This window comes from Carassius auratus, unplaced genomic scaffold (assembly GCF_003368295.1).
Source record: "Carassius auratus strain Wakin unplaced genomic scaffold, ASM336829v1 scaf_tig00019388, whole genome shotgun sequence".
Taxonomy (NCBI): Eukaryota; Metazoa; Chordata; class Actinopteri; order Cypriniformes; family Cyprinidae; genus Carassius; species Carassius auratus.
The window spans coordinates 1-61,960 of NW_020524954.1; the positions used below are offsets into that span (position 1 = coordinate 1).

The window sequence follows — 61,960 nt, forward strand, 5'->3', positions numbered from 1 at the left end:
TTGACATTGTTGCTCTTCCCGTACAGTACAACTGCAGAAACCAAGCCCCTGGTGGACACCTGGTGTCAGTGCATAACTCAGAGGCTAATGATGATCTGCTCTGCATTGTGATCAGGTTTAACCCACAAAACCTGCGCATCTGGATCGGAGGCTTTGAGTTTTTTCAGGTAAATGACACAGACTGTTTTTTTTTTTTTTTTTTTTTACATTTTCTTTAAAATGTGTCTCACTCTCTCAGTCTGGTAGATTCATCTGGACTGATGGTTCCTCCTGGAACTATCAAACTTGGACACCTGGTGAGCCTAACAACTGGAACTCCAGAGAAGACTGTGTGGAAATGAACTTTAATCGTAAGGGTTTCACCTTACCATTTTACCAATAAATCTATTTACTGGTAAATCATTACATGATTAGTATGAAATATAATTTATAATCTATATTGATTATTCATTCATTGTTGCTTTTTTTCCTATTTTCTTACTTTTTCAGATGTTGGCAAATGGAATGACTTAGCTTGTCATGATAAACAAAACTACATCTGTGGCTTCAAAGTGAAGACAACTTTGACTCAGACTTTGGGCCTAGACTGAACTTTTTTTTTATCATTGCATGAAACCTTCAGCATGAAACATTGTCTAAAAATGTGAAAATGCAATGTGTTTTCAAATGAATAAAAAATTGTATTCTAATAAAACTAATGAGTTGTGGAATAAGATCTGCTGTGCTGCTATGCTGTTGCTGCTGCTGCAGGGCAAGTACCTAGACTTGCTTCTGCCAATACATCCACAACATATGGATATGAGCATATAAGAAATACTGCTGTGGCACATACAGTATAACATATGAATAACCCCCATAGCATACAATGAATCACCTAATAGCAAAGCTATACAGGTGGAGCTGGGGAAGGTGGAGGATTACTGAAGCACACTGCAAACTGAAACAGTAAACACTAGCCTAGTATTTGAGTGTTAAGCAAGAGCTCATTGGCTACTGATACAAGAGAGAACCAATCAGCTGTGCCATGGGATAATAGAGCCTTTCGCCAAATTATCTCCTACTCCGGAGCAGGGTCTAACTAACCAGCACAACTGATACTATCGGTGATGTAAATATACATTGATTGGCCAGATGCGTTCCAAAACTATGCAATGTAAACATACTGTAAACATACTGTAAACATTGTGTCAACTTATTTTGCAAGTATGATGAACAGCAATAGATATACAGACGCTGAAGTGCAGGCACTTGTAGCAGATGTAGCACTGCCAGTTTTCTCTGGAGATTCTTAGTCCTCATTTCTGTTCTTTCAATCACTTTATGCATATGTCGACATTCCATGTCCATTATTGTGAAACCTGTGAGACACAACAAAAACACAGCTCTGATCACAGCATCCTCCATCATCCAGTTTTAACCGTTGTTCTTCTGTTTTCATTGTTGAACGTCGTGCACAAACGACATCGCTGTCAGCCGACTTACATCACTTACCAGTACACACTGTCAAGTAATGAAGGCAACCTTTTAACCCTTTCAGTGGTAAGTTTAAAATATTCCATCGGTCATTTTGTTATATAATATATTTACAAACTTGTTTATCTGATATTACAAATATGTTCAAATGAGTGTGTTTTGTCATTTAAACACCTTTATAAATGATCTCTATAGTGATCTGTAACTTGAGATGGGCGCCACCATGTTTGTTTGTGCCGAAGTTCAGAGAGCCCAGTCAATCTGATTTAGGGGTTCAGGGGTTCATAATCGGAGATTGTTAAAGGGGTCATGAACTGACCCCCGGGTTTTTTTTTTTTTTTTTTGTACTGTCCACTTGTAATGTTATATAATATTTTTACAGTAAAAAAAATAATGATCATAATTTAGAAGTTAGGCTATTTTCTGTCCTGTTTTGCCTTCTTTTATATATTATATAATATATTAGGTCACCGTGGCCACCAGATCCAGTCTGTATCCAGACCGGCGGGTCGCTGCAGTCATCAGGATCCAGTACGTATCCAGACATGATGGTGGATCAGCACCTAGAAAGGACCTCTACTGCCCTGAAAGACAGCGGAGACCAGGACAACTAGAGCCCCAGATACAGATCCCCTGTAAAGACCTTGTCTCAGAGGACCACCAGGACAAGAACACAGGAAACAGATGATTCTTCTGCACAATCTGACTTTGCTGCAGTCTGGAATTGAACTACTGGTTTTGTCTGGTCAGAGGAGAACTGGCCCCCCAACTAAGGTTTTTTTTCTCCATTCTGTCACCGATGGAGTTTCGGTTCCTTGCCGCTGTCGCCTCTGGCTTGCTTAGTTGGGGTCACTTCATCTACAGCGATATCATTGACTTGATTGCAAATAAATGCACAGACACTATTTAAACTGAACAGAGATGACATCACTGAATTCAATGATGAACTGCCTTTAACTATCATTTTGCATTATTGACACACTGATTTCCAAATGAATGTTGTTCAGTGCTTTGACGCAATGTATTTTGTTTAAAGCACTATATAAATAAAGGAGATTGATTGATTCATATTTATGTAAATACACAATATAAACATACAATATACTCAACTTTTGTTCATATTTGATGACTTTGCAAGGTATCTTTTTTTTTACATCCTATACCTAAATACATTATTAAACATATAAGCCTCTAAAAGGGATGTAAACAAGACAAAGTTTATATCATACATAGATACTACTTTTGGCAGTTTTGTCATGTAACTGCAATAGTGAAAAAATAACGCTTTTTGCAGCATAATGCAGGTTAATAACACATGGCTTATAATATCATGAGGCGACATTTTAAAGGAAGCTGTCATGTGTTAGAAGTAACTCTGAATGTAAGATGTGACAGTAAAATGTGAGAAAAAATGTGAGAAAAAAGAGGAGGGTTGTGAAAATGAAAGAGATATTTAATAGCTCGATTAAAAATTATCAAGTAAAACAATCTTGTTTTTTTATGTTGTGGCCCTGTGCTTAAATGTACACAATCAATCTGCACTAGATTTCTGTAGTTAGTAAAAATGTGTAAATAAACTAAGTCTACTAAACAATCGACTTGAGAGGTGCTTCAATTTATGCAGCACTTATACTAATTTAAGTGATCACAACGATGTCCGTAATCACAAGAATTAGGGGTTTCATTGACTGGTGTGGTGATGGCTCTTTCTGAGCCATCTGCAAACTACTGTTTACAAAAATAGTCCTCAGAGTGACACTGAAACACTCTGCTCCCATATATGTCAGCCACAAAAAAAAAATGTTTTTGGTAAATCCTGACAGTCATTTTTAATTCCATAAGAGGGTTTGAGCTGGTACAGACTGGTAGTAAATCTGGCCCTTAATGGTTGACAGCAAGCCCAAATATTATACAAGAGTCCCACTTAGATCACATTTTCACAAAAATAAATACTGAAGTATAAATCAATGACTAATAACTAGTGAATTCATTAATTAGTTTGAAAAATGCATTGCAATGTTGAAACTCATATGTATAAAAATTATAGGTGGTATTTTTAATCATAAATGTTAATGAGTCTGAAAGGTTCATGTGAGTTTGAAAATAATGTTGTTGTTTTTAGAATTTTTAATTGTGGGGTTTTTTTTTTTGTTAGTTTCTTTTTAGTTTTTGGTCAAATTAAATATTCACAGCTTAAATATGCAATTATGCTGAATTTCAGCCATCCAAGCCTTTAAAATACAGTGTATTAAAAATGCAAGCACTGTTAATGCAAATCATGTTTTTTTTTTTTTTATCAATTACTGTAATTCAACACACATTTTGTTGTGCTCGGGTAAACAAAAATCTTGTTCTAAGTAAAATTGACTATTTGTTCTTGAAATAAGAAAAAAACACTCAAAACAAAAGGGGGAAGAGACCATAAGAAACTCTGGGTTTACCGAAAATCTGCTCTCAACCAGGTTAGGTTCACAGAATAAGTTACCAAGGTAACTGAGACTGAGTATAAACTGCTGGCTTGACTAACCCTGCTTTCTTGGGTTTGACAAACCTCCTTTTTGAAACGGGCCCCTAGTTGACAAAATGTAAAACAACTTTTTGTAATAGCCTAAATAATCATATAAATAATCTAAAAATGTATGGGATTTAAAAAATATATAAATATTATTATGGGAAAAGTGCAAAACAATCCATATTCTAAAATGTATTTATGTTTCCCAAATATACTGTGATAAACCTATAATAATGATTTATTTTTCATAAGTGTCAGGATGGATTTCATGGGAAATTCCGTCCACTACGTCATTTGCCCATAGATGTCATGCAATATAAACCACTGTGGCTGACCTATTACAGGTGCATCTCAATAAATTTGAATGTCGTGGAAAAGATTTCAGTAATTCAACTCAAATTGTGAAAGTATTATATTAAATAGATTCAATGCACACAGACTGAAGTAGTTTTAAGCATTTGGTTCTTTTAATTGTGATGATTTTGGCTGACATTTAACAAAAACCCACCAATGTCAACAAATTAGAATACTTCATAAGACCAATAATTTGTTTTGTTTTTTTTTAGTAAATTGTTGGCCTTCTGGAAAGTATGTTTATTTACTGTACACATACTCAATACTTGGTAGGGGCTCCTTTTGCTTTAATTCAATTAGGCGTGGCATGGAGGTGATCAGTTTGTGGCACTGCTGAGGTGGTATGGAAGTCCAGGTTTCTTTGACAGTGGCCTTCAACTCATCTGCATTTTTCTTTTTTTGGTCTCTTGTTTCTCATTTTCCTCTTCACCATAGCCCATAGAGTCTCTCTGAGGTTCAGGTCTGAGTTTGCTGGCCAGTCAAGCGCACCAACACCATGATCATTTAACCAACGTTTGGTGCTTTTGGCAGTGTGGGAATGTGCCAAATTCTGCTGGAAAATGAAATCAGCATCTTTAAAAAGCTAGTCAGCAAAAGGAAGCATGAAGTGCTCCAAGATTTCTTGTTAAACGGGTGCAGTGACGTTGGTTTTCAAAAAACGCAATGTACCAAAACCAGCAGATGACATTGCACCTCAAATCATCACAGACTGTGGAAACTTCTTTTCAAGCAACTTGGGCTATGAGCTTCTCCACCCTTCCTCCAGACTCTAGGACCTTGGTTTCCAAATGAAATAAAAAAACTTGCTCTCATCTGAAAAGAGGACTTTGGACCACTGGGCAACAGTCCAGTTCCTCTTTTTTCCTTAGCCCAGGTAAGATGCCTATGACGTTGTCTGTGGTTCAGAAGTGAATTAAGAGGAATACGGCAAGTGTACCCAAATTCCTTGACATGTCTGTGTGTGTTGGCCCTTGATGCCTTGACCCCAGCCTCAGTCTATTCCTTTTGAAGTTCACTCGGTTCTCACGGTTGGTTGTGCATCTTTTTCTTCCATACTTTTCATTCCACTCAACTTTCTGTTAACATGCTTGGATACAGCACTCTGTGAACAGTCAGCTAATTTGGCAATTAATGTTTGTGGCTTACCTTCCTTGTGAAGGGGGTGTCAATGATTGTCTTCAGATTAGCAGTCTTCCCCAGGATTGTGTAGCCGAGTGAACCACAATTTAACTACAATTTTACTATAATAACACCATAGTTAATTTTCATAAAGGGTATGTAACAAATTTATTAGCAATAAAGCAAAAAGAGACATGCAACGAACCATAATCAATGTTTACGTTTGTAAGAGAAAGCGAAAAACCACCAAAAACAGCAACAACAAACAACCAGGCATGGGAGATGAGCAGGGCCGTGCAGAGACCTTTGGAGGGGCAGGTGCTCAAAGTATAAAAGGGGCACATGGAACAAGGCTTTAAAAAGCGCGGTTCAAAATATCAATACAGCAATATATTGTGATGCATTCCTTGCATTTATTTTTCCTTTTTATTCAAAACAATTCCAAACATGCTTAATATATCAGGAAATATCTCGATTCTCAAACGTGTAAGTAAACGCGTTTTGCACCTTAATAGATTGTTATTTGATCAATAAATGCAAAGGTAGTGTAATCTATTAACTACACATAAAACCCCGACTTTTTACTTAAGTGCCATATCATGCCATAAAATATTTTTAATACGACTGAATTTGCATTTAATGTAAATTTTAATAACAATATTTTAAGTTACTTATTTTAACTCTTTCATTTTGCAGAGAGTAAAGAACATTTACATTATCAAATAACATTTACATTCAGTCTAGCCAGAGTTCAGGCACTCTCAAAAACTCCCATTAAAATCACTGAAGCACTTTATATTACATTATGCACATCAGGATTGTTTTTAGTTTTTACTCTCTCTCTCTCTCTCTCTCTGAAGAAAGAATTCGCTAAATAATTCAGTCAGCGAGCAAGTGAACAAAAACACCGCGATTAATGATGACTCTTCTGCACGTCTCCTATTGGCCATTGCATTCGCGCAACAGAACCCTTGATTGGTTATCATCATGAAGCGTTGTTAGAACGTCTCTGGCTCAGTGTCAGCCAGCGAACACAGATTTGAATCTAGCAGCTGATGCTGTGCACTGAACGATCTAATCACAACAGTGTGATTATATGAAATATATAAAAAATATTATTCTGCTGTTTTTTTTTTTTTTTTTTTTGTCGTTTGGAAGCTGTATTTAAAATCAACTTGGCTCAGAAATCTTTGAATGGGCATGACGCCTCTTCCCTCGATGCCTGTGAAACGTTTCTCCCTCAAACAGCACGCTAATGTTACTGTACACTACAGGCTACACACCGCAATATAAACAACATATCTGCATGTTCTCACATCACGTCGTTCTTGTAAAATAATAATATGTAAATACATATCAAAATCACTTCACTGAGAATGAAACACCACTTACCAGCTTCCGCAGTAATGAAAATATCCTCTGACAATTAAAAAATGAGCGTGTGGCGTGAAGAATCGTCCCGGTTGGATGAGGAGGCCTCGTCATTAGGTCAAAGGTCACCATGTTGGTCATCTTATTGCGGCTAAATTATTATTCAAAATGTTACTAATATTTAGATTGGGCATGAACAGGCATTCACAAAAGGAAACGTTATGACAAAAAAAAAAAAAAAAAAAAAAAAAATTAGAGGAAATTTTGCTTTGACAAAAGGGCACTTTGGGCACCAAAGGGCAAAGGGGCAGGTGCTCAAGCACCCAACTACCCCCCCCCCCCCCCTGCACGTGCCTGGAGATGAGAGTAGATCTCTGAGGAAGATTCCCCAAGTCTAAGTCGAGGTTGGATTTAGAGGATTAACGGCCCAGTCGGTATGGACAATGTTCACTAAAAGGGAAGGAGAGGAAGGTAGCAGTCCACAGGATGGTGGAGGCAGTAGAAAGCGTCTCTTGCTAGTTATGTAATAGGAGAGAGGGGTGTTCAAAAGGCTTCTTGGACTTTCTTCCTGTGACCAATGAACATTTCCAATGTCACCTTAATGTGCATGACGTGCCATGAGGAAGTGGAGCAGGTGCACTGAGCAGACATGCATAACACGTACTCCTTCCATGAGGAATCCATTTCATCTCACATTTGTCTGCAATATCTCAAACTTACTGATGTGCTGTAATATAGTTGTGTGTGCAAAACTAAACAGTAAACAGGAAAGTAAACTCTTTAATGAGATTCAAAAGTCTAGGGTGAATTCTTCAAGTTCTTCAGAGCTTGAGTTCCGTGTATCTACACCCATAAGTCAGCGTTCACCCACCACTGAGAATGAAGAGCTTTGCAGCTGCATTTGACAACTGCCAGAGATTTTATGTGTTGCAAAGCCTTAAAGCAGAGAATGCTTTCATGAAATGAGAAATCCAGCAGTTAGCCACAACTGTAACCACTCAGAGAGTGAATACTCCTCCTCATGCTCAGGCTGATCCACATGCTGAACCTATCCACTCTGATAAGAAGGTCTAGAGACCACTATTATTACACTATTACAAAAGGAGGGTGTTATGGTTCAGGGTCAAAACGCCCAAGGTGGGTTGGATACTGTCTGATTACATCAACTCCTCCTAGCCAAGGCTACACTCTTGCAAAGTAAATGTTTGACAAGAATCTCTTAGATCTCACATAAAACAAACAAAACAGTTACGTTCTAGCTATAATAGTGAATGGGAAATTATAAGAACTAATGCTTTACACAGCCTAATGCAGTGTTCTAATACAAGTATCTTTGTTTTACCATGAGACATCATGAGGCCAGCTTTAAGGGTTTTTATGTGTGATGAACTGAGAATGAGATGTGAGAGAAATAGGAGGGGTTGTGAAAAAAAGCGATTCAGGTCATAACTGTATCTTCAACCACAAGACCTACAGTATTGGTTTCACTGTCTTTTAATAGACTTTTCAGATGCTTGTTATTTACCAGATTGCCTCTTTCTGACCAATGTACTCTCTATAAAACCCATTTTAAATATATCAATATAAATAATATTAATATAATTATTACTTCATGTGTTAATATTGTAGTAGGGTGTGTTGTTTTGTTGTTGTTGTTCTTTATTTTGTGTTATGTTTTTGGATTCTTGTGTAAGGACCCCCTTGAAAATGGGATTCGGCATTTAAACAAAAAGATAAAATTTTAGCCTGCTTTCCAGTAACAATACTGATATTGCTGAAAAAATAAGAGAAGGTTCATGTAAATGTAGGAAATAAGATGAGTGAGTGAGTGAGTGAGTGAGTGAGTGAAGTGACATTCAGCCAAGTATGGTGACCCATACTCAGAATTTGTGCTCTGCATTTAACCCATCCGAAATGCACACACACAGAGCAGTGAACACACACACACACTGTAAGCACACACCTGGAGCAGTGGGCAGCCATTTATGCTGCGGCGCCCGGGGAGCAGTTGGGGGTTCGATGCCTTGCTCAAGGGCACCTAAGTCATGGTATTGAAGGTGGAGAGAGAACTGTTCGTGCACTACCCCCACCCACAATTCCGTCCGGCCCGAGACTAGAACTCACAACCCTTCGATTGGGAGTCCAACCCTCTAACCATTAGGCCACGACTTCCCTAATGGTTAGAGAAATAGATGCAGATCTATTTCTTGTTAGGTTTGGACCATAACTTAAAGTAAAAAGTGCATAATGACTCAGATTGTCATGAGAAGAGTGCAGCAGGAATGAAATCCTTTAATGTCATGATCGTATAATAAAACAAGCAATCGTGTTTCTATCCACCAGTACACGCTCTCTCTTCTGATTCTTTCTATTTTTTTTTATTCCTTAAAATTTGAATGCATAGACTGATCTGTGTAAAGTTTAATGGTTCACACAAAAATATTATTTTTCTTAATTTTATTAAATATATTTATGTTAAAATGCTTCAGTCACAAGATGTGTTTAACGGTTTCCTGTGTGATGAATAAAAAGCTGTTCTTCACCCTTAAGATGGTAAGACTGAGAGAGGAGGAGGAGTTGTGAAATCGAATGGAAAGGTATAAAATAAGGTGAGACAGATGTAAAATTATTATGAGGAAAGAGACGACAGAAGCTGGTGAACTACAATGGCAAGTCTCTGTATCCTCTTTATATACATATATATATATAATTTGTGCTTAATAATCATATTCCACTTCTTTGACAGGTCAAATCAGGATCTATTGGCGTTCTGTTGATGGCTCTCCTTTTTGGGAGTGGAGACTTCTTAAAAATGGAGACAGGTAATTTATACAAAATATACTAAAATATATTTATGTTGACTTTTCATAATTTTATCTATTACTTCACACACATTTGTTAATGAGCCCCTGATATGAATTAAATGTAAACCAGGTGTTTTTAAACAAAAAGCATCTGACCAGTTTGTGCATATGATTTATAAAGTATTTGATGAGATGACTTGCTTTGAGTATGCATTGACAGTATTATTAGATAAACAGAGTGATAAATTAAAAGTTCATCTTTTATACAGGCAAGAAAATACTACCCAAGTATCATATTTATATGCATATTCAAATATGTGATTCTGTCATTTACGGTTTGTTGCAGGCCGTACAAATGTCACTGAGCAATGTTCTATGCCTAAACTGTGTAATGTGTACGGCTTCACTAACTGGTACAAAGTGGGCAGTGTCTGTGTCAAATACTTCAACAGTCCTCTCAACTTTACTCAGGCTGAGGTATGTTTTTTTTTGCCCATGCAATGTGAAATGAAAAATAATTATAATAATATTAATGTAATGTGTAGTCATTAAATGTTCTTCCTTGTTCATATCCAGTTCAGCTGTAGGACCAAAGCCCCTGGGGCACACCTGGTGTCAGTGCATAAAAAAGAGCATAATGATAAACTGCTCTGCATTGTGAAAAAATTCAACCCAAATAACCTGCGCATCTGGCTTGGAGCTTTTGAACTTTTTAAGGTAAAAAAATATTGAGATGTGCTGGTTTTTACAAACAGGGAGAGAAAGAGAAATTACTGATTTTATGTTATTATATGGTTTTCTATTACATGCATGCACTATAGTTTCTCACTAATGACATTTTTCTTTCTTTATTTCTTCTTTAAAAACTCCTTCTCATTCTCTCAGTCTGGTCAATTTCTTTGGCTTGATGGATCCTACTGGGATTATGAAATCTGGACACGTGGTGAACCCAACCATATGTACACCAGCACAGAGGAATGTGTGGAGATGAACTGGAAAGGTAAGAACAGAGAGATATTAATTGGTTATAGGATAATCACATTAATTTTTAAGTAAATGTTTTGCTAAGTGATTTATTCCAGTGATGCTGTGAGGAATATTTGGTAAGACACACTGCAGAAGGTACAATAATCTCTTTATTTCACTGTCCCTCATTTTCAGAGATTGGCAAATGGAATGACGACAGTTGTGATGTCAAGAAAAACTACATATGTGCCTTTAAACTAAATGGCATCTTGAAACCAGGTTTTGAGGAGATGGAGTAGTTTTATCTGGGTACTGACCCATAAAACCTTCTGCATAAAATGATATTCTCTGCATCAAAAAAAAAAACTTACAATAAAAATAAATAAAAAATAATTAATCAAATAGCTTTAAAACGCTAATAAAGAATGTTGACAATCAAAATTATCAGTTGATTTTTTTGTTTTTTTTGTTTACTGTTTGACTGACTGTAATGGCTACACTTATAAAAATAATGGTTCCAAAAGGGTGTTATTGGTTCCCAAAAGAACCTTTCAGTGAAAAGTTACTAAATCATTTTTTGAAGAACATAAAAATATAAAGAACCTTTTTTGAATATAAAGAAGCTTTTCTGCATTTGAAATGTTCTATGGATGTTCAAGGTTCTTCATAGAACCTTTGATGCCAATAAAGAACCTTTATTTCTAAGAGTTTACAAATATTAAGGAGACCAGATCTCTGTGTGGAGCACTGGATGTTGTCAGACAAAAATCTCACTGATTATTACAATAATGGCAAAATGAATGTTTGGACTATGGCCTGGTTTCATAGACTGGGCTTAGCCAGAACCAGGGTTAGGTCACAGTTCATTTCAGTTAAAACATTTTTTTTTATAAATGTTACTGGAGTGCAACTTGAGACAAAACAAAGGCACTGATATATTTTAAGATCAGTCAGTGCAAGTTTCAAGTTTCTTTAATTTGAAACAGCTCAGACTTACATTTTAGTCTAGGACCAGGCTTAAGTCTTGTCTGTGAAAACGGGGTTGGGGGGTGGGGGGTATAAAGGGGGTGTGAGTATTAGGGCTGTGTATTACCAGCAAAGTCATGATACATATTACTATACAGGACTGCACTAAATTTCAGGATACAAAGACTTGGCATTGTAGTTCACCAGCTTCTGTCATCTCTTTCCTCACAATGATTTTGCATCTGTCTCACCTTATTTTATACCTTTCCATTCAATTTCACAACTCCTCCTCTTCTCTCAGTCTTACTGTCTTAAGGGTGAAGAACAGTTTTTTATTCATCACACAGGAAACCGTTAAACACATCTAGTGACTGGAGCATGAATGAATTCAATAAAACAGCTCTATAGCGCCATTTCTAACTATAGGCAGAGCAGGCAGTTGACCTCTGCATTATGAAGCGCCTCCATAACCTGTCTTCACTGTACCTCACACACACACACAAGTCCGTCAGATCACGTTCAGATCACAAACACTGACATTCAGCAACACAAACTTTTTAGCGCTGCCCCGCATTTTTATCAATAAAATATCTAAATCGCTCAAGAGCTTCATGATCTTTCTCAACAAGGAACTGATAACATCATTTCCAAAGCAATTAAACCCACAGCTTCACCCAACTCAAAACACCTGCAAAGGTTTCTTGAACCTTGATTTAAATTTTAATCATGAAACTCTAACGGCAACATTTGGAAAAGCAAGTGCAGAACATGGAAACGAGTGAAGGAAAAAACAACACAAAAATTAGAGCAGAAAAAACAGAACTATAACCAAAGAAAATGGGATTTTATGCTTAAATCAGACAATTTAGTCAACTAAGTTAATTAATATTAAAATTCTGTGCAATATGATTTTGTGTTTAAAATGTTTATTAGGGAATTCAACAATTTGACAATCAATGTTACATCACGTTTTATGATTCCTCATTATAAACATAAGAAACAAAGAAAATAATAAAATAAAAACAAAAAGCAAAACACAAAAAACAAGAAAGAAAGAACAGTTCCCATTATTACCCACCCCCACCCTAGGGACATAAATCATATTACACTAATGGGACAATCAGTACTACATACTTGGCCTACTTAAACACGCCAACTTAAACTATGCTATCAAGGTAGCGGAAAAGGGGAGACCAAATCTTATCAAACTATTCCAGTTTGTTTGATAAAGAAAAACTAACGATGTAATAAACTAACCATTTCATCCAACCACATTTTAACAGTAGGGACATTGATGTTCTTCCAAAACTTAAGTATTAGCTTGTTTGCAATAAGATGTCCATAAGACAATGAGATTTTTGAAGTCATGTTATCTGAGAATCCAAATATCACCAAGTGCATCAGTGTCACACAAACAGGTGATTAAATCGCAGTGTTTATTGGTATAATCCAAAATCATAAATCCAGCCAGGCAAAGGTCAAAATCCAGATAAGCAGTCCTAAACAAGAACCACGACATAAGCCAGGGAACACGAAAAGTGATGACATTAAACAAGGACTCCATAACAATGACACAAACAAACAGGGTATATATAGACAGGTGCAAAAGTGGGATGAAGTTGGGTGACAATATGGGGACATGAGACCTCTGGTGGACACCCAGGGATACAAAAACCAGACTCTGTGACACTACCCCCACCACCCAAGGAGCAGCTTCCAGATGCTCCTCTGAAAGAACAACAAAAACAAAACAAAGAGACCAGGAAGGGGAGGGGGGGTGGAATGGTGGAGGATCAGGGGGAGGGATGGGGGGGCTAGGTTCATGGAGGGGAACAGGGACAGGGAGTGATGGCTTAGCAGGTAGCCAGGGTGGATCAGACAGTTCAGGGGGCCAGGGCGAAGCCAGCAGATCAGGAAACCAGGGTGGAGCAGGTGGAACTGGAGCCCACCAAGGCGGAGCAGATGACCACCACAGTTGAGCAGACGGGACAGAAGCCCACCAGGGTGGAGCAGACGCCCACCACAGCCAAGGAGATGGGACAGAAGCCCACCAGGGCGGTGCAGAGGACCACTACAGCCAAGCAGACGTGACAGAAACCAGAGGACCACCACAGCCAAGCAGACGGGACAGAAGCCCAACAGGGCGGAGCAGAGGACCACCACAGCCGAGCAGATGAGACAGAAGCACAACAGGGCGGATCAGAGGACCACCACAGTGGAGTCGATGGCACAGGATAGAAAGTTTCATCAGGTAGGACTGAAACAGAGAACATGAACAGGTGAACAGGCGTCCTCCGTGACCATGATGAGATGGTAGATGGTCTCCATGGCCATGACGGCAGGCGGTGAGTTCATAGGCGGCCTCCATAGCTGTGACAAGACACAACGAAAGTTCATGGAATGATACTACTGACGCCTCCGAAGGTTCTGCGGCAGTAACAGTCTCCTTTACAGCAATACAACAGGCTGAGAGAACATTGCTGGGTACAACAGACAGGATGTGATGAGGCTCTGGCAGTTCAGCTGAGATGTGACAAGACTCTGGATGATCTGTTGTGGTATGACAAAGCTCTGGAAGATCTACTGAGATGTGATGAAGTTCTGGAAGAATGGTAGTGATTTGACTGGGATCATAAAGATCAACTGTGACTTGACCTTGTTCACAGAGATCAATGGTGATTTGACTTGACTCATTAAGTTTAACTGTGGTTTTACTTGACTCATGGGTGTTAATGGTGACTTGACCTGACTCTGGACAGTCAGCGGTGACTTGACCTGACTCTGGACGGTCAGCAGTGACTTGACTAGACTCTGGGAAATCAATGGGGACCTGATCAACGGGGACCTGACTTGACTCTGGAAAGTCGACAGGAACCTGATTGACTCTGGAAAGTCCACGGGGACCTGACTTGACTCTGGAAAGTCCACGGGGACCTGACTTGACCCCTGGAAAGTCCACGGGGACCTGACTTGACCCCTGGAAAGTCCACTGGGATCTGACTTGACCCTGGAAATTCCACAGGGACGGACTTGACCCTGGAAAATCCAAGGGGACCTGACTTGACCCCTGGAAAGTCCACAGAGACCGGACTTGACCCCTGGAAAGTCCACGGGGACCTGACTTGACCCCTGGAAAGTCCACTGGGATCTGACTTGACCCTGGAAAGTCCACAGGGACCAACTTGACCCTGGAAAATCCACGGGGACCTGACTTGACCCCTGGAAAGTCCACGGGGACCTGACTTGACCCTTGGAAAGTCCACGGGGACCTGACTTGACCCCTGGAAAGTCCACAGAGACCTGACTTGACCCTGGAAAGTCCACGGGGACCCGACTTGACCCTGGAAGATCAACAGGGACCTAACTTGACTCTGAAAGATCAGTTGTGGCTGTCATATTATGCAGTGGCTCTGGGTTGTTGGCCATCTTGTGCAGTGGTGCTGGGCTGGCGGCCATCTTGTCTGGAGACACAGGCGTAGAGTCTGCCATCTTGTCTGGAGACACAGGCGTAGAGTCGGCCATCGTGTCTGGAGAGACGGTGTGGCTGATGCAAAGGGTCATCAAGGCAGTGGCTTAGGAAGTAGCAGAAGTAGCGTGTTGGTCCCATAGGTGGCTGTAGCACGATAACTGAACGAAAAGTTATTTTTATTTAGTTTTTTTGTACATATTTGCTGTCCACTGATGCCGATTTCCTGACATTTTATCCTACCCATCAGATTTTCCTACCCGGGTTAATTGCGCATGTGCACATCAATATCCTGTCCTTTTTCTCATGCTAAATAACTATATTTAATGACTTTAATAAACCATAACTTTACAGTACTATTTTTTATTGTCGAATTGTACTACCCACTGTTTTAGTGGGAGGTAGGAAAATCTGCCAGTGTAGGACAAATCGACAGAACACCGGGAAGAGTGTGTTGTGTGGTTGGCTGTTTTAACAACAGCACAAAACTACAGGCCTGGAATAAAACTGTTTGTGAAATTCACAAACCTTTGTTGCACATTGACTGCCCATGTTTACGGCCATACGGATTACACAGAGTTCCTGGTCGAGCGGAGTATTTATTGTTTGAATTTCGTAATAAAATTGACAGAACCTGAGAGCTGAGTGTCTCCATGTCCTCTTTGCTTCGTGATTTTTCTATGTGTGAGAAAATGGATGTGTGGTGCGAGAGTGTGTGAAAAGCATAAATTGCTTGTGTCTCACATTTTATTGCATTTGTATTAGTTGTTTGAAGAGTAAAACAAATCTGTGGGTCTTAACGCAATTACAATCGGCAAGTCGGTCGGACTAAAAGGGGGAAAAATGTATTAATTGGGTTGATCCTAGATTGACAGGGTCGGTCGGGTTATTGGCAAACAAGAATATTTTTAAGGATGGCCTAATAAATATTTGAAACTTGTGAAGCTTGTGAACATATTAGTAACACAGCTAGTAATGTCAGCGTTTGGTCACTTCTTAATTACATTACATTACATATTTTTACATTATTACATTATCTTGTCAATAAATTACCTTTATCAGTAAGTATTAGCCACTGCCTGACATCATCTATCCAATGTTCCCTTTCACCAGACATTTTCTTTAATGAGCAGGATCTGCTTTCATTGAAATGTCATTAAAGGGCACCGGCAAGTGTCACACCGTCACACTTCGCAGGCACGCAGTAATGGCGGCAGGCAAGATGGCGACGCCCATGAGTTCGCGGCGGATTTGTGTATACACAAGGCGTTTCTCAATGTCAAGGATACTTTCTTGGTAGGACTGATCCTTCCAAGTCACTTCCTTCAGAGGCTAGGTGAGACTCCTCTTTAGCATACGGAAAACACGTAAATGGAACAGGCTAGCAAGTGCACGTAATTGCGTCATTACATCAGTGAAAAGGTCCGTTCGAAAAACTGTGAATGGTATCATTAAGTTACTTTGGACAACTTAACTAGTTATTTATAAAAGAAATGCCGTTGATGCAACCAATTGTTAAATGACAGGTCCGGTTCAGTTAACCATTTGTATTTGTATAATTTACAATATCAATACGGTAGTAATTTGTACTGGCATTTAAACGTCAAACTTTACTTATATTTACTACAGTTATAACAAATGTTTGGTAATGTAAATAAAAACCGTTAACGCTCCGACTACGTTAACGTGCAACATTTTTTAATTTTTGAACTTACGTTAGATAGCAAAGCTGCGCGCATAGGATTGTGGGTGATTTGAGAGTGCGAAGGATACACATATGCATCCATTCTTTCCTGTGTATGGGATATTCTTCGGATGTCGATAACGTAGCATCCTCGAAATACTGGCTTCCGAGGATCCTACAGAGTACGCAGTCTGCGTAGGGTACTAACTCCCAGAGGGGGCAACTTCCCAGTTGCTCAAAAAAAAAAAAAAAAAAAAAACGTGCGCCATTCTCCCATCCTCGCTTGTGACCGCTCGCACCTCATGTTTGCGGCTTGATGTTCATAATTGATGCATTCACATCTATGCCCGGGTAAAGGCCATCAACAATCGGGCGCAGAGAAAAGAAGACTATATATAAAAAATAAAAAAAAGCATGAAGTTTGCTTGAGCTTGGACGTTCGAGAGTCTCAAATTTAGGGACCGTCTCTAAAGTTACATGCGATATTGGTATACACTTTTCTAACGTCAGTAGCATTTTTGGAGAATTACTTAGAGTCATAAAAACAACTGTAATTGTTCATCTAGATGTCAGCTTTAATGCACAATTGAATTGAATGTTTGTAAATCATACTGTAAATCATATTATGCTCCTTTTTGACATGGGCTCAAACACAAATTTGAAGCTCAATATCATTTCAGGAGAAAGACTTACAGTCATAAAACAATTGTAATGTGTTCATTTATGTCAGCAATGCACCTCTTACACATTTTTAATATATATTAAAATAAATTCTAAATCGTTTAGGCCAATTATTAATTATAAAACAAGGCCCGTTTATCACTTTCAGGCACATTCCTGTGAAGTTCTTATTTTATTTTTTTTCAGGTTCCCTTACGAAAATTACCCATAGTTTTTAACAATAACACCACAAATCATCGTTCTTGTAGCCATGGTAACTTCAAATTAACCATGGTTTTGTTACTTCAAATAATAATTTACAAAGAAGTATTAATATACTGTAATATTTTTTGTTGTTGTTGTTGCTATAAAAACAGACCTAAGCCATCAATAGCCTTTAAAATGACTTAAAATGCATTCTATCAAAAGCAATGAGGCAATAATGGTTGGTTAATAATAACACTGTTAAAATTTATTAAAATACATAATGTAGGTAAATACAAAATAAACAATGAACATCTTATTACAAATGCCTGCAAAGGGAGCCAAATGCCATGTTATTGCTGCTGTAACACTTACAGGACAATCAAATCCTTGTTTAGGCTATACTGACCAAACATTTAAATCAAATATTCACTTAATCTTTCATTTTTGGCCACTGTAATAATATTAACTCCATAATCGTCGGGAAGAAGGAGGCGGGAACCGGCGCACAATCAAAATGAAACTTTAATAATCACAAATAAACACAAAACAGCGCACCAGCCCCTCACGGATGACTGGTGCGCATAAATAAAAAGCAAACATAAAATAATGGCCCAGGCCTGGTCCTCTCTCGTCCTTCACGGTCGTCGCTCCAGTTCTATATCCTTCCATCTCCTACGTGGGACTCGAGACCGGTGGTGGGGCGCAGGTGCAGCGCATCTCCAATCTCTACACCTGGCCTCACTCCTCGTGCCCACGTCTCTCGGCCCCGACCCACTCATCAAAGCCACCTTTTTGCTATAGGTGACACAGCCTTTATAATTTCTTCAACAAAAAAACGTGCATATCACAACCCTTACAAAAATAAACCATGGTTTTATCACAGTAAAACTGTTTAATTTCCTTTTGCATGATTTCTGAATGCTTGAGACTATAAAATAAATTAGAGTTATAATAAAGTTATAGCCATAGGTAAATATCGACAGCTACAATTGTAATTTGTAATTAATACAATTTATTAATTTACTTTTTTATTTGTTTAAAGTTCTATTTTCACCCCATAGTAGTTTTTTTTTATCATCATATTTGAGAAAGGGGGGTACAACAATACAATCCTGCTTAGGGCACCCATTTGGCCAGCAGCGGCCCTGGTCGGATCCAATATATATTTGGCACAACATCATGTTTTAGTTTCTATCTTTCCGAAAATCTCACATCAAATTGTGCCTTGTTTGTAAATGAATTAAACAACCAAGTTCTTACTGAAACAGCCTTTATTTTGAACAAACTTCATTCAAAATAAAGTTCATCCACCCTTTACTAACGTTGGGATCAGAAGGAAGGCAATGTTTAGACTGTTTTTCCACAACTTGGCACTGCATGTCTCATTGTCTTCGGAGGCATCTTTTTGCATAGATCCATTCGCCTCTCTCGTAAACACTGCATGCGCAAATCAGTGGGCAGGGCTAAACAGGCAGTGATGTAGAAGCAGGCATTGATCTACTTCTGTGGAGGCGGGGTTTAGCCTCACTATTACATCATAGAGTGGCACATTCCACAATCTGTCGTTTCAGCAAATTGGCTTGAATATAAGCCGTTTTAGACTAACGAGAAAGATTTGAGTTTTGGAACTTGCAGAATATTTTCATGTTTTCAATCATACAGTGACCTTTTATATGTCAAAAAAAATCAAGGGAATTTTGGTATCTCAGTTCATGGCCCCTTTAAAAAATAATAATAAAATCAAATAAAAACTGACCTGTGAGATATGGACCTTATTTAGGGTAATATTGCACTTAATTTGGTGCCACTGGAAACAAGGCACATAGATATATGGTGCATTCCAATCAACCAAAAGTGTCCTACAGTGGACTTAACATATGGAAAGACATTTGTAACACATAAGCGATACTACTATCTATTTTCTTGGTGCTAGTGTTTATTTTTTAGGTACAAGTGTCTTTTGTAAATTACTAGTAGCCTACTTATTCATTATATATTAGTACTTAACCATAAGATACTATTTATTCCAATAGTGACTTGGACTAGTATTTATCTTTTAGTGACTTTTTAGACCAGAGATATCCTGAACTTAACAGATACGAGTATTTTTTAAATGTGCATTTGTGCCCAGTATGGTAACCATATGTTGAATATTAATGAGCCAGCAACATATAGGAGAGAGATTAGATAGGAAACATAAAACAAGGAGACGGATGTACTTTTTTGAGGAAACCACATAGAAAAGAAACAATTATATGTACACAAGCACATAGAAAACTTGTAAACTTGTAATATTTTTATAAGTTTTGAAACACTGTACAGTGCATCCCACACATAGACTTCAGTTGGGCAGCTGCCCAGGTATATTAACGACTGACCGAGTATATATGGAGAAACATTTTTGCTTTTGCTTGCCCTACAGGTTTTGTATCTGCTAGTTCCATGTGTGTGAGAACTGTTTACTAATGCTGAAATTCCCTCGTGTGCTGTAGAAACTGTAAAATGTATTTAAATGGGTCATTATTTAAATATTTAAAAAACGTAACGTTAGTTAGAAACGCCAAACTGTCCTTGCAAAGATCGAACTGCATCACTTCAAGGAAACAGCCTTTGTGCCACAGATGCATTGTAGGCTACTGGTTCAGGAAACAGTCCTCATCCTCCATAAAATGTGCAGCACACGTCTGTATATTTGGGTTGAACTGTTCTGGAACATTGTTGAAATACAATTTATCCACTGACTCATAGTTGTGTCTTCTTTTGGCCAAACAAAGATGTTTCGCTTTTACAACGAAACACACAGTATCTCCTCCACAACATGGAGTCTACAACAGCTAATAAAGGTTACACCATCTTTCTTTGCGTAAACATCTGGGCGGTGTTATGCAAATCTTCCAACGTCTGACGTAGAAGTGGAGGCATGTTAGAATGAGCCCTTTTAGGAGGGTGTGGTTAACTCTTAACTTTTATAAAGAATATCTCTTTGGATTTGAGACTTTAGTCTTTGCAATTTTACAGTTCTTCTTTGTGCACCAAGAGCTTGTAACACTCACAACAAAGAGAATGGAAAATTTGAAATCACAACATATGACTCCCTCTGGAGTCTAAGGGTATTTTTGGGGCCTGGAGAAGTTTTGTCATGCCCTGATATTTGTGCTTTTTTCCGTTTCTTATAAATATCTAAATGGGTAAAGTCTAATATCACTGTAATCAGCACAAACTGGGCTAAAATAATATGTGAAATGCATGTATGTACATTAGGGCCGGGACTCGATTAAAAAAAAAAATTAATTAGAGGCTTTGTAATTAATTAATCGAAATTAATCGCATTTTAATCGCAGATAAATATTTGACCTGAGAACAGATCGAAGTAATTTTTTTTTCACATGGATTTATAGTATACCATTGAATAATGACTGAATACATAAGCTTAAGCAACAAAATATAGTTTATTTTTGTTCAACCAAGTCTAGCAGACCAGTGAAATTTTTGCCATGAAGTGTAGCAATAGCATATTTAGAAACAATTTAGAAATAGTACATTTCAGAAATTCAGGAAGCTTATTGGTGCTGGAACGTTCTGTAAAGTGTTTTTTTTTTTTTTTTTAAGTAAAACACAATACTGTCAATTACATTCAGAACATTGGAAACACTGACTATTAGAAAACATCTCTCTGTTGCTTCAGAGGCCATAACATACTAAGTCCAACTCTCAATAACCTTGGCCAAAACAATAAAGAGTTCAACATAAACTGTTGCACCAACAAAATAATACATAGTTCAACATAAAGTGTAAAGTCCACGCTAGCTGCTATATGTTTTGCGTTGAGGTGATACTTGAGGTTCGATCATGTGCTGCGGTGATATGCGAACGCTAGTTGGTGCTTCAGTATAATCGGTCCGCCGAAACGCATCAAGTGAGAAACGTTCTGCGGTGCAAAAATAAGTTATTAAAAATGCGGGAATTTTTTTTCTGTAATTAATTAATCTTAGTTAACGCGTTATTTTTTGTGTAATTAATTAATCTCAATTAACTCGTTAAAGTCCCGGCCCTAATGTACATGATTGTATTTTTGAGAAAAAAAATGTTATGCATGGTTAGTGAAAAACTAAAAACGTTAAATCACTTGAATAAAGCCATAAAACACATACATAACATTGGTTCCCGGGACTAGTGAGAACTGGAGCTTGTAGCCTAGAATTTTTCTTTCTAAATTATGTGAAAATCATCTTGTTTACTCATTCACAGAAAACAATATATTGATTTAAATTTTCTAAGACACTTTTTGTTGGTAAAAGTCATATGCGAGTAGGCGTCAACTATCATGAATATCATTGTGATTTACACCTGAGAAGACAAAGCCCTGCATAATGAGCTGCATGAGTGATTTATGTCTTATTCCTCTCATCGCGAAGCAAACAGTAAAATAAAATAAAAACTCGAAGAACAGTCTGGCTGCTTTTTCTTCTGTGTGGGCGTATGTTACCGGTCTCAACAAAGAAGGATGAGATATGGTAACTGTATAAAATGATGAGAAAACACACATTAGTGTCTGCAGCGTTTTGGCGCTTTCTTTTTAATGACTTTGCCCTTTTTTTAAAAAAACCTTTTCAGGTAACAGGTAAGTATAACTCATTCATAACAGGTCATGCATACAATTTAACTCACAGCATTTAAATGTATGTCCATTAAGTCAGCTAGTGTAATACATTTGACCATTTCTCTTCTATTTTACACTTTTGAGCAACTTTAATAAACATCTGGATACAACTTTACATGTGTCGTGTCTTGTCTTGTAACATCACACCGTTTTCACTCAACACTTTAACGTTTCACTTTATTCATTTTATATATATATATTAAAGTAAACAAAGAGAAATCAGAATACTTTCTATGAAACAGACAGAATAACTCCGATGGAATAACCAATCAATAATGATTAACAGTCTCCACTAATGTAGATATAATTTTAAACACTTACTAGTGTATATTTTTAGAGAAAAACAACATTTTGAATTTCACTTTTGCCCATAACAAAATGGTGTGAGTAAACACAATACAACCCATTATACAGCTCAACCTGGAAAATCTATCAAGATTACACATGAAATATAGTTGTTGTTGTATAATTGTTTCAAACCTCTTACACATACCATCATCTATAAGCTTCATGAATTTAGACTGTTTACTCATCTGGAGATTGCATCGACGGAATTACAAATAAAATAATAATTTGAACACTCACAATCAGTTAAACTGAACAAACAGAGTCTTAAAGCATTTATGAATGTCTCAAGTGTCACAATTGATCGATATTGATCCATACAAACATTTTACATACCTGTATAAAATGATGAGAAAACACACATTAGTGTCTGCAGCGTTTTGGCGCTTTCTTTTAATGACTTTGCCCTTTTGACCCTAACGTCATTCCTCATCACTCTAGTGCAATGCGCCACCTACAGGCCTCAATCAGAATACAGTTAATTCTGTGTGGCATTTAGAATAACTTTTTAGACTCTTTTAAATACTTGAACTGAAGAAAGAGAGAAAAAGAATACTAGTTTTGGGTTACCTATTATTACTCAGTACTTTTATCTTTCACTGTAATATTTTCAGTCCGTCACACGTATTCAAACCGCGCGCTTCAGTTTGAATCTGAATAGCGCGTTAAGCGCGGGGGCGTGGTCACATTAGATATAATGAATGGAGACATGAAAAATAGACATCGCGTTGTTTTCATATGGATTACTTGTTTAGTTTAAAAGTAGACATTTCAGGCTTTCTATAGATATCTCTCTCATATCTCTTCGTTGAGTATTCACGGAGTTACAGTTCATTTTAATGACGTGTTTGTAAATGAAGATCAGAGCACACAAAGGCTGCAGACAGCATACCTTGTTTGTTATCTTTATTTTATAAGTGCACAAAGGTGTTTTGTTAGTATGTCTGTATCCAAAAAAGTAGACCCTTTACAGATTCGATTGATGTATTGCTCTTATCTGTACGATTAAAACTGAGAGTGTAATTTAAGTTCTTTTCGGGGTTATCTGGAGAAAATGACTCAAAACGCATATATGCGTTAATGGACTCCAGAGGGTTATTAAGGAGTATACATGTGTCAATAAAGCAAAATCCCTCCTGGTTACTGTCATAAAAATTATTCAGTATTTGCAATGGTAAAACAAGCACCTTATCTTTTTAATTCATCTTATATTTTGGGGATTGAAAAACACAAATCTTGATACAGCCTTTCGATTATTAAACTTAAAATGCTTTTATTAACTAAAAAAGAGAGAACTGTACGTTGCAGTGTCACAAGGCGGCGCTGTTGCTCGTTCAACAGGCCAAACAGCGCTTAGATCAGATTGCCTCAAAGTGATTCTCGATGAATGAATAGTGCACATTTATGCCAGGCGATTGCTTATGAACTCGAGTTGATGAATTATGGCAATGTCTACTTTATGACCTTTATATAATATGTTTTAGACGGTTGTAAAAATGTATATTTTCTCATCTGAAGGATCAGCACGCAATATAGACATTTCAAAGTAATGTTTATAATTAAAAGTCACGCGTTTATGTATTTTGTATTTATACACAATTAATTGTATTTAATTTAATTTTCCATTTAATTCATAGTAAGTTATTGTAGTTTCTGGCTGTAATTTTTTCTCAAAGGAAGAAAAGACTAAGAACATTATTTGACATATATTATTCAGGCTATATATATATTTTACAGTATTAGTAAAATCTGTGTTCCATCCACTGAGAGAGGCACTACGTATATAACAAAGGAGAACTCTACCATTATATGCTGTAATTTTGCATAATTTACAATCCATATAATAATACATAATATTAGTATGCAATTAAATGTAATAGTGTAATAAAGATAAATGTCAATAAATTCAAATATTGTTAAAAATCACACATTATTTGTTTTCTGTCACATAGTAGACCATTTTTGTGGCGTTGGTAATAGGAGGATTTTCCAGCCAGATACATGTTGAATTTATGGCTACCTTTTCATTTTTTTTTTTACAGCAAGCTTTCCATTACCTTTTGGCATGCCCCCTACCTTTCGTTTCACCAACGAGAAACCTTTTGGCACGCCCATTGCTCCAGGCTGCACCTACCCCTACTTGAAATAAAATAATAAAATTGGTGTCTTCTCCATCCTGCCACCAGAGGTCACTCGATGACCAAAAAATACATTAGGCTACTACAGGTGCATCTCAATAAATTAGAACGTCGAGGAGAAGTTCATTTATTTCAGTAATTCAACTCTAATTGTGAAACTAACATAAATTCAGTGCACACAGAAGTAGTTTAAGTCTTTGGTTCTTCTAATTGTGGTGATTTTGGCTCACATTTAACAAAAACCCACCAAATCACTATCTCAACAAATTACTGCATAAAACCAATTAAATAAATAAATAACTAAATGAAGTGAACTGTTAGCCTTTTACTGTACATGTACTCAGTACTTGGTAGGGGCTCCTTTTGCTTTAATTACTGCCTCAATTCTGCATGGCATGGAGGTGATCAGTTTGTGGCACTGCTAAGGTGGCATGAAAGCCCAGATTTCTTTGACAGTGGCCTTCAACTAATTTTTTGGTCTCTTGCTTCTCATTTTCCTCTTGACAATACCCCATAGATTCTCTAGGAGTTCAGGTCTGGTGAGTTTGCTGGCCAGTCAAGCACACCAACACCATGGTCATTCAACCAACTTTTGGTGCTTTTGCCAATGGCAACAGTCCAGTTCTTCTTCTCCTTAGCCCAGGTAAGATGCCTCTGACATTTTCTGTGGTTCAGGAAATTCCTTGACACGTCTGTATGCCTTGAAACCAGCCTCAGTCCATTCCTTGTGAAGTTCACTCACATTCTTGAATTAATTTTGTTTGACAATCCTCATAAGGCTGTGGTTCTCTCGGTTGGTTGTGCATCTTTTTCTTCCACACTTTTCCCTCGACTCAACTTTCTGTTAACATGCTTCTTTGGCAATGAATGTTTGTGGCTTACCATCCTTGTGAAGGGTGTCAATGATTGTCTTCTGGACAACTGTCAGATCAGCAGTCTTCCCCATGATTGTGTAGTCTAGTGAACCAAACTGAGATACCATTTTGAAGGCTCAGGAAACATTTGCAGGTGTTTAAAGTTGATTAGCTGATTGGCATATAACCTTTATCTAATTTGTTAAATCTGAGCCCAAATCATTGCAATTAAAAGAACCAAAGATTTAAAATACTTCATTCTGTGTGCAATGAATTAATTTATTACACGAGTTTCACAATTTGAGTTGAATTACTGAAATAAATGAACTTTTCCATGACATTCTAATTTATTGAGATGGACCTGTATATTTACAAAATTACATCAGTGCTTCCCACAGGTTTGAAATGTACTTTAAAACCAAATGTAATTCTTCCAAGGTAAAAACGGCGTTAATGATATTAAGAATATTATTTTACATTACTTTTGAAAGTACCTTCAAAACTTTACTGACGTCATCACCGCCACAAGTTTAGGTCTTGATTTGTCCGCAATGCGAGCGATTGCCAATGCGGACGCTTCGATCCCGGAGGGCTCTCTTGGAGGAGGGAGCCTTCACCAGCGTTCCTCGCGTTGCTGGCCCCGCTTCTGCCGAGGCAGAACGGCTGCTGCACTCATGGGGTTCGCAGGTGGATCTGTCAGAGGGAATGGAGATGGGCCAGTCCTTATCTCCTTCCTCATCTGCCAGATCAGGCGCCCAAACCCTGGGTTCAGAAGCACGCTCGTCGGTTTCTTCCCCCCAGGGTGAGGGATCAGCTCTTCACCTCTCTTCCTCCAAGGAGGTCGATGTGGAGACTGTTGCTGGGGATTCGCCACCTCTATCGTCCGATCTTAGACTTACGTCACCTGAACCACTCAGTTATGCCACTTAAGTTCAAAAAGCTCACTGTCAAGAAGGTTGTAGCTCAAATCAGATCCGAGGACTGGTTTGTCACAATAGATCACAAAGACGCATACTTCCACATAACCATCCTTCCACAACACAGGAAGTTTCTGAGGTTCGCTTTCTGGGGCAAAGCTTATGAAGTACTTCCCTTCGGCCTTGCACTCTCACCCCGCACGTTCACGAAATGTGTAGATGCGGCTCTGGTATCCCTCCGTATGCAGGGCATCCGTTTTCTAAATTATATCGACGATTGGTTGATCCTAGCTCAATCAGAGCAGATGGCGGTTCGACATCGAGATGTCGGTCTCGCACACATGGGGGAGCTGGGTTTGAGACTAAATGCCAAGAAAAGTGTACTTTCTCCAGTTCAGAGAACCACCTATCTAGGCGTAGTGTGGGATTCGACCACGATGCAGGCACATCTGTCTCCTGCTCAGATCGAGTCGATCCTCACATCAGTCGAGAGAGTCAAAGAAGGCCAGTCACTCACTGTCAAACAATTCCAGAGATTTTTAGGGCTGATGGCAGCTGCGTCCAACGTGATACCTTTTGGCCTGCTGCACATGAGACCCCTACAGTGGTGGCTCAAGTCCAAGGATTTTTTCCCGAGGGGAAATCCACTTCGAGTTATCAAGGTCACGCGGCGATGCCTTCGTGCCTTAGACATGTGGAAGAAACCTTGGTTCTTGAATCAGGGCCCGGTACTGGGAGAGGTCACCATGTGTTGGTGCACACCGACAACACATCAGTGGTCTCTTATATCAATCACCAGGGGGGTCTGCGTTCACGCCCCTTGTACAAGCTGGCACACCAGGTCCTTCTCTGGTCCCAGGGCAAACTCCTCTCGATCAGAGCAGTGTATATTCCTGGGAGATTGAATGTGGGAGCAGACATACTGTCGAGGCAGGGGCCGAGGCCCGGGGAATGGATGCTTCACCGCGAGGTGGTGAAGCAGATATGGAGAGTGTTTGGAACAGCCCAGGTGGACCTCTTTGCGACTCAGGAGACATCGCAATTTCCCCTCTGGTTCTCTCTAGTTCATCCAGCTCCTCTGGGACTGGACGCTATGGTACAGACCTGGCCAAGGCTTCGTCTGTACGCATTTCCCCCTATCGCTCTGCTCCCGGGAGTTCTGGCGAGAGTACGCCAGGACAGGGTCCGTCTGTTGTTAGTAGCCCCGTTCTGGCGGGCCGAATATGGTTCTCAGATCTAGTCTCGCTCCTCGACGGCTCTCCGTGGGAGATACCGATCAGGACAGACCTACTCTCACAGGTGCAGGGCACGATAATTCACCCTTGCCCAGAGTTGTGGAAGCTGTGGGTGTGGCCCCTGAGGGGGCACAACTGTTAGCAGCTGGTCTCTCAACCGAGGTTGTTGAGACCCTACACCAATCCAGAGCTCCCTCAACGAGGAAACTGTACACCCTGAAGTGGAAACTGTTCATAGCTGCTTTCCATGTCCCTTTCAATGATCAGTCACACGTTTGCTCCGCGGTTCGCTGAGGCTAAGACCTCCAGTACGGTCCCGTGTTCCCCCCTGGGATTTGGTTGTGGTTCTAGAGGCTCTTTGTAAAGCTCCATTCGAGCCAATACAAGATATCTCAGATAGACATCTGATACTTAAAACTGCCCTGCTACTGGCAATAACCTCACTAAAGAGAGTTGAAGATCTCCAGGCCCTTTCGGTGGCCCCTACTTATCTAGACTTTACCCCTGGTATGGCCAAAGCATTCTTATACCCTCGAGCAGGTTATGTTCCAAAGGTTCCCTCTGTTACACCACAACCTATTGTACTGACACACTCTCTCTGTTTAAATCTAGATTAAAAACACATCTCTTTCGCCAAGCATTCAAATAATGTATCTTTTTAATTGTGAGTGTAGTTGCATCTGTTCAAAGTTGCATTTTTATTCATTAGCTTGGGTTAAACTAATTTTACTTTGTTGGATCAGCAGCTATGCTAATGATGTCTGTATTTTGTTTCTATGTTTCGCCACGGGATTTACATCCCGTGGTAACTAGGATTTAAACAAGCTCCAGTCTGAATCCAGAAAACCTGAGAAGAGATGATGCTGACCCTCAGAGGACCCCAGATGATGCTACCTTGAATCAACAAACAGAACTAACAATTATTGCTAAATGTGTGACTGAATCATATAATAACTTAATTAATAATATTGATAGTTCATCGTCTAGCTGACTACGTCTTGTATTATTATTATTATTATTTTTTCTAAAATCCTGTCAAATGTGCACAAACTACTAGCTACTACTAAATATTGTAGAAACATAATTTTCTGTAAAGTTGCTTTGTAACGATTTATTTTGTAAAAAGCGCTATACAAATAAACTTGAATTGAATTGAATTGAACTGCAGGCCTTTTGTCCTCCCTTTCGGGAGCCAGACCAAGAGAAGCTAAACTGTATATACGTCCACAGAGCTGCCCTGTGGAGAAAATCCGACCAATTGCTTGTTTGCTACGGTCCTACTAACAAGGGTTCTCCTGCCACCAAGCAGACCCTTAGTCGTTGGATAGTTGAGGCTATCAACGTCTCCTCTGGTCTTCCCCCTCCTTTGGGGGCCAAGGCTCACTCTACTCGGGGTATGGCGGCCTCCAAGGCCTTCTCAGGAGGTGTGTCCCTCTTGGACATCTGGAACGCTGCGGGGTGGTCCACGCCCTCTACATTTGTCAGATTCTACGATCTTGATATGCGAGCCACTCCGGGCTCTTCTGTTCTCTCGCCTTAGCTGTGCTCTTCGGATACACACTAGGCAGGGATTTGGCAGTCTGGTTCCTTGAAGGAACGAGACGCTGCGTCGCAGAGCCATACTCCCGGCACCCCTGCCGGCGCTTGCTTCCCTACTCGAAGCTGAAGCCAGCTGCACGGCTTTGCTTTTATAGCTTCCTGGTCGCTACGTCACCCCGATCCGTGACTTCACGCCCTTCCGTTGGACAGATTGCACATGATATTCAGAGTCGGTCTCGTCAGGGACGTTCCCCAAAGCACTCAACGCAGCGTCTCGTTCCTTCAAGGAACCAGGGTTACATACGTAACCTTGAGGCGTTTTGCCTAATAGAGAAAAATAAATATGACAAAAACACTAAATCATCAAATGTAAAAATTAGTTAGAAGAATTTAGTAACCTTTAGTAACTAAGCAAACAGACACAGCTTTATCCACTAAAACATTTATTTAGCTTTCAGTTTTACTCACCAATTAGATAGATAGATAGATAGATAGATAGATATACCACTCATTCATTCATTCATTCTGTAGTAGCAGTCCATAGAACAGAATCCAACTCTTTGTCTGAATAGAAAGCTGTGAAGACGCCCTTCTTTCAAATACCACAGTATCTACAGCATCATACATCTGCTGAGCTCCAACTCCACTCTGTACGTCTTCCTTACATCTGGACTGACAGACTTCCAGTCAACCATACCTACACAAGAGAATAAACTCATGTTGAGAGAATCAAACAAAAAGTAACCAATAAGTAGAATAAAAATCAAATAAAAAAAGACTGCAAGTGTTGTCACTAGTGGAAGCGCAAGAGTCTGAGAGTGCAAGTCTGCAGCCAGATCTTTCTCCGTTATATTATAATACAACTGTACTACTGACTCTTCACTGAGTACCAAATGTACATATGCGTCCTGTGCATGGTTTCTAAAAGAATGGAATCCCAATAAAGTTGACTGGCACTCATCTATACCACGGGTTATACTACTATTTGGTACATGTGCATTTACAACTACAACTTGTTGGATTAACTGTCCTTGTGAGTGCACTTTGGGCAATGATAGAGTTGAGGCATGAGGATCTAATACAAAAGGCTAATAATTCAGAGTAAAATTACTGACAGTGCTTGTCTCCATCTTCTAATGTTGAGAATGTGCCTCTGTGTGTTGGATATGCAATGTTGAAAGCAGAATACATACAGAAGGCTATTATGAAGGCTTCATCAAGGCTTGTGCACTGACACATGTCTATTCCATCTTCTGTCACCACACCCTCCTCCTGTGATTGCCATTTTACAGTATCCATCAGGTGTATGGTAGCAAAGGGTTTAACAGGGTCCCCCTACATAACATTTTTAAATAAATACATAAATAATAATAATAATAATAAACACTAGTATCTAATGAATAAGTACTAGTAACTTTCCAAAAAACACTAGTACCTAAAGAAAAATCACTAGTACCCAAAGAAAAAGCTCTAGTACCTAAAAAATAATGAAAGTTAATGAATAAGTACTATTACTTAATGGAAAATAAACTAGTATCTAAAAAAGTACAAGTAAGGGTAAATTAGATACTGGTGCATTTTATAGATTAAATGTTAAAACGACTTTACATACTAAACATGGTATTCACTCACCAGTCAGTGCACATCACACCAGTACTGCAAAAAGATGCACTAAATTAGCACAGTGAAAAAGAAGCTGAGGTTCTGGAATTTTTATTGAATTTACCTGTGAATGGTTACAACAATCAAAAGGCAACCATCATGTTTACAGGTTAAGCATTAAACAAATACATTTCTTATACAGACTAAATAAATTAAATGTAATGTAAAAAATAGCTACAGACATTTATTATTCAGTTTAAGTCTTATATATTGTATATGACTTTATGTTAAGGTCATAGGTCATGTCAAAATATTTGTCAACTGGAAATATATTTTAATGTGTTGTTGACTTAATCAGCAGTACTGTTGGTTTCTGTTTGAGTCAATGTCCTTTCTAAAAAACATCCACTGACATCTGTGCAGCTGTCATGAACCATCTATAATACAAAGACAGGCCAAAATTAGCTTGTAATGACCAACAAATACATTTCTAAATGTCTTTTTAGCACATTTTTTACCATCCTACACCTAAATAGATTATTATACATTTAAGCCTCTAAAAGGGATGTAAACAAGACAAAGTTTATATCAAACATACTACTTTTAGCAGTTTTGTCATGTTGCTGCAATAGTGAAAAAGAAATTAGATGAACTAATGCTTTTTGCCGCATAATGCTGGTTAATAACACACAGCTTATGAAATCAGGAGGCGACATTTTTAAGGATGCTTCATTTGTTAGAAGTAACTCTGAAAGTAAGATGTGACAGTCAAATGTGAGAAAAAATGTGAGAAAGAGGAGGGTTGTGAAAATGAAAGAGATATTGTATGGCTGGATTAAAAATTATCAAGAAAAACTATCTTGTTAAATACTGAAGTTAACAGAAAACCTTTACACTTATCATGTGTCACATCATGTGTTCACATTTTTTTATGTCAAGAGTCAAGAGGCATTTATTTGCCATTTGCATAGTTAACACTGGGGGAAATTGGGCATTGAAATGCTTGTGACGAGGCTCAGACATACAGTGACAATAACAAGACATAAGACGACGTACGAGGAGAGCACTGAGGTTATTGAGTGACTACAGTGCCCATAGACAGAAAGACATGGACAGAGCATTATATGCCCATAAGTGGAAGTAACAGGTACAATAAAGGTAATCAGTGTTAAGAGTTATAGTGTTCATAAGTAGTCCTGAGGTAATATTATGATTACTGGGGTAGAACAGTGTCTAAAATGTCATTGTAGAGTAATGTAGAGCTACATGGAGGAAAATTAAAGTGGCAGTGCAGATGCAATAAAAAAACTTAAGAGCAGCACATATTCAGATGTATTCCTGAGTAGAGCATTGACCAAAAAGTCATTATAGAGTGTCACAGAGTAACATGAAGGAATATAAAAAAAAAAGTGGCAGTGCAAGTACAATGAAAGTAAACATAAGGGCAGCATGTATTCAATTTTTTTAGATGGAGGGCAGCTGATTGTTAAGTAGTCTGATGGCTCGAAGATAGGAGTTGTTCTCCAGTCTGGTTGTCCGTGATCGAATGGATCGAACCTCTTCAGTCTCCGCAGGAAGTAGAGACACTGACGGGCTGTTTTCACTATGGACTCCAGGAAAGATTCTCAGAGATGTGAATGCCAAGGAACTTGTAGCTCTTAACTGTCTCTACTATCTGTCCATTGATGTGAATGAGAACGTGACCCTCTCTCTGTGACTTCCTGTAGTCCACAATCATCTCCTTGGTCTTGCTGATGTTTAGAGAGAGATTGTTTTCAGCACAACATGCTGTGAGTGCATTAACCTCATCACCATTAGTACCATTAGCAAATTTGATGATGATGTTGGAGCTATGCTTAGCAGAGCAGTCATATGTGAACAGGGAGTACAAGAGAGGACTGAGTGAACATCCCTGTGGGGCACCAGTGCTGAGTGTAAGTGAGGAGGATGTGTGATTGCCGATTCTAACCACCTGGGGTCTGCCGGTCAGGAAGTCCAGGACCCAGTTACATAAGTGACTGTTAAGACCCAGATTTTTCAGTTAGGCTATAAGTTTGGTAGGGATGATGGTGTTAAATGCAGAGCTGTAGTCAATGAACAGCATCCGCATAGATGTCTCTTCCCTCCAAGTGTTCTAGTGCAGAGTGTATGGCCTTTGCAATGGCGTCATCAGTGGATCTAGACTGGTAAGCAAATTGTAATGGGTCCAAGGTGTCAGGCAGAGAGGAGCAGATGAGGGATTTGACTAGCCATTCGAAGCACTTCGTGATGACTGATGTCAGTTATACAGGGCGGTAGTCGTTCAGGCAGGTTGTTTTTTGGGGAACAGGGGTGATGGTGGTTTGCTTGAAGCATGTGGGGATCACTGTAAGTCTCAAGGAGAGGTTGAAGATGTTGTTGAAGACATTTGCTAACTGGACAGCGCAGGCCCTCACGACACGTCCGCGTATGCCATCTGGACCTGGAGCTTTGTGGCCGTTGACTTTCTTGAAGGCCTTACTCACTTCGTGTGTGGTTAGAACCAAGGGGCAGGTGTCAGTGTCAGCAGGAATTTTCACAGCAGGAAATGTATTGTCTGCCTCAAAGCGAGCATAGAATGTATTGAGCTCATCTGGTAAGGAAGCAGACAAAGACACACAACTGCTTTTCCTTCCTTTGTAGTCTGTGATGTAGCGTAGACTGCTCCACATGCGTTAGGCGTCAGAGCCATGATATTCGGACTCCACTCTGTCCCTAAAGTAAATTTTGACTGATTTGATGGGTCTTTGAAGGTCATGCCTGGACTTCTTATAAGCAGTTAAATCACCAGAGTTGAAGGCAGCAGTTCATGCTCTTAATTTGGCCCGCACTTCACCGTTGACCCATGGTTTCTGGTTTGCAAATGATTTAACATTAATGGATAGAACAACATACTCTGTGCAGTTGTTAATGTAGCCTATGACAGAGTCTGTGTATTCCTGTATTTTGTCTCCTGCTGCATCTTGAAACATCTGCCAGTCTGTTGATTCAAAGCAGTCCTGCAGTGTGGAGATGGCCTCTATCCATTTGTAAACTGTTTTAGAAACCGTTTTTTCCTGTTTCAGGCATTGTCTGTAGGCTGGTAACAGCATTTTGTGGCACTGTGCTTTAATGTACACAGTCAGTCTGCATTAGATTTGTGTAGTTAGTAGAAATGTGTAAAGCAACCAAGTCTACTAAACAATCCACTTGAGAGGTGCAGAAATTTAGGCAGCACTGATACTAAGTGATCACAACGGTATCTGTAACCACAAGAATTAGGGGTTTCATTGACTGTTATGGTAAAGTAGTGACTTTTCAGATGTTTGTCATTAACCAGATGCCTCTTTCTGAGCCATCTGCAAACTACTGTCTGCAAAAAAACCGAAAGTGGAAGAAAATTTGACAGGAACGGAACCAGAACCAGAAACAAAATCAAATTTTATAGTTCCGAACAGAATCGAAAATTTGAAATGGCCATTAACCAGTTAATAACGTTATTTTATCGTTCCATTTAATATTTGAAATTTGCTGTCAACCAATCACGAATACCAGCAGTATGGCATATGCTAATGTGATGCTGAAGCCAATGAGTGAAATGTCCGCTCAGCTGTGAACTCATCATCGGGGGGTAGGGTTTCATATTTTATTGAAGCATCCCTGGGCACCGCCATTGGCTAGCAGATCCCGACCTGCTGAAACATTCCATTGACTCCCATTCATCTTGGCGTCATTTTTAATTCCAAAAGAGGGTTTACATAACTTTACATCTGAGGCATTTAAAGACTTCATTTGTCCATTCATTATTTCTAAAGAAACACAAAAATGTATAAAAGGCGCTATTACCTTGTATGTTACGTTATGGCCCCATAGAAGCAGTTTTTGTAAAAATAGGCTAACAATTGCTTCATAACCTGCCACTCTCTGTCGCACAGTAGAGAAATTACCATATGGACAGGAGGAGAAGCTTGCAGGCAAATGTTTACTGTCTATGAGGCTATTGGGGGGATATGAAGGCATAAAGTCAAGGGAGATAATTAATCAGAATCCTTACCAAAATTTGCTCCTGTTCACACTCGCCTTCTCTGCAAGACTGCAGATTTCTCTTGGCACAGCTATTAGAAGACTTACAATTGTCAGGCAGGTTGCTCATGTGACATCTACGTCATCAAGCTCAGTTTGAGTCTGCGCAGTATGCCCAACCCCCAGGAAGTGCATCCTTCTTATTGACTTCACTTGTCTCCGTTGAATCCAATGGGGTCGCTGTGTCCATTTCTTTTACTGTCTATGCTCATCATAGGCAAGTCTCAATGGCAATGCACCGCCTTCAGGGCCAGATTAAGGCCAAACTGGGCCTGATGCTGCAGCGCAAAAAGGGCCTATTTTTTTCTCGCCGTTGGTGAATGTGCATTCGACACTCAAGAGCCAGCATGCTTAGCCTTTCCTGCCCAACTGAGGACCGCAGCTCTCCTTTGATTATTCCCAACTTTGAGAAGCTCCGCCCGCCGGAGTCATTGGAAACCATTATGCACAGATAGCTGGGCAACCCAATTTCGAAATTTGAAAACGTCTAAGAAAGATTCAGCGATGACAAAAGCTCATTCAAGCTCTGCTGATTCGTTCACAGTCACCGGTTTCTGAATGCGCATGAATGCAGCAAACTATATCAGCTAATTTTGACTGATTAATAATCATTTACTTGTATATACGTTTTTTAGAGAAAAAAATATTATTTCATTCAGAAATAGACATGCAGACACAAAATGTTTACAAACATTAGGCTATAATAAACACTAGGCTACTTTTTATAATCATTTGTTATTCAAAATTTGAATTTCAAATGCGTGAATACAGAAACTTTGATTTTGTGTCGAATTAGGCCCAACATTGGTTTCAGTTTCGTTTCAGCCTAAATTAATTGCTTTTGGTTTGTAGTTATTATTGGTATTCTTCTTATATTTGTAATTCTTGTTCTTTTCTAAATACTGTTCATTGAAATTATTTTGTTGTGGAGTGAGGGAAAATACCTAGCGGAGCTTCTCAAATTACCCGGAAGCTGAACAGTTTTCATTTATATTAACCTCAAAATAATTCTTAGAATGAAATTTGGAGTTCAACTTTCAGACGCATATACAGCGTTACTTATTATACATTTACTATTATTCTATATTCTTTATATTAAATAACATTTTAGCATCCAGATACGTTGGGAACATGGAAACATTTGGATTCTTGCCGAATGAGAGAGGTAGGCATCAGCTTCACCTTAGATTAATTTGTTTTTGGATTGACGTTTTTATAGCCTAAACTAATAACTGTTTTTATAATATTTTTAAACATTTTGCTTTAGACTACAGGCCTTCATTATTTTGGAAGTAACAGGGCTAATAAAATGCGACGTGAGCCGCGACTCTTTTTTTTATTCTCAAAACAATCTCAATCTTATACAAGTGTTTCTTTTAACAATGCATCAAACATTTGTAAATATCTTACAAATAATCTGTCTTTAAGTGTTGATAGATTAGTATTATTATTATTAAGTAGCTTAAATTTGGCCAAAATCTAGTGAAGATTTGCTGTGACTAAGCGTTATCTCTATTTCCTTTTCTTTTTGAGTAAGGAAAACGCTATACTTTATTATTTTATTATTATTATTAGGCAACTTATACGCAAATAATATTGTTTAAAAAAAATAACTTTATTAACTGGTATTTCTTCTACCCGAACTGTTTTCGGAACAGTAATAATATCAGAGCAATGCAGAACAGAAACGTTAAAATATCGATTCTGCTCGGAGTGAACCGATTGAATTTTTTTTTTCGTTTTCAAGCCGTGCAAGAGTCCCACTTATATCACATTTTCACAGTTAAATTAATTCTGAAGTAAATTAACGACTAATAACTAATGTGTTTGAAAAATATGTTGAACTGCAGTCACTGATGAAAAATGCATTGCAATGTTGAAAATTTGAACCAATACATATGTACAGTATAAGCTATTTTGTAAAGCAAAATAAAATGACATTATTATATTTTAGGTGGTATTTTTAAACAGAAATGTTAATGAGTCCAAAAGGTTAACACTGATTAATTATTTTTTATGTGAATGTGAAAATAATGTTGTTGTTGCTGTTTAAATGTGTGAATTTTTTTGTCAAATTAAATATTTACAGCTTAAATATACAATTATGCTTCATTTCAGCCATCCAAGCCTTTAAAATACAGTGTATTAAAATGCAAGCACTGTTAATGCAATGCTTTTTTTTTTTTATCAGTTACTGCAATTAGAGGCAGCTGTGGCCTAATGGTTAGAGAGTTGGACTTGTAACCTGAAGGTTGCAGGTTTGAGTCTTGGTGCTGGCAGGAGTTGTATGGGTGGGGGAGTGAATGAACAGCACCCTAAATACCCATGACTGAAGTTACCTTGAGCAAGGCACTGAATCCCCAGTTGCTCCCTCAATGGATACTGCTCACTGCTCCGGGTGTGTGTTCATGGTGTATTCATTACTCAATGCTGTATGTTTGCACTTGGATGGGTAAAATGCAGAGTGCCAATTCTGAGTATGGGTTACCATACTTTTCAAATGTCAAATGTGTTTTTCAATTAAACACACATTTTGTTGTGCTGAAAAAAAAAAACTTGTTTATGTTTGCATTAAGATTATTTTTTCTTACCCCATGGCATATAATTTTACTTATTTTAAGTAAAATGCACTTAAATTAACTTGTTTGCCTCTAGGAAACAAGTATAAACATATTTTTATCATATAGAAAATACATCATGATTTAAGAATTTTTAGATATTTGTACTTGAAATAAGAAATAAATACTCAGTAAGAAAATAATTTTTGCAACGTGAATGAATGAATGAGGTATATAAACATAGCTTACACTTTAAAAAGGGGAAGGAGACCGCAAGGAACTCTGGGTTTAACAAAGAAAACCTGCTCTCAACCAGGTTAGGTTCACAGAATAAGTTACCACGGTATAAGTTGCTGCCTTGGCCTACCCTGCTTTCTTGGGTTTGACACACCTCCTTTTGGGAACAGGCCCCTGGAAGACAAAATGGAAAACAACTTTTTGTAATAGCCTAAATAATCATATATAAATAACGTAATACATTTTTTATTATATCCATCTTCTAAAATGTATTTATGTTTCCCAAATATACTGTGATTAATTTTTAATAATGATTTATATTTCAGATAATAATTATTTATATTTCGGAAGTGTCAGGATGGATTTCAAGGGAAATTCCGCATGCTATGTCATTAACCCGTAAGTGTCACGCCATATAAACCACTGTGGCTGACCTATTACTCAGTAACAGTGTTTGCCAGTATTTTTGCACGGAGAGTAAAAAAAAAAATGCATAGAACAAATTATAGATGATTGCCAAACAGGATTCATGAAGGGGAGACTTATAAGTAATAATATTCATTTGGTCCTAGGTTCCGTTGATTAGGCAAGGCAAGTTTATTTATATAGCACATTTCGTACACAGTGGTAATTCAGAGTGCTTAACATAAAAGAAAGTAAAATAGTCATGAAGAAATAATAAAACAAAAATAAAAACAAACAATTTTAAAACTTTGGAAATTATTTAAAAATGGACTTGATTATTATTTAAAAATGAATTTAAAACAGTTAAAAATAGAAAATGATTTTACATAAAATACAGTGAATACGTAAAATACAGTGCAATCGGTTCGGACATTGCACAGTACTCATTCAATAAATTCAAAGCTAAACAGATGAGTTTAAGTCTAGATTTAAATGTGACTAGTGTTTAAGCACATCTGATCTCTTCTGGAAGCTGATTCCAACTGCGGCCAGGATAGTAACTAAAGGTGGACTCCTCTTGTTTTGTGTGAACCCTTGGTATTCCTAACTGTCTGACTGGTCTTTTAGGTTTATTTTCAGTGAACATATCTGCAATATATTTCGGTCTTAGGTCATTGAGTGATTTATATATGAGTAAAAATACTTTAAAATCAATCCTAAATTTAACTGGAAGCTAGTGTATAAGGACCTGAGGACTGGTGTGATATGCTCAGATTTTCTGGTTCTAGTCAGAATCCTGGCAGCAGCGTTCTGGATGAGCTGCAGCTGTCTAGTGGTCTTTTTGGGAAGGCCGGTGAGGAGCCCACTACAATAGTCCACCCTGCTGGTGATAAAGGAATGAACAAGTTTCTCCAAGTCTTGACTGGAAACAAAACATCTAATTCTTGCAATGTTTTTTAGATGATAGTATGCTGATTTAGTTACTGTTTTGACATGACTACTGAAACTGAGGTCTGTCTCCAGAATCTCCAGATTCCTGATTTTTAGTTGTTTGACCCCTAGAGTCAAGGCTTTCACCTTGAAAATTTGTTTCCAAACGCAATAACTTCAGTTTTTTTTACTGAACTTAGACTTATGCTCTCCTAAGCCCCTTTCACACTGCCATTCCGGCAAATACAGGGGTAAAGTGTTCCTGTAATTGTTCCCTGGTCGCTAGATTTGGCACTTTCACACTGCCAGTGATGACCCGGTATATGTGCGTGCTTTCACACACAACCCTTGAAGATCCCGTAAGGACACGTGACATCAGCGCGTGACATGTAATGTACGAGTCGACAACGCTTGGCACGTTATACTTTAACTGAAGCAAGCAAACGATCTTGGCGTCAGCGCGGAAAGTGAGGAACTGTTTTCGTCGCGAATGTTGATTTTGCTTCAAAACAGCCGGTAAAAGAGTCGCGCGATAACGTGCGTCATCACTTCGATACGGAATTAGATCTGGCTTTTGTTCACACAGCACTCGTTCCGGATCGATTACCGCAAAGTTACTAGGTCCCCGACCCGGGTTCAATTCGGTAATCAATTCCGGCACGTGGTTGCTTTCACACAGAAGGCGACCAGGCAATGTTACGGGAATATTGCGGGTCCGACGTGCAGTGTGAAAGGGGCTCTAGACTCACATAATAGCCTCTACATTCTAAGTGTGACCTGAACCATTTCAGTACCATCCCAAAAAGCCCGACCCAGCTTTCCAGTCTCTCTAGTAGTATGTATGATCAACAGTGTCAAACGCAGCACTGAGATCTAGCAATACCAGCACTGATATTTTGCCAGGGTCAGAATTAAGGCGAATATAATTTATTATCTTAATGAGTGCTGTCTCTGTACTGTGATGTATACATTTGAGTTTAAGTATTTGTTCAGCTGACTAAAAACTACCTTTTCTATAATTTTGCCTACAAAAGGAAGATTAGATATTGGTCTATAATTGCTCAAAATGGTGTTATCAAGATTGCTCTTTTTCAGGAGGGGCTTAACAACTGTAGTTTTCAGGGAGTTTGGAAATGTCCCAGAAAGAAGTAAGGCATTCAGCACTTTTAAGAGATCTGCTTCTAAACAATTTAGCACACTTTTGAAAAATGATGTGGGAAGTGTGTCAAGATAGCAGGTTGACGATTTTAGGTGATGCACTATTTCTTCCAAAATTTTGCTGTCAATTGCTTCAAAAGTAGACATTGTATCTTTTTGATATTGTGGCCAAATCTGTCTGACCTCTGCATTTCTTGAGGATGTGCCAATCGCCTTTCTGATATTGTTGAGCTTGTCAGAAAAGAAGGAAGCAAACTTTGCATTTGCTGTCTGAGAGCATTTTACTGGGATTCTGACTTGGGGGGGAGGTTGTCAGTCCCTCAACAGTGGCAAAAAGAGTACGAGTGTTGCTTAAGTTATTGTTTATAAGGTCTAAGAAGAAATTCCGTCTAGCTGTGGCTAGTCACATTAAAAGCATGAAAGGCTATCTTTATAATTGCTATAGTGAATTTCAAGTTTCATCTTCTGCCACATCTGTTCAGCTTTTCTGCATTGTCATAGTCTGAACTGCTGTTGATCTTCTCCGAACTGATTTCTGTCTGTTTGTTTTGTATTATGGCAGCATTATCATCAATAACATTCTTAACTTTTGAGTTAAAGGAATCATGGAGAACATCTAGTAGAGTCTGCAGAAATGCTTGGTGTTAAAGATATAACCTCCATAAACAGCACACTCGTTCTCGTTTATGCATCTCGTTCTGACAGAGACAGATCTAGATTCAGTGGCAGCAGAGATCAATATATCAAAGAAAATACAGAAGTGATCAGATAGTGCTATGTCCTTAATAACAATGGATGAAATGTTTAGACCCCTACTGATGATTAAATCTAGACTGTTTCCACCTTTGCTTGTGGGTCCATGCACATGTCATTGCTGAATCAGGTCAAAAGTGTTTAGAACCGTTATCATTTCTTTTTGTTTCTTATCGTTTTGTTTTCTGCGTTATCTATGTGAATATTAAAATCCCCTGCAATAGCAAAACAGTCAAACTCTGAGGAAATCATTGATAACATTTCTGTGACCTCTTCAACAAATGCTGGAGAGTATTTTGGAAGCCTGTAAATAATAATAAACAGAATGCGTGGAGCACCTTTCAGCAAAATCCCTAGATATTCAAAAGACAAGTACTGACCAAATGACACTTGCTTACATTGATAGACATCTTTAAATATAGCAGCTACACCTCCACCTCTCTTAACAGTCCTGCAGAAACTCATGAAAGTAAAGTTAGGATGGGCTGCATCATTGAGGACTGTTGCACTGCAGCTGTCTTTTAGCCATGTTTCATTTAGAAACATAAAATCCAGATTGTTTGTGGTTATAAAGTCATTGATTAGAAATGATTAATTTTTTAGTGAGCAAATGTTTTAAAATGCTAACTTGATGGCAGTGCTTTGTGTCTATACATCGATCTTATGATCTTAGTTTGATGCATAATAGGCCGCAGTTTAGATGAGTTTGCCCTTCGGCTTAAAAAGGCCTTGGACTTTCGATCACGTGATACAGCTGATAATAGAGAAATAGAGAAAGCTACAGGCACACTGGGGACCCACTTGTTCTGTACACATTTGTGAATATATATATATATATATATATATATATATATATATACACACACACACATATGTATGATTATATTGATAGTGAAAGTTTTATATTTTCTGTTGATTCTTATGAAGCATTTGATAAAGTTAACCACAAATTTATGTTTGAGACTTCAGATTTTTTGGCTTTGGTGATTTCTTTAAAAGGGCCATTTATACTTCAAATAATGGGTTTAATAGCTCAATAAAACTTGCAAATGGGATGCCCAGTATCTCCTTTTTCATTTTTACTTGTAACCCAGACAATGACCCTTAGTTTACATTATCAAATATAACTTTCATGGAATCAGGATTTTAGAATCCTATAAATAAAATGCTGTCAATTTACAGATGATACAACAATATTTGTCAGAGATTCATTAGAATTCATTAGAAATAAAAAATGTGATTGATCGTTTGAATGATTTTTCATTGGTTTCAGGTTCAACTTCTTGATATTAATGGTATTCTTCTATGTCTCTGCACTCCTAAACTGTAGCAGTACTGTGACAGAATTCCATGCCAAGACAGTAAGAGGCGCCCATTCTCCCCTTGTATGTTTTTAATTTTTTTAAAGTCTTTTGTTTTCCTGGTTTTTCCCCTCGCAGCATGGAATTCACCACTCAATCCAGCCCACCGGCCACTCAAGTTTTCAAGCCTCCAGCTCCTGCGTTTGCCCCAGTACCAGCCTTTCAAAAGCGACTTACGGGTTCCAGGCCCGAGTTTAACCCAGTGAGTGCTCCTTCCCCCTAGTTTAGTTCAGTGAGGGCTCCTGTCTTTGCGTTTAGCCCAAGGAGAGCTCCGGTCCCAGAGTTTAGGCCAGTGAGGGTTCCTGTCCTTATGTTTAGCCCAAGCAGGGCTCCAGTCCCTGAGTTTAGTCTAGTGAGGGTTTCAGTCCCTTATTTTAGCCCAGCGAGGGCTCCACTCCCTGAGTTTAGCCCAATGAGGTTTCCAGTCCCCGAATACGGCCAGTGATGGCTCCAGCCATAGCAACCTGAACTGCCTATTTGAGTTTTAGACCATTTTGTTCTCCCTTGTCTAGAATTGTTCATGTTCATGTCAACCTTGCAACATTTGTTTTCCTTTTTCCTTTTGATTATTAAAATTTGTCATTTTTCCTATGTCTCTTCACTTCTTCACTCTGTGCTCCAACACAGCAGCAGTACTGTGAAACAAACAATACTTTCAATAAAATCTGGTATTTAATTCCTAATCTTATCTTTGAAAAGAATACAGCCGAATAAATTCTAAATTTCACTGCATTGACTGTAATTATGTATTGTTGTTGCCTAAAAAAATATTGTATCTGTCTTCCATTTGTCCCCCTTCCTAATCCGAACTAGGTGGTGAGCGTTGCATAGGTCTAACTTCTTGAAAATGGCTATTCTTGACCATTATGTCATTCAGCCCCCAATAATCAATGCAGGAGCAGACTGATCCATCTTTCTTCTCCAAGAAGAAAAACCCCATCCCAGCCAGAGAGGAAGAGGGATGTATAAACCTTGTTACTAGAGACTCATTGATGTATTTCTCCATGGCCGCCCTCTCAGGACAGGAGAGCGAATAAAGGCACCCCTTAGGTTGAGAAGTGCCAGGTAATCTCACACACAATCATGCGGGCTGTGCGGAGGAAGGGATGAAGCTCAGGACTTAGTGAACACCGCTCTCAAGTCATGATAAGCTGCTGGAATATTTGCCAGGTCAACCGGCTCCCCCTGTAACACAGAAACAGACATGACAGGGGATGAAGCAGACACCAAACACTGAGACAAACAAAATGGACTCCAGTCCAATACAGTGTGGTGAGCCCAATCAATGAAAGGGTTGTGGTTAATAAGCCAGATGTGCACCAAAGCTACTGCCATGGAGGGAGAGTGAATGAGTAGGAATCAAATCTCCTCTGTGTGATTGCCAGAAGTGAACGAGTCCCATGACGGCTGTTATCTTGGTGAAAGGAGTACTGCAAAGTGAATCAGAAATCAGAATCAGAAATAGCTTTATTGCCATGTATGCTTGCGCATACAACCAATTTGTTTTAGTGACATAAACTTTCAGTACACAGAGACAACAACACAGAGAAAAAAAAACATTAGGCAAATAAATAAGTGTATAAACAATTGTGCTATAAATGATAAAGGAATAGGATTGAGTAAGATGCAGGGATGTACTAGGATGGAGTGGAAACAAATAAATATAAGGATATTGCACATTTTTATTGCACATTGCACATTTTTATTGCACATTTTCATGAGGTAGATTGCCTGGGGGAAGAAACTGTTCTTGTGCCTGACTGTTCTGGTATTTGCGGCTCTGAGGCACCGGCCAGATGGCAAAAGTTAAAAGATGGGATAACTTGTATGTGAGTGATTTTATGAGCCCTTTTCCTCACTCTGGATGTATACAGTTCTTTAACGGTGGGCAGGGGAGCACAAATAATCCTTTCAGCAGTCCGAACAGTTCTCTGTAGTCTTCTGATGTCTGATTTTGTCGTTGGAAGTAAACTGGTCTTCCAAATTTTTAGCATATGTCTTTTTAGCTGCTCTTATCTCTTTGTTCAGTGCGTTCCTGGCCTGATTGTACAGGACACGGTCCCCATTCCTGTAGGCATCCTCTTTGGCCTGACGAAGATGTCTGAGTTTTGCTGTAAACCATGGCTTATCATTGTTGAATGTTAAATAAGTCCTGGTAAGAATGCATATATCCTCACAAAAACTAATATAGGATGTTACAGTCTCTGTGAGTTCATCCAGATCGGTGGTAGCAGCTTCAAAAACACTCCAATCAGTGAGTTCAAAACAAGATTGTAAATCCTGCTCTGTTCCGCTGGCCCATCTCTTCACAGTCTTTTCTACAGGTTTAGCAGATTTAAGTTTCTGCTTGTTGGATGGTATAAGATGAATCAGACAGTGATCAGAACGTCCCAAAGCTGCTTGTGGAACAGAGTAATATGCAACCTTTATTGTGGTGTAACAGTGATCCAATATATTACTGTGGGACATGTAACATGCTGTCTGTATTTTGGCAGTTCACGGGAGAGATTGGCTTTATTAAAGTCCCCAAGAATGATTAAACAGAGTGTTGTTGTTCTGTCTCTGTGATCTGATCAGCAAGTTTCTGTAAAGCTGAGCTCACGTGGGCTTGCGGAGGGGCAATGTAAACACTCACCAGAATGAACGAGTGAAACTCCTGCGGCGAATAGAACGGCTTGGAGTTGACTAACTGCATTTTTAGATCAGGACAGCACATCTTCTTTAACACAGTTACATCTGTACACCACCATACATTGATGACTGAGTCTGACGAGTGCTCCCGCTCGCTTTCCCTGTTTGCGCGTCCTGAAGCATTTGATCAGCATTGCTGCTTCTCCGATAACAACATTCAGTAAAATGTCTGAATATTTTAAATCTGGTAAAAGATCTTGTGGTGTGTTCTGCCAAATGTTTCAACAGTTCATCCCTGGTGAAACTGATCATGTTTGTTAAACAAAGAACATGAAAAACGAAACAAAAACAGTACAAACACTGGAGAGTCAAGCACTGAAGCAGCTGTGTGCGGCGTCATCGAGTGATAGAAAAAAAAAGTGTCTTGGCAGAGATTGATTTGACTAGAGGAACAGAGATGAGCTCGGCCAATTTGCATGGATTCCTCTCCCTAGAACACAAACCGTGGTGATGTGGCGCTTGTAGCACTAGGCGGCAGATCAAAAGTCTCACACGTGATTTCCATGCCGCGATGTTGTGACCTGAATGTCAAGTGAAAATCCACCCGAATGGCGAGTTTGATCAACCCATCGAATGAGGGAGGTAGCTCCAGGGAGCAGATCTCATCCTTTATGTGCTCAGCCGGTCCATAAAGGAAGTAGTCCCACAACGCCTTGCTGTTTCAACCACTGAAGCGTTCATAGATGGACCAGTCTGAATCTGGTCGAGTCATTGGGAAATAGTGCTGAGTTGTTGTGATAGACTGGTCAAGGCCTGTTGAGATGCCTGGATCTCCTCTTGTTGTTATCCTAGGAGGATCCCCTGTTGTGGGAGAGTGTGGTGGATCTCAAGGTCTCCAGCTGAGTCCATGTTTGGTCAGTTTGTTCTGACACAGGAAAAATGCTGTGTAAAAACAGGAGGACTCAAGTGTTGTCAAAAAAGGAATTAAGTTTAGTAAGAACATCGTATGATAACATAAAAATGAGAAAACACAAATTCAGGAGAAAATGGGGCTCCCAGAGCCCACAACAATTGGACTGATGGCTGGGAGGATGACAGAGAAGAGTTCAGTCTAGTGCTCCCAGTCCAGACACTTTATCCAGTGGATTAAAGGGCCAGTAAGATGAAAATTCTAAGCTTCCTATCACTGTTTGTAAGTCCTGTACATTAGGTTTAAATCCATCCAAGGTTAAAAAACATTGTCATTTTGTCAAAATATCATTTTAAAATTATCTCAATTCTCAGAGATCCCCAAACGGTTCGCGTTCAAAAGATTCAGTTTCCTTAAACCCCACCTTTTGGTAGCATACTGTGTTCTGATTAGTCAACTAACATAGTCAGGTTTGATTGGTTGTTCTGCACACACCTCCACGGTAAACTATGCGTTAGCATCTGTTTGGGGTGAATTATGTCTTATTCCTCTCACCGCGAAGCAAACAGTAAAATAAAAAACTTGAACAGTCTTGCTGCTTTTTTCTCTGTATGGGTGTATTCAAGCCGCGCGCTTCAGTTTGAATCTGAATATCGCGTTCAGCGCAGGGGCGTGGTCACATTAGATATAACGAAGGAAGACGTGAAAAACAGACATCGCGTTGTTTTCATATGGATTACTTTATCACAGAATATTTTCGGCAGCACTTGTTTTCATTCATTCATTCATTCATTTATTATACAGGAAAGGTTAAAAAGTAACATTGAGATACAGTTTAAACGGGCCTGACTCAGTTTAAAAACTGGTTTCCAGGAGGTTCCTGTTCTGCAGAACATAAAACATAAAACACAATTTACAACATAAAAAGAAAAGAAAAACAACACTTTTAAACATAAGCTAAACAAATACAGAGAACTAAAAACAACAATACAAACAAAACTAGGACAATATAAAAACAGTTAATGAACACAAGTGTAACTGTTCAGTAAAAACAGTTTGTATGCCTTTTTGAAACCTGTAACAGATGGTATTTTTCTTATGTGATGTGGAATATCATTCCAAATTTTTGTGTATGTATATAAAAAGGAGGTTAGTTTTAAAGAAGACATGTCAAGCTTTCTATAGATATCTCTCTCATGTCTCTTCGTTGAGAATTCACTGAGTTACACTTCATTTTAATGACGTGTTTGTACATGACGATCATTCGGAGATGCTCGTTATTCTAAATAAAGTTGGTAATGAACCCTCTTTTTTGGCCAAACGCTTTGAAAATCCCGCTGTACTCACCAAGATTAGAAAAGCAGTCATCAGTGAAATGTTGTGAACACAACAAAAGGGATTTGTTGTACTGCTCTGGTATTGTGGTAAAAATGAATTTTAGCCATTGGTTCTTCTGATCTTCATTCTTTGGCAGTGAAAATAAAACAAACTTGCCTTTACAATTAAAAACACACTGTCTCCTCGACATGATGCTATCACACCAACCAGAGCGTCTGTGTGGGGGGGTGGGGCAGGTCAGAGTTCCGTTTCTCCCAACACGGTAGGCGGAGATTATTATGAAAAGTGTTCCTAGTGACGTACATAGATATGGGCAAAAGATTTGAAATCTATAACGACTCGTTTCAGCGATTCAGAGTCGACTCCTTACTTTAGAAGCCAATAACTTTATAAATCGTGTACTTTTTGGTTTAATTACTTTGCACATTGTTTACACTGATGGACAGCTACATCATACACTGTAATACAGGTAATTTTTGATTTCCCATCAGTGTGGCTCTTTAATTAATCCTCGTCTGAGGATCCTGGATACAGTACAGCAATGTTTAGCAGAGAGGACCTCTCAAAAGTGTACAAGGCAAGGGCAGACGTAAAACAAATTACATACGGACACAGAGAGAAGCCATCGATGGGAATAAATAGGAAGGGGAAACGATTAACAGGTGTGCGATTAGTGGAGCACACAGTGCTGCGAGTTAGCGGTGATTGCTCTCCCACATGCAGTAGCAGATGACTAGAAAATAAGAAATCACCATGTGTAGCTGACAGAGACGAAACACGGGTGAACAGCAGTAATGAGTCGGAGAAATGTGCCGACCATTACAATAAATAGTCAATTTCTTTTTTTACTTAGTAAACTTCTCATTTAACACTCCTGGTGAAATGTGCATACCCATGTTTGACTGCAAGTGTGGGTATTTGAACAAGGCATAACTATCTATCATGGTTGGACCTGCAGGTGGTTTTCGGTTCACTTATATCCTTTTAAGATAATGAGCATCCATTGACTATGGCTTAGTGAAACAAACATAAAGGCCAAAGAATGTTTTAACTTTAGCTGGTTTTAAAGGATCAACTAGATTTTTGTTACACATTTTATCATCCTGTAGATCATCTTAGGATAATTTGTAACATTTGGAAAGTTACAAAAATATACCTTAGCCGTATTTAAATAGATGATTAGGCTATAATTTTAAGCAGTATCACAAAACTTTAACTGTGATATATATTTAAAAACAACCCTATATCTTTACGAAAATTAACCATGGTTTTACTACAAAAAAACCCTGGTATCTATAGTTCAACCATGGTTACCACAAATTAGTCATGGGTTTGCAACACAAACCATAGTTTAACCATGGTATTTGTAGTAAAACTATACAAATGGTAGTCAATAATCCAAAAAACAAGGTTACTACAGTTTTACTGTAATAACACCATGGTTAATTCTCGTAAGGGTATGTAACGAATTTCTTAGCAATAAAGAACATTTTTAAGTAAATGTTTTGCTAAGTGATCAGTGACGCTGTGAGGAATATTCGGTAAGAAGGTAGAATAATCTCTTTATTTCACTGTCCCTCATTTTCAGAGACTGGCAAATGGAATGACCGCGATTGTCATTTCAAGGAAAACTACATATGTGCCTTCAAACTAAATGGCATCTTGAAACAAGAGGAGATGGAATAGTTTTATCTGGGTACTGACGCATAAAAATTTCTGAATAAAATGATATTCTCTGCATCAACAAAAAAAACTTACAATAGGCCTATTTCACACCATGACGTAGGCAAACCGGAAGTAGGGTAACTTATTTTCCGGTGAAAGCTCTAGCGTTCATTCGCTTGCCGAAAAATGGCGGAGACCAGAAGTAATCAGATGTGTAGTGTGCCTTTGTGTTCAAATTCTAATAAAATACAGCCTTATTTATCATTTCATAGTTTTCCCACCGATGAAAATGTAAAAAAAGCGTTGAAATTGGGCTATACGGAGAGAGGAGGGGGCGATCTTTGCTGTGAGGAAAGGTAGGACTTTAGTCTGTGCTATAAGCACTACACGAAGGATGAGGTCTGTGTGCAACCGGAGTCCGGTCGTAAAGATCCTTTTACTGTCTATGTAAAGGTCTCCTAATAGCGGTGAAGAACCTCTGGCTCAAGTTTCAATCCTCTACACATCGCTCTCTAGAGACCCCGACAGATGTTTACACACACTTTTTAATTCAAGAAATAAATGCATTTAGCCTGCAATTACAAATGCATAATGTTTTGATGTTTTAATCCCAAAATGTTGAATACTGATATTTGAAATGATAAAAAAAGTGCTTTAAGATGTGAAATTAAAAACACCGATATCTAGACAATCATGAATTGTAACATCACTTCTTTTAATGTTTTTACTATACAGGTGATATGGAATTTGTTTAAATTGTGTTACATTTTTTTGAAAAAAAAAAAAAGTATTACATGTTTAAATGAAATGCTTATACAAAATAAATATGTAGTTAATTTTAAAGTATATCTAATTTTCTTGCTTTCATACATGAAAAATCTGCCTGGTAGATTTCTGCCATTTACTGGAAAACATTTAGAATTACAATTTTTAAACAAAAGCACTATATGAACATTGAGTGATTTTATTACACTAATATACAATCAGACATCCCAATTTCTGTTTTGGTAAAGTCATAAAGTGTCGTGTCATTTAGAAGAAGGGAACACTTTGTTTTTTTTTGTGTGTTTTTTATTTTATTTTATTTGGGGTCCTGCACACTGCACAGAGGTTAAGATGACCATTGCTACATAAATAATATAAAATCTGAAACTCATCCTATTTTGTTTTAATTCTTCCTTACTAAATTATACAGTTACTGATGCTATGGACTGTGGGATTACTAACAGGCTACATTGGAAACCATTTTGTGATAAAAAAAAATTAATAAAAATGAATAATTAAACTAAATCCTGTTTGTATTTACCTCAAGCTGATGTGGTTCTTCACGCTTTCTTAACCTATGGCCCTAATTACCACTTTCCCTGCAATAATATTTGAGTCCGAAGTGTGTCCAAACACGCACACATAGTTAACAAGAAGTTAGATTTTATTAAACCGCTTTGAAAATAATCCATAAAAGTAAATTAATTCGAAAATCATTATCATTGCACCTGGCTTATTATACATAACGTTACCTTGATAATCAAACGTAAATTGTTCTAAAAATAATTTGTAGCCTTCGTCCAACATGGATCTATTCACATCTCCCTGAAAATCATCAAAAAAAAAAACGAACAACATATGCAATTCGGCGTTTTGACAGATAATTTAACGGCTGGGAGAAAACAAGCTGTTCGCAATCCATTATCCTAATGAGTACCGATCGTAGCACTGGCGCGACCGGAAAAACCGCTACCCTACTTCCGGTCTCGGTCGCCATCTTGTGAAATAGGCCTATAAAAATAAATAAAAAATAATTCTTCAAAATAATTCTTCAAATAGCTTTAAAATGCTAGTAAAGAATGTTTGCAATCAAAATTATCAGTTGATCATTATTTTTATTTTTTTACTGTTTGTCTGATTATGACTGTCTGTAATGTAATGTATATAAAAATAATGGATCCAAAAGGGTGTTTTTGGTTCCCAAAAGAACCTTTCAGTGAAAGGAACATAAAAGGAGGAACATAAAAATAGAAAGAACCTTCATTTTTAAGAGTTTACAAATATTAAGGAGTGGATCTCTGTGTGGAGCACTGGATGTTGTCATCCAAAAATCTCACTGATTATTACAAATATGGCGAAATGAATGTTTGGAAATGTAAACTGGTATTTCCTACTACTGACACACTACAACAAAAGGTACAAATAACTTTAAACCTTAATAACTTTAAACTTAAAACCATTTTTTAGCTGGTTTTTATATAAAATCTATTTGTTGTAAACTATTAATCCAAACATATGTGCTACAAAAAGACCGGCACTGTAAAAAATCCAGTTAACAAAATGTTGGAAGGACACATTTATTTAAAGCTGCAGTCTGTAAATTTGGCCTCTCTGTCGCCATCTCTGTTTGAAAACCTGAAATCTCAGCTGTTTGCAGAATGATCTTCATTGCATGTGTTGTACTCTGGCACGGCTTCAGCGCGGATGAATCTACTGTTTTGAGGAGTATGTGTGGAAGTTAGTCACCGCACAGGTGTGGGCATTTACTGTACTTCAGAAACACAGATTCTAGCCAAAGTCTTGGAAAATATGACCCAAATGAGAATTTTCACCTGATATTGTCAGTTTTGTCGTTTTGACCAACTGAGGAAAAAAGCATTGCAATAAATCAAGCTATCAATGGTGATTTTATCTAAAGATCGGTTAGCCTATATCACATCAAACCGTGCAAATTATTATTAGACTTTATTCTCAAATTATTAAAGTAAACAACATCAGCATTGTGTGACTATGTCCTGGTTTCATAGACTGGGCTTAGCCAGAAGCAGCATTAGGCCACAGTTCATTACTGTTTTTCCACAACTTGGCACTGCATGTCTCGTTGTCTTCGGAGGCATCTTTTTGCATAGATCCATTCGCCTGTCTCGTAAACACTGCATGCGCAAATCAGTGGGCAGGGCTAAACAGGCAGTGATGTAGAAGCAGGCGTTGATCTTCTTCTGTGGAGGCGGGGTTTAGCCTCACTATTACATCATAGAGTGGCACATTCCACAACCTGTCGTTTCAGCAAATTGGCTTGAATATAAGCTGTTTTAGACTAACAAGAAAGATTTGAGTTTTGGAACTTGCTGAATGTTTTTATCATACAGTGACCTCTTATATGTCAAAAAATTACCTGTGAGATATGGACTTTATTTAGGGTAAGACAGCACTTAATTTGGTGCCACTGGAAAAAAGGCACATAGACATATGGTGCATTCCAATCAACCAAAAGTGTCCTACAGTGGACTTAACATATGGAAAGACATTGTAACATATAAGCGATACTACTATCTATTTTCTTGGTACTAGTTTTTATTTTTTAGATACTAGTATATTTTCTGTTAAATACTAGTACTTATACAATAGGTACTAGTACTTATTCTTTAGGTGCTAGTGTTTATTCTTTAGGTACTAGTGTCTTTTGTAAATTACTAGTAGCCTACTTATTCATTATATATTAGTACTTAACCATAAGATACTATTTATTCCAATAGTGACTTGGACTAGTATTTATCTTTTAGTAACTTTTTAGACCAGAGATATCCTGAACTTAACAGATACGAGTAGAACTGTTTACTAATGCTGAAATTCCCTCGTGTGCTGTAGAAACTGTAAAATGTATTTAAATGGGTCATTATTTAAATATAAAAAATGTAACGTTAGTTAGAAACGCCAAACTGTCCTTGCAAAGATCAAACTGCATCACTTCATGGAAACAGCCTTTATGCCACAGATGCATTGTAGGCTACTGGTTCAGGAAACAGTTAAGGAACATGTGCAGCAAACTGTTCTGGAACTGACTCATAGTTGTGTCTTCTTTTGGCCAAAAAAAGAAGTTTCGCTTTCACAACGAAACACACAGTATCTCCTCCACAACATGGAGTCTACAACAGCTAATAAAGGTTACACCATCTTTCTTTGCGTAAACATCTGAGCGATGTTATGCAAATCTTCCAACGTCTGACGTAGATGTGGAGGCGTGTTAGAATGAGCCCTTTTAGGAGGGTGTGGTTCACTCTTAACTTTTATAAAGAATATCTCTTTGGATTTGAGACTTTAGTCTTTGCAATTTTACAGTTCTTCTATGTGCACTAAAAGCTTGTAACACTCACAAAAAAGAGAATGGAAAATTTGAAATCGCAACATTTGACTCCTTTAAGAAGTACTTTTGCCAATAAAGCAAAATCCCTCCTGGTGAGTTACTGACTTACTGTCATAAAAATTCTTCAGTGAATGCAATGGTAAAACAAGCGTCTTATCTTTTAAATTCATCTTATATTTTGGGGATTGAAAAACACAAATCTTGATACAGCCTTTCGATTATTAAACTTAAAGTGATTTTATTAACTAAAAAAGAGAGAGAGAGAACTGTACGTTGCAGTGTCACAAGGCGGCGCTGTTGCTCGTTCAACAGGCCAAACAGCGCTTAGATCAGATTGCCTCAAAGTGATTCTCAATCAATGAATAGTGCACATTTATGCCAGGCAGGGCTGGCGCTAGCCATTTGGGTGCCCTAAGCACAAATGCTTGGCGGTGCCCCCCCCCCCCCCTCCCCTCCCCTCCCCAAAAACCCAACCACCCACCCATCAACCAAAGAAATAACTACCATTCAGAATTTCGTAGTTAGGTTCTCTGAACTGAACAATGTAAACACAGAAGTTTAGTGCAAATGAAGTATGAATTTTAAAGTGCACATTTTAAATTGCAAATAACCATGCATAACTGCACAGTATAAATTACTCAAAAGAGGGACTATAAAGAGACATCTCTATAAAGAGACCATTCTGCTATTCTATAGAACTATATTAAACATTTTCACTACCATCAGTTGTCAGAGGCCCTACAGAGGCACACGCCAACATTTCCTAGCTGCAAAATCAGCTATCAGCAGTGTTGGGAACGTTACTTTAAAAAGGTAATTAGTTATAGTTACTCACTACTTGTTCCAAAAAGTAACTGAGTTAGTAACTGAATTACTATTTTTTGCGTTACTGTAAAAAAGAAAGAAACAAAAAAAAAAGTTGCTGCATGTCAAAGAATTTGTACTTTTTTTTTTTTTTTTTGCAGTTTTCACAAGTCAGTTGAAATGAGTAGAACAGACAGGTACATAACTTTCAATTTTTATTGCACGTCAACAGACAGCAAGAGTTTTATCCTGCACTTCAAGTATTATCTTTGTAAGAAAGGGTGTTTTTGGCCACTAGCTTTGTAGATGTGTGTCACACATTCCATGTACACATTACATGCACGTTCTTGCCTTTGACCACAATGAATTTGAAGTAGTGCTTATATCTTCACCTTGAAAATGCCAGCTTTTCATTGGATTGCTCCTGACTCGCCATCTCGCCATCTCTGCTGCGAGCGTTCAGTAACGTTAACGGCATTGTAATGACGGGAAAAGTAATTAGTTAGATTACCACGTTACTGCAAGCGACGCGCGAGCATCATCCCGCTGTGTCTTCTTTTTTCTTTTTTCCTCCCCCGACTCTTGGTGCCTTTTCGAGGCCATGTCTGAGGTCGGTGTCTGCCAAATTTGACATTGATTGAGGCATAATCGAACAGACCACTGGGAGGTGGGGAAGGGGGGGCACCAGAGGGAGACTGGCACAGAGATTCACCTTTTTCTCGACTAATTTGGTCTAGGCCTATATTACTTTTGTAATGCTTTTGTATATTGACATGCTTTTAGAAATATTTTATTTGTTATCTATACTAGTAGCCTATTGTGATGATTTTTTCACGACCCAGATTTTTTGGTGCCCCCCCAAGCACTTGGTGCCCTACACGCAGTGCTGAATTATGGTTGATGAATTATGGCAATGTCTACTGTGATGTATGCTGTAACTTGCCACTAAGTGGAGACCTGTACATGTATCTTTGTTATGACAAGTAAAGCAGAACAAGAACGACATTGACAGTGAACAACTCGTGGTGTGTCTCTTTATTATATTTTGGTTCTTTCTAAGCGTTAAGCCTAATCAGCTAGCTAGGAGTTACCACAAGACATTACATGGTGTCAGAAGTTCACAATGGAGCAGCCAAAACCTCCAAAGGAACTGAGTTTTGAAGGAAATGCCGCAGAAAACTGGTGAACCTGGTTACAGAAGTTTGAGTTGTATCTCATTGCAAGTGGAACATCTGAGAAATCAGGCGAGATAAAATGTGCTACTTTTTCCATGTTGCCGGTGATGAAGCGATAAAGGTATTTAATACCATGGTTTTTGCAGAGGAGGAAGTGAATGATTATGAAGCACTGAAAGAGAAATTCAGGCATTACTGTGAACCAAGGAAAAACTTAACATATCTAAAACACATGTTTTTCACTCGAGCTCAGGGACCAACTGAATTGATTGATGCTTATGTGACTGAGTTAAAAAACAAAGCCGAAGAATGTGAATTTGCACAACTGACTGATTCACTGATCAGAGACCGCATAGTGTGTGGCGTTGACAATGATCAAATTAGAGCTCGACTCTTAAGGGAACCGGATCTGGATCTGAACAAAGCCGTGGATATCTGCAGAGCGAGTGAAGTCACAAAAAGCCAAATCAAAGCACTCCACGAGGAACCTGAAGTGACTGTGAACAAAATTAGCAAACTAAAGCTAACTAAAAAGTCACCTGTAAATAGTTCTGCTCCGAACGCATGGTCACAGAAAGAAAAGGAATGTACCAGATGCGGTTACAGGCATGAACTGAGGAAGTGTCCTGCATATGGACAAATATTTTAAAGTTTTTCGTCAAAAAAAATCACTTCGGAAATATGTGCAAAATGCACATACAAGTTTCGACTAAAAACGACAAAAAAAAAAAGTTCACAGTGAGAAAAGTTCATGAGATTGAACAAGAGGATCACACATAACTGTTCGTGGGTGCCCTTAAAGAGATGCTGACTGGAAAGAAAAAGGGGACACAAGTTGATGAAGCAACTGATGCCACAGTTGGAGAAAAAGACAAGTGGACAGAAACACTTAAAGTAAACAAAAGAGCACTTTCTTTTAAACTGGATACTGGAGCAGAGTGCAACGTGATTTCATATAAACACTTCAGAGCAGTTGCAGAAACATCCATGTCAATGTGCAAGTCTAACTGCGTGTTAGTAGCGTACTCAGGCCACAAGATGGAGCCAAAGGGCAAAGTAAAGCTCATCTTCCAGTTCAAAGAGAATGAAGCTAAAATTGAGTTCCAGATTATAGAGAAAGACTCACCTGCTATCCTGGGAAGGTCAGCTTGCACAGAGTTAGGACTAGTCAAGAGAATCTACAAAGTGGATTGTGAAGAAAACACGGACATTCTGAAAGAATTTGATGATGTGTTCAATGGGTTGGGGTGCATACCTGGAGTGCATCATATCAAGATTGATACAACAGTGTCTCCGGTGATACATTCACCCAGAAAAGTGCCAATCGCACTAAAAGACAAAATAAAAACTGAACTAAGCAGAATGGAAAGTCTTGGAGTGATCGACAAACAGACTGGGTCAATAGTATGGTGACGGTTGTGAAGCCAAACAAACTTTGAATCTGCATTGATCCCAAAGATTTGAACAAAGCTATAAAAAGAGAACACTTTCCACTCAAAACAGTTGAAGAAGTGTTGAGTGAAATGCCAAATGCAAAAGTTTTTTCTGTGTTGGATGCTAACCATGGCTTTTGGCAAATTCAATTGGATGAAAAGAGTTCCAAGCTTTGTACATTTAATACACCTTTTGGTAGATACTCTTTCAAGAGGCTACCTTTTGGTGTATTATCAGCCTGAGAAATCTTCCAGAAGTGCATAGCAAAAAGGCTCGAAGACCTGGAAGGAGTCGTGAATATCATGGACGACATACTCGTGTGGGGAGAAAATGTGGAACAGCGCGATGAAAGGCTCAGACGGCTTTTAAGAGAGAATCAGGAGTATAAATCTGAAATTAAATCGGGACAAATGCAAGATCAGAATGTCTGAAATAAAGTATATAGGGCATGTACTGTTTGGAGAAGGTTTGAAACCAGACCAAGACAAAATCAAAGCAATTGTAGAGGTGCCTAAGCCACAAGACAAAGCTGCCTTGATGAGGTTTCTTGGCATGGTTCTATATCTTGCAAAATTTGTTCCAAACCTGTCAGAGATCAGTGCGCCGCTGAGGAAACTCCTGGAAAATGGTGTGGCTTGGCACTGGGAAACCTCCCAGCAAAAGAGTTTTGAGATGCTGAAATCATAACTAAGCAACGCGCCAGTTCTCAAATTCTTTGATGTCAACAAGGACGTGACTCTTTCTGTGGATGCAAGTTCAGAGGGCTTAGGTGCTGTCATTTTGCAGGATGGACATCCTTCAAGTTCAAGTTCAAGACTGCTTTATTGTCAATTTCCACATGTACAAGACATACATACAGAGAATCGAAATTGCGTCACTCTCAGACCCCGGTGCATACAGATAACATTAACATTAAAGCCTAAAAAATAACTAGATCAAATATAAAATGTAGATACAACTATACAATAAGGGAATGATAAAAAAAGACATAATAAAATTAAAAATAAAGTTAAAAATAAAGTTAAATAAAGCAGTGCAAGGTAAATGACAGATATAGTGCAAATCGATGAAGTGAACAACAGTGCAGTTAAAAAAAATCACTCATTAAAAATATCTTATTAAGTCTGATTAAAGTGACAAGTGACAAGTGACCAAGAGAAGTTATTTAACTGACTGATGAGGTAGTGGAATGACGTCAGTTCCATGCCGAATGAGATAGTGAGCAGACCAATGCTGCACAAGTGACTAGTGCATGGCATCATATAATTAGTGGGGGGGGGGGGGGGGGGGTTATAGTTCAGTGGTGCCTGGGGAAGAAGAGGGGAGGGGGGGGCAGGTTTGGGAGGGAGTTCAGCTTCCTGACAGCCTGGTGGATGAAGCTGTCCTTCAGTCTGCTGGTTCTGGCCTGGAGACTCCGCAGTCTCCTCCCTGATGGTAGCAGGCTGAAGAAGCTGTGTGATGGGTGGGTGGGATCACCTGTGATGCAGAGGGCTTTGCGGGTGAGACGTGTTCCATAAATGTCCTGGATCTTCTCAGCTGCTCTCACTATGCGTTGCAAAGTCTTTCGGCAGGACACGTTGCAGGCGCGATACCACACAGTGATGCAGCTCGACAGAATGCTCTCGATGGTGCCTCTGTAGAAGGTGTACATGATGGGGGGTGGGGCTCTGGCTCTCCTCAGTTTGCGGAGGAAGTAGAGACGCTGTTGTGATTTCTTGGCCAGTGCTGGTGTGTTTTCAGTCCAGGAGAGGTCCTCTGTGATGTGCACACACAGGAACTTGGTGCTGCTCACTCTCTCCAAAGTCGCACCGTTGATGGTCAGAGGTACGTGCTGGGCAGACTTGATGTGGTGCATGACTAGCCGTTCGAAGCACTTCATGAGGATGGGGGTAAGTGCAACAGGACGGTAGTCATTGAAGCAGGATGGAGATGGCTTCTTCGGGACTGGGATGATGGTGGTAGTTTTAAAGCATGTGGGAACAACAGCCTGACTCAGTGAGATGTGTCGTGGCAAAATTTAAATCAACTCTCGTCAGCATAAGAGACAGACTCAAATTCAGGTATAATTAAAAAGAAAGCTTTTATTCTTTGCAAAGAAGGTCAGACAGTCATACAGTCATACAGCAACACTGAGTTCCTGCAGAGTGAAACCGACCCAGGAAGAGTGCACCTTATATACCTCTGCTGCTTCAAGGTTACAGAGTCTGAACAGCTGTAAATTTCCACACATAACAAGGAACACTCTCTATGGGCTGTTTCTCACACATTTAGGACTTAGGTGACCCCCTCGGGTCATCCTCAGGCATTGTCCCCCCACTATATGGCCCAATGACCCTCTCAGGTCATACTCAGACATCTGTTTTCCCCCAGGTGTTATCCCTCTGAACCCACACAGCAATTCAAAGAAACCACATGCTTATATAGGTATACAGAAGCAATGTTACATGAATTTTTCCACCACAATTTCCCCTTTTTAATCATTCATTGATCAATAAAACATAAAAATTCATTTCTACTGGTTATATTTTCACTACACACTTAACATTATGTTTGCTCTGGGCGCCGGGCTAAACGAGTAAGTCACTGCTACTGCATTCCTGACATTTAGTCAGACCCCCAGTCACGTCGCAGATACAAACACAATCCAAAATCAAAAAATTCACACTCAGAAATACAATCATGATTCAAAATAAAGCAAACTTAAGGCATTTCATCACATTTATCCTCTTCATCCCTCGTTTTCTCATAAATGATCACCCTCTTAAGTTTGTAAAAGAAGTTAGAAAATATGCTAAGGCTTTTTATATGGGGACAGACCCTATTTCAAGCAAGCAAACAGTATAGATTCAGATAGGCCTGAACATTACTTACTTCAAAGAAAATAATCTCATAAATCTCATACATTTAACACATTTCACTGTAGCTTCCACTACTGTTTGTCCCTTCATCAATTGCTTTCTCCCTGTTCAAATCCATCATAATGTCTTCATTGTACGCATCATTTGAACCATTTGATGTTAAATGTTAAACTTCAGTCTCTGTACTGAGCTGGATATCAACTAAAAAATACATAGTAGACATAATAGCAGCAAAAATCATTTAGCAGCATTATGTGTACGTTCAGGCTCTTTTACGGCCATTCTCATGTGTGTGATGATATTGATAACATTGTCACTGTAGTCTGGAATATGAAAACAACATGATGTACCCAACTATGATGCTCATAGTTATCTTTTCACTTGCGCACAGACTTCTTCGATGCTGTTTTTCAGTCTTAACCTTGCTCTTCCCGCTGATAAGGACTCTTGATGTTTAGGCTGGATTCCGGTCTTGTTGACGTGTGTGTCTCCAGATCCTTACTCTCTCAGCTCCTTTTCCTCGGATGCAGGTGGGACCTTTCTGCAGTGGCTAGCCTGGATCCACGTTGCTCTCTCTGCTCCCTTCACAGCCGTGTGAGTGGTCAGAAGCACCTGGAACGGTCCCAGCCACTTTCTCCTCAGATCTCGTACCACCACGAAATCCCCTGGTTTCAGGTTGTGCAATGGTGTTTCAGCAACCTTCTCCTGAGCAACTTTCACCTGAACACAGACATTAGACAACAGAGAAGACATTTCCTTGCAATAACTCAACATGTCATGCTCACACACCTGTAGATGGTAGCTTTTGTTTACCCACTTTCAATACTCACAAATGGTGGGTTGCCAAAGAGAATTTCAAAAGGGCTCAGGTTTACTCTGGATCGATTTCTCATTCTCATGTACATGAGAACGATTGGGAGCACCTTAACCCATGTGAGTCCAGTTTTCTCACAACACTTAGCCAATTAGATTTTTATTGCCCCTACACAAAATGTGTTTCATTGTCTGAACTGCTTTTTCGTGGAATTTCCCCATCTCGGGGCTATTTCAGTCAGGAGAGCCCTTACTACTGCTGCTGCATCCTGTTTGGACATTGGGCAGACCACTACCCATTTGGACCACATGTCCACAAATACCAAACCATTTTCCCTTCCCTTCACATGGGAACAGTTCAATGAAATCCATCTGTAAATATTCAAAGGGCTTGCTGGAATACGTGAGACATTTTTATGCCTCTTGCCACATTATGTGTATTACAAATGACACATCTTTTTCAAAAATTTTCTGCATAAATTTTGGACCCTTTTGTAAACCACAATTCTTTAATTTGCATAATCATTCCCCCTTTCGATGCGTGGTCTTTCCCATGCATCGACTTAGCATAGTGAGGAAAGAAGTGTTTTAGGTAAACAAGGCTTGCCATATCTGCTCATCCATACTCCATTCACCACTTCACAGCCACACTGTTTCCATTTCTCTCTCTCCTGCCCTGTCGCAAATGTCTGCATGCCCTGTAAAGATGAAGAAATGTCAGGGTTATTTTCAGATAACAAAGTTACACTCTGATGATTTTGCGCATTTACCAAATCGCTATCTTTTCTGGCAGCAAAATAGTGACTAACAAATCTGCCACAAGGGGTGCATTTTAATAATTGGTTCGCCCATTCTGACTTGAAAACTTTCTTCGTTTCCACAGCGCTCCCTAAATCAATGGTGAGTAATCCTCCGAATGCATATCGTGAATCTGTGTAAATCGTTACGCATTTGTCTGTCATTAGTTTGCATATTTCTGTTAATGCCAAAAGCTTAGCTGCTTGTGCTGAATAATTTGATGGCAATGAGCCAGAGGCCACAATGTCAAATTCAGTTGTTATTGCATAACCAACCTTATTCAGGCCTGTTTGTGGATCTTTAAAAGCTGAGCCATCCACAAAGAGGACATTTTCACAATTTTCGAGTGGCACGTCAGACAGGTCTGGACGTGGTGTACACACTTGTTCGATTGCTGTTAAACAACAATGATGCTCCTCCCCATCCTCCTCTGTTGGAAGGAGAGTAGCAGCATTCAAGGGTGTGCATCGCTTAACAGTGATGTTAGTCATATCAAGCAGAATAGTATGATATCTTAACCATCGAGCTGTTGATAGTGTGATGTTTTCTATTCCTGCAAAATCATGGACACTGTGTGAGACACCATCAATTTCAAATCAGAGTAACCTACGAATTCTCTAGAAGCCATCACGGCCATCTCAGCAGCTGCCACGGCCCTCAGACAGTGTGGCAGACCGGCTGCAACTGGGTCCAGTTTGCTGGAAAAATATGCCACGGGTCTCAATCTGTCTCCATGATGCTGCAACAATACAGAAAGTCATAAATAAATTTTTCTCATCAACCATCTGAACAAAGGGTTTATTTGGGGCCTGCAAGCCCAGAGTTGGCGCAACAGACAGCTGAACTTTCATGTTCAGAAATGCCTCTTCCACTTTCTCTGTCCACTCAATCCTGTCACATAAATTCAACCCCTTCCCTCTCAGGGTTCTCAGGGGCAGCTCAAAAATGTTATAATTTGGAATAGATGTTCTTCATTAGGAACACATCCCCAAAAATTAAGCATTTGTTTCTTTGTTACTGGTTTTGGGGCCTCTTTTATAGCTTTAACCCC

At 38.8% G+C, this 61,960-nt stretch overlaps 3 protein-coding genes across 3 annotated transcripts; 2 read left to right on the top strand and 1 right to left on the bottom strand.

The window, feature by feature from the left end:
- Positions 1–8: 8 nt before the first annotated feature.
- On the top strand, positions 9–626 carry LOC113076241 (lectin-like; the record flags this gene model as incomplete). The annotated part of the gene is made up of 3 exons (XM_026248899.1): positions 9–167; positions 239–350; positions 490–626. Coding segments are annotated over 3 exons (372 nt in total), but the record flags the coding sequence as incomplete, so codon positions are not given.
- Positions 627–9,447: 8,821 nt separating this feature from the next.
- On the top strand, positions 9,448–11,026 carry LOC113076242 (lectin; the record flags this gene model as incomplete). The annotated part of the gene is given in 6 exon segments (XM_026248900.1): positions 9,448–9,498; positions 9,576–9,651; positions 9,980–10,110; positions 10,210–10,350; positions 10,519–10,633; positions 10,795–11,026. Coding segments are annotated over 6 exon segments (570 nt in total). The 3' UTR covers positions 10,899–11,026.
- A 2,228-nt stretch (positions 11,027–13,254) lies between these two features.
- On the bottom strand, positions 13,255–14,283 carry LOC113076243 (uncharacterized). Its single transcript, XM_026248901.1, has 2 exons — positions 13,691–14,283; positions 13,255–13,653 (listed from the first exon to the last, which is right to left on the bottom strand). Exons 1-2 carry the CDS (start codon positions 13,931–13,933, stop codon positions 13,255–13,257), a joined length of 642 nt encoding a protein of 213 aa, XP_026104686.1. The 5' UTR covers positions 13,934–14,283.
- Positions 14,284–61,960: the final 47,677 nt, after the last annotated feature.

Excerpts from the sequence above, each read along its gene's own strand:
- LOC113076243 (XM_026248901.1), bottom strand. The coding sequence starts at position 13,933 with ATGGAGGCCGCCTATGAACTCACCGCCTGCCGTCATGGCCATGGAGAC. Across the intron at positions 13,654-13,690 it reads GCCCTGTTGGGCTTCTGTCC|CGTCTGCTTGGCTGTAGTGG; the intron begins CGTCTGCTTGGC and ends TGGTTTCTGTCA.